Source organism: Caretta caretta, chromosome 6, assembly GCF_965140235.1.
Source record: "Caretta caretta isolate rCarCar2 chromosome 6, rCarCar1.hap1, whole genome shotgun sequence".
NCBI classification, from domain to species: domain Eukaryota; kingdom Metazoa; phylum Chordata; order Testudines; family Cheloniidae; genus Caretta; species Caretta caretta.
In genome coordinates this window covers 125,368,048-125,440,136 of record NC_134211.1, presented here as the reverse complement: position 1 = coordinate 125,440,136, position 72,089 = coordinate 125,368,048, and positions in this window count along the sequence as shown.

The following is a 72,089-nucleotide window of genomic DNA, read 5'->3' as shown; positions in this document are numbered from 1 at the left end:
AGGTTCTGTGTGTCCCGTTGACTCCATTTCCTATGTATTGGGCTTTGAGAGGAAAAGCCGGCTTTGATTCAGTGGCTAGATTTGCAGTGCGTGGAGGGCAGAGCAACCCCCGCAACTTTTGGTGAACATTCTTCTTGGCCCTGTTTTTCTCTTGTGCTGACCAACCCATGCATCCCTGGCAGAACCCCCTGGAGCAGCATCCCCATGTCTTGGAGTTCCCCAGGCAGGGAATTTGTTCCAAGCAATGAAGTTCCCAGGTGTCTGTGTTTCTGAGGTTATTCTGCACAGAGTCAGAATAAGCCACTATTTTGCCATTAAGAACTTGGTGATGAAATTCCTCTGCCTTGTTATGAGCATGGCATTTTATGGCCACCTTGTGTAAGGATGAGCAGGACTTGAACACAGGCCTACAGAGTTCCTAGGTAGCCCCACACTGGAACCAGCTGCAACCTGGCTACTCCCTGTGACCCACAATCTGCAGTGATTGCAGACCCCAGGAAGTTCTGCCTTGAGTGATCCGACTGACAGTGGTTTTAGCAATCACTGATTGGTGCCTTGACCCTAGAGAAGACCATGGGGAGTACCAGAAGGTGTCCAGGCAACAGTGTAGATCCTTAGCTAGCGGCCACACCTGTCCTGCTTCTTTGTTCCTGAACTCTTGGCTCTGGCTTGGATTCTGACTCCTGATTGACCTCCTGGACCTCCAACATGAACCCTGATGCCTGGTATTGACCCTCGGCCTGATTCCTGACTCTGTCTCTGACCCTTGGCCTAGCTCCTGACTCTGGCTTGACTCTGATACAGGCTCTGACCCCTGGCTTCAGTTCCTGGATCCTAAGCTCCTGCCACTAATCCTGCCTGCCTTTGCCCAGGGTCCTGACACCTCTGGCCTCTGATACTCAGGTTGTCATCTGAGCTGTAAGTACCCATCTTGAATGCCAATCATATCCTGCCCCAACCCAGCTTGAGTCAAACTAGCACAAACTACTAGTGTCGCCAATGCAACAATTCTGTAATTCCTAGTCAAAAAGGATATTAAGGAGGTTACTGGAATGTGCGTGGACCTTGGTGACCTGAATGTTAACTCATGGCATCCAATGCAAACAACACTCGGTAAGTAGCCATTCATTCCTTGGGTTTGCAGGCTTTGCTGTCATTAAAATGTTTGCATGTTGATTTACTCATGAAAGGGCAATAATCATGAAAGACATTGATCACTGGGCGTGGGAGGACGGGTCTAGACAGAGCCCAGAGCATGAGCAAAAAGATGTGCAAATGAAATCGAGCTAAATCCTCTGCCTCCTCTCCCAGGGTATTTTTTACTTGCAATTTTTAGGGCTGGAGGTTGTTTTTTCCTTCTTCTTCTTCTTTGTTTAAAAGTTCATATTCTGTAATAACAGTTCTGCCAGTGTTTGGAAGACAGGTTTCCACTTTACAGAGATCAGTGGACTGTTTATTGCAAGAAGCAGATTGAATGGTTTGGAGGGATAATGAGAAAACACTATATGATTTCTTGCTTCAGATGTGCTCCTAGGTTATACCTGCTCATTGTAGAAGGGACTGATGAGGTAAGATTAGGAGGTTTGCAGAAATCCTTCTAAATTGGAAGGGAGACTTAATTATGGTTTATTGGCATTATAAGTTCTTAGGAAAACATCCTGTAGGGAAACTATTTTAAATCACAGGGCTATAATAGAACCACTCCGGGAAGTCACTGGAACACAGTCGTTTTGTGGAAACCACAATGTCATGATCTTACAATGATTTAGAAGAAGACAGTAGTTCATTCAGACTCTGATTATAGATATTCTGTACCAATTATGGGCAAGCATGACTCATCTGTGGTGTTTACGGTACACTCAGCATTAGAGAGTCATTCAGGCTACAATTTCTGGAGGAAGAAAGATCAAAGCTATTGCCACTCCAAGATTTCACTGCAGCACTGGCTTTTCAGTAGGTCAAACTGGACTGTCACTTCTCTATAGTTTCATCTATTGCAAAGTCTTCTGAATCACTTCCTTTCAGACAGCTGTGAACCTAACAGAACTGAGCCCAACTGGGGGGAATCAATAGGTTTTGGACACAGAAGCTTCAGCACAGACCTCTACCACTTGAGCTAAAGGGGTAGCTGGCAGCAGCTGTAGTAGGCTGTTATCTAGGACAAGGATGCAATGCACAGTTTACAACAATGCAGTCTGTATCTGGGAAAGTTCTCTATTGCTTTGCACCGTGGGTCATTATTTGCACCTGTGTAAAATGCTACCAAACTCTACTCACTTGCTCAAGTGTCTGCCCTTTGCACTTATGTCAGTGTGTGCACAGGGAAAGTGCAAACCAGTGGGGAATCAGGGGATCTAGACAGATTTTTTTTTAACTGATGCTAAAAATATATTGACCTTACGCACCTTTTAAGGCCCAGACAACAGCTCGTGTCACAGCTCTCTCAACCCAAGACAGTGACTGGAACCCCAGAGAGTTCTTGGCCTCTAAACCTATAGCAAAGTCAAACATTTAAGCTGCATCCTTTTCTTTGACTGGAGTTTTGACCATGCTCTGTGGGGGTGGAGTCAGAGCCTTTGCTATGTTTTCAGCTAGTTACCAGCCAGTGTCACTGAGCCCTCATGAGCTGCAACTTGTGCAGGAGCAGGCTGTGTTTGTTCCAATAGGTTATTAAAAATGTGGTCACTAGGGTTGGATTGTGCCTTTTGGCACCGACCTGAACAAGCGATCATGCATCAACCCTCATATAGCCCTGGGAGACCTTGTGACTCCAAGCCACCCCTTGTCCCCACCATTCCATTCGTGCTAACCTCCTGCAGCGGGGCAGTAATCTGCTACAGTCCTTTGCAGGGTGTACTGTACGTTCCCCAGCTCCCATCCAGCCACTTCCACCTGACTTTGTTGCACGTCTCGTGACATCTGGTGTTCTTCTGAAGGCCCCAGCTGCTGGAATCACGTGATTAGGCAACAATCTCAGCTGTCATCTAAGGATGTTTCTAGCTCTCCTGGTTTCTAAGAGAAGCTTGAAAATGTGACAGATCCAGCCCAGTGCACCTTCACTTCCTCCTGCCCGCAGGAAAGCCAGAGCACTCGCTGGATGTTCTTTGCTCCATGGGTGAGGTGGAAACAGCTTGGCAAAAACTTGACTAACCCAGCTTCTGTAAGGATTGGGTGAGGGGGTCAAGACAGATAGGTCTGACCAGGTTTGGACTGAGTAATGATGAGTCACATTGGGTATGTCTATGCTGCAATGAAAGATGTGCAGCAGCGCGGCTGCAGCTGGCCCGGGTCAGCGGGTTTGGGCTGCGGGGCTCTAAAACGGCCGTGTAGATGCTCAGGCCTGAGCCTGGGCTCTGAGACCCCACAAAGGAGGAGGGTCTCCGAGCCTGGATGTGTACACTCCTGTTTTAGAGCCCCACCAGCCTGAGTCAGCTGACACGGACTCCGAGACAGGGTCCTGCAGGCTTTTGATTGCGTCTTCTTCCAGCCACCTGCGTTGCTGGCTCTTTGGAGGCACGCCGAGGCAGGAGAGCACGAGCTCCTCCGTAATCAAACTCCAGGACCGCCCGAGGGGTAGTGTTCTGGGCCAAGCATCCTTTGGAAAGCTCACCCATGGTAATTGACTCCCGCAATAATCTTGGGCAGCCTGTGCAGGGAACAACAAGTGCCACCCTTCTCAGTGGGCACGCTGGATCGTTTCAGGAGGGACCTAGGTAGGGGAGTGGTGGGGAGAGGCTCGAGGTTCAGGAGTGCAAGCCCGGGGCTGGGAGACAAACCGCTGAGTGGCGCCGTGCAGCGCCGGTCTCTCTGCATGGTTGGTGAAGCTCTGCCTGCTGGTGGCACCGCTGATTGCTCATGAAATGGCGGGCGTGCAAGGCGGCTGCTGCAGCTGGGGAGAGGGCATACCGGGCGCTGGTCACTGAGTGGAGTGAGCGGGCTTGGGCAGCTGGGGGAGGTCTGCATGGAGCTGGAAGAAAGCTGAGCGCAAGGCCCCACAAACTAAGGCTGGCTCTGGCAGGACGAGCCGCTTGGCTCTCTGTTCTGTAGCACAGGCTTTCCTAGGCTGCACCCTCCCACGGAGCGAGGCTGGGTCTAAGCGTGGCAGGGCCTTGTGTACCATATGACGTGTGCAGCCCCATTCCATGACTGCTCCCACCTCTCACCCCTGCGGAGGCTCCTGACCTGCTTCTCTTCCTGCCTGATCACCCCTACCTCCCGCTGGTGGTAACCCCACTCAGCTGCTCGGCTCCATGCCCTCTGCTGGCCGCTAGCCTGCTCGCCCCTGGCCGACGGCAGCCGGAGGCAGCAGCAGGGGAATACATTCAGGAGCTTGGCCCCGAAGGGGAGGGAGCGGGGCAAGAGGAGGCGTTCGCCTCCCCTAGATATGCTGGAGGCTGCTAGTGCTGTGGCTGGCAAAGGACCCACAGGGCAGCAGTTGGCAAACATGATGCTCCCATAAAGGAAATGAGCTAGCCTGCATGTTAACTGTGTATCCGCTGTATCACAGTCATGGCCCTGCTGCGCTAGGTGCTGTATGAGCACAACAAGAATCACTCCCTGCTCCAACGAGCTTACCAGCTGAGCACCGGCTGAGAGGTGACAGGTGCATTCCAACAGGGGGGCACCGGCGGACAGTGAGACGACCCAGTGTAACGAGAAGTGATCTAGTGTGTGGCCAAAACAGGCAGCCCCAGCTCCTTCCCTGGTTTCCATCCGGCACAAGGAGCCTGCGGGATGGAATCTTATTGAGAGAAAGAGCTCAGAGTGAAATAAATGTGTCTGTATCCCCCATCGCTATCGAGCGGGCCAGCCACTGTGGTTAACGTCAGCAGGATGGTTCTCGCCGAAGGAGGCGTTGCCAGGGCAGGGGCTTGAGTGCCCCAGAGGACAGGAGGGAGGGTGGGTGCACGTTGTACTGTGGCAAGGGTGGTCAAACTTACTGACCCTCCGAGCCACGTACAATAATCTTCAGAAGTGTGAGAGCCGGGCACGCTGCCATAGGTGCTGGAACTAGGGGCATGGGGGGTGCTGCCGAACCCCCAGCTTGAAGTGGTTTCCCTCATATCTGGGGTTTACAATTTGGTTCAATGGCTCTCAGCATCCCCACTATACAAATTGTTCTAGCACCCCTGGAGCCCCGAGCCCTGGCAGGCGCCTCCACGGGGCTGGAGGCCCGATACCGCCCTCCCCACAGGGCAGAAGCCCCGAGCCCCACCACCCTGCTGTAGGGCAGAAGCCCTGAGCTCCCCCGGCCCCAGTCTGGTAAGGTGGAGAACGGGGTGGGGAACATGGGGGGAGCTCCGTGAGCTGCATTTTAACTGTAAAAGAGCTGCATGTGGCTCACACTTTGGGTAGGGCTACCCAGCAATCCGGAGCTGATGGGCATGGAGGTCTGGGGTTTGTGCTAGAGGGGGTGTGCTGAGCTGCAACTTCAGAGTGCCGTGTGACAGCTCTTTTTAGAGCACTGGTGCCAACCCCATTGGCCCGAGTCCGGCACCCCCAGGCTGGGCTGCTCGCTCCGTAACGATGGGCAGACGTCCCCCTACGGGACTCCAAAGCAGCAGTGGGACGTCACTGACTAACGTGACAGCCAGAGGGCAGGATTAAATGGCCCTTCGCAAAAACTCAATGAGCGTACGTGTTAGGGCCCCACGCTTTCACCTTGAGCCACCATTGTGGCGGGGTTGGCCCCACCAGTCCACGCTGTGCTGGGAGAAGCCTTTGAGCTCCCACCCATCAGTCATTCCTTAGCACGCAGGGCTCTGGACTGCATGGGAGGTCCCTTAGGTGTTCCACCTCTGGTACTTGGGTGACAGACTGCAGAGGAGAAGGGAGGAGCTGCTGGGAAGATAGAGAAAGCAGGTGCCCAGCGCTGCTGTTGGTAACGTTGTTGCTAGTGGTAAGATGTATATAGCCCTTGGCTGTGTGGTCCCTACATGGCTGCAATGACAACTGCCCCAGAGCAGGTCGCAGTGGGGGAGGGAACACTGGCCACCAAGTCAGGAGTTCCAAAAGCTTTTGGTTTTAGGATCTGGAGATGCAGATAAGGTAGCTGAAGGTGAGTGCTATAGGTCAGGGCAACGGCAGATATTTTCCTCCTCTGCCACCCAGCAAGTGCACTCGCTCCTGCTCCCAGCTCTCACCTTTCTTGGGGGACACTTGTGTCTCTCTCCCTCCTGACTTGGGTGTTTCTAGGCTGCACAGTTCCCTGCCTACGCTGTGAGTTGCCCAGCATGTCAGACTGCCTGAGCAGGGCTCCTCTGTTTTCTCCCCAGAGGGCTGTAAACAGCATAATTGCCCACAATTAAGTTAATGCCCAGCTCTTTCTAAGCAAGCACATTTACACTTTAGGTAAAAGCAGAACAGAGGAAACACAATAAATACAATGAAAGAACCTACAGGAATGCTAATGATCTTACCAGAGATCACCCCAACTCCACTAAGGGCTCTGGTAGGAGTCAGTTCTACGACCCCCACACAGGGGTTTTCCTGTGGTTACAAGTTCATAACAGCCGCAGAATCTCTGAGTTACTCTTTGATGACGTGTGGGCATTCTGACCCTGGGGATAGGGAATTTGTAGACAAAGGGCAAAGCTTCCAAAGGCCAAGTTCTTGCATAACTGGAGGGGGGACAGTTACACCCCCCTGCCCACAGAGACTTCCTTGGGAAACCTTTAAAAGTTCCCACTGTTCAAATAGTCCCGAGAAGCTCATCCCACCTCCCGAGGATGGCACTAGTTACGTCACCCAGAGAAGTTCCATACAATCCCATAATAACACACACACACGCATTTGCATTTTTAATACAATGAGGTCTAAGATACTGAAACTTAATTCAGTCAGGTCTGGCCAGGATATTGCAGGAAATTGCCACCCCTGGCACAGCGAGACTGTCTGAAAAGGTAGCTGATTCTTTCCTCTCGTTTCGTTCAGCGACATGTGATGTGGCACTGGGTAATTAAGGTGAGCAATTTTTTCCCTGTTGCCTCTTTAAGGGCTAGATCATGACCTAGCCTTCCAGTGTCACATGCGGCAGAAGGAGTGAGACACTTCCACCCCCTACCCTCCTGCAAGGCAGCCTCTCTGCTGCAAGCCTTGGGGGAGAAAGTCGGGGCTGCATGCTTGGCACTTCCCACCCCACCCCGGGAGGCAGGTGGGGTGGGGAATAGACACACAGGGGAGGGCAGCTGGCAGAGCCTTGGCTCCGCCCCACGGCAGGCATATAAGTGCAACTGGTGGGGCAGCGTGAGCATGTGTGACTGAGGTGTTCTTTATTCTGGGGGCTTCTCCTGGGTTGGTGTGGCCCCGGGCCTCCCTTTACCCAGAGCTGGGCCTAAGGGATCAGCAAAGCCATAAGGGAGCAGCAATGGGCTTTCATGCTAACTTTCCTGGGATTTGGGTCCCCCTGCTTGAAGCCATCAGTAGACCCCGAGGGATGCAAGACAAGGTGTTCGGTGACTGCAATGAGTCTAGATAGGCACCGCAGGGTAGTAGCCCTTGTTCAGGAGTCCCAGTGCGCTCAGGGTGAGAGTGAAACAGAGGCCATTGGAATTCCACACCGCTCCCCTCCCACGGCACGTGTCTCACTGCAGGGGAAGCTGCGTGCGCGAATCTCACTCCCAACCAGCCCTCCCTGAGCAGAGGGGCATCCATCTCCTTTGTCGTCGCCAAGCACGCACGGCAGAAAAGAAAATAGCTGATCCCAAGATGCTTATTACAATTAGAGTGAATCGAAGCACAGAGTTTTCTACCATTCGGTCGTGCTGGGAGCCCGTCTGTAAGGGCCCTGCAGAAGTACAAAGCACTGGTGGGGATTTGCATGCTTGGGGGATTTCTCTCCATCCGCAGAATGGCAACCATGGGTTCCTGATTTGTAGCAGCTTTTTGTCTATTGGTGTACCTCTGGGGTTCTCAAACATTTTTTGCTGGAACCCCCTTTGAAAATATTTCAGGCTGTGACAACCCTCCCGCCCCCTCAAAAGTGACGACCCCCCCCGCATACCTTGCCACCCTTATTTCTGCACTGCTGCTGGGGGTGGTGCTGCTTTCAGAGCTGATCGCCTGGGTAGCAGCCTCTGTTCTCCAGCCACCCGGCTCTCAAGGGCTTGGGCTGACAGCCAGAGCCCCAGCACGCACGGGGGCTGACAGCCAGAGCCCCAGCACGCACGGGGGCTGACAGCCAGAGCCCCAGCATGCACGGGGGCTGACAGCTTGTGACCCTCTCCCGTAATAACCTCGCCACCCCCTGAGCGATCATGACCCCGTTTGAGAACCCCTGGTGTAGCTGCATTTGCCTTCCTTGCCTGGTTTATTTTGGACCAGCAGCGTTCCTCTAACGACTGCTCCCCTGTGTGTTCCCTTCCCCATTTTAGGTCTTGGCTAGACTGACTTGCAAGGTACTGGCCAACCCTTTGTTGCCCCTTTGGCCCAAGCAGCTAGCCAATATCTGGGGCCTTTCTGGGTTGATATAAGGGACCATCTGCCAACTTGGGATAAGTGGCTACTTCCCCCCCGCCCCACTCCTGCCGTGCTCCTATGACAGGGCTGCAAGGGGGTGGCAACTCTGCCCCAGGGACGTGTAATTGGGCAGAGCAAAGGACCTTCTGCTGCACTGAGCAAATTAGAGTGTCAATCAGGAAAATGTCTTAAACTCTTCTCTCTCCGCATTTACACGGCTCCTGAAATGGAAGTCTTCCTGTGACAGTAAATTCCAGGGGCATATTTCTAGTGTCTGCGTACTTATGGTAGACACTTATCATCACTTGTTGATGGCCTGTTCTGTTCATTCCCTCTGAAGCACCTGGCATTGGCCACTGTTGGAAGACAGGATACTGGGCTAGATGGGCCTTTGGTCTGACCCAGTGTGGCCGTTGTTATGTTCTTATACTGTGGAAACACTGTGTTTTGTTCTGACAGGAAAGAAATGCACAATCACTAACACCCAGCACTACTATCGAGCAGCCTTTTGTAAATAGCACGCAACTTGGGGTAGCTGGGCCCCTCACAACAGCTAAAACAAAGATCTACTTTTCAAATACCAATCTCTTCTTAAAGAAAAGATTCTGATCAATCCTATGTCCGATTGCAATCACAGCTGGTGAGTTTGTCAGGGGTTTGTTTGGCCACTTAGGTTCTTGCTGCATCCTTGGGATTGTGACTTGTGTAAGCAAATCACTTTGCTGCACTGGCTGCAGTAGAACAGAGGCATAAGTGGGTTACAATGCTCACAAGGTGTGTGCATATTAAAAAGAATCAATGCATGCCAGGTACCTTTCACCTATGTGATTCCTTCTGCTTCAGAGTAAAGCCGTGCTTCGCAGCTCCACATTCTGTAGGGGTTAGCTACAGGGCGCATCCTCCAGAATCAAGTAATGACAACTCATAGCAGAATGAACCACTATCCAAAGGTTAGTGAGCCTATCCATGGTCCAGAATACTTACCTATTGGAGAAACCAGCACAGCTAAGGGAGAAGTCAGGATTCCTTCCTAGCTTCTACACCCGCGAGAGAACTGAGCTCCAATTTCAGAATCTCTCCCAGCTGATGCATCAATGAAAAATGACAGGCTTGGCCTTTGGTGCTACAGGCGAGTTTGCAGGGGTGGCTGGCAGAAGAAAACACTCTTGGCTTGTAGCAGAAAGTTTGATCTGGAAGCTGAAGAGAGACGACAACTCTGGAACCCCCGCAATGCCATGTTTATTGAACAATTGCTCTTTAATGCCTTGCCATGTCTCCTTATGCAGCAGAATCCTCCACAGATGTATTGTTAAGACCACCCAGCTTGTTGTTACTATAGTTATTAAACACCAACAAAATTCTGCACACAATGCAGGGGTAGACACAGCGCCTCCTGTTGGAGCTCACAAGGAATCCTGGGCTCACACAGATCTCTGGATGAGGAGCAAATGGTTCCCTCTTGGAATGAAAGAGTGTTTTTAATAGTCACATGTGTAGCAGAGGGTGCTGGCCCTTTAAAGGAGGTGCTGGGTCCAGCACTGGACACTGATGTTGTCAGATTGCTTTTTGAGAGGCAGTGTGGCCGAGTGGTTAGAGCAGTGGACATCAGACTCAGGAGTTCTGTTCCTGTCTTGGCCACCAGTCTCCTGGATGACTTCCCCTCTGTGCCTCTGTTTCCCCATCTGTGAAATGGGGATGACCTCCTTTGCAAAGCACTGGCCGATGGAAGCTGCTAGCTAAGAAGAAACTTTTTTTAGTTCTGCGGTTTTCACTTGGCCCTCCTCTGCCTGGTGCTGATGGGCTGTTTGCGCCAATCCCTTCTTGTCCCCTTCCTCACAGTGCCTTCAGCTCAGGAGCAGGGCTTCAGGCACCCTAACGGGCACAGCTGGCTCGGGGCAGACTGCCTGATTGGTGGGAAGAGTCAGCAGGCCGGCTTTTAAGTCCAGCCGCAGCCACTCGGCGCATTTGTCCATGGTGGTGTGTTAGTTCTTGCTTGTTCCTAACCCTGCCTCACTCCAGGTAGCTCAGCTCTGACTCTCTGCTTCAGCTCTGGCCTCTGACCCTGGGCTCCTTTTCCTGGCAACAGGGTCTTGCTCCAACCACGAGGCCCAATTGCACATGTCCCAGTCTCTGACACGCTGCACCTGCCCTGCATGTCCCTTTGCTCTCTTCCATGCCCCCTCTCTTCTCCTCCGCTGTCTTCTGTCTAGCTAGGCCCCTTCTAACAGGGCTCCATGCAAAGGAGAACCCCCCTCTTCCCAAAAAATGGTGGCATAGCCTAAGGTTTGCCAACCATCCCTCCACTGTCTCCCTCTCTCCTGTCCTGGTCTTGTCTCTTTAGTCTGAACATTTTGATCTGGGGACTGTCATTCTGTTTGTACAGCCCCTAGCACGAGGGGGCTCGGATGGCAGTCGGGAGTGTTGCTCTGTGGGGAGAGCCAAGTCCTGAGAGGGTATTAAGAGCTCCTGGCTGAGGAAACGGCCCCCGGGGAAGAGCTGGTAGCCAGGCCTGCTACCAGCTTCATTGCTGAGGGCCCTGGGGCTGGGGCCTGCAGGAGAGGGAGGGTGTGAGCTCTCTTCTGAGGGAAGGCCCCAGTTGGGGGTGTCGCTGCTAAAACCCTAGGGAGGGGTAAAGATTGACAGACCCTCAAGGCAGGGCTGTGACCCACAAAAAAGCCTGGGTGGCGGCTTGGAACCTTTGTTTACTCCAGCGAGGGGTGGAGGGTTTGGTTTAGCCAGAGGGCTAAACTCCCCAGCTAGCAGGGGGAAACTGAGGCACCGCCAAAGCTGCATGACGGAAAGGCAAGGCATGGTGACAGTGTGCAGTGACGTTCCTCGCTCTGGTGGGCTAATGCTGGCGGGCTCTGAGGAAGGAGTGAGGTTTGCCAGTGCCTGTAGCCATCCCGGAGCAGTAAGAGTGGTGCTGTAGATCGAGCACTGGTTGTCAGGCTGCTGATCTTAGGCTTCTCAAATGAGAACCTAGTGAGGTACAAGTTCCCGTAGGCATGCGCCAGCCGCATGAATGGCTCAGGCTGCAGGGAGAGGTAGTTAAACCCACAGCACCTGCTGAGCAGGGCAGCAATTGACACCCCATGCATCTAATTATCTTTAGTTCTGTACAGATCCCTTTACTATAATTAACAGCAGTTTTTACATTCCAGAGGGGTGTGGTGGGATTTCTCCAGGCGGACGAGCCTCCTATTCATTTGCTAGATACTCCAAGCTATTCCCAGTCTAAGAAAAGAGACTTGCTGTTAATTTTGATCACAGTCAATGTGCATGTGTGGGTCTCAGGTAATTAAGGAGAATCTAATCCTCCTCTCTCCAGAGGAGCATTAAGTTTGTGTTTATAAATCCTTTCCTAAAATCTAGAAATATGAAACGTCCGACAATGGCTGCTTCATGCATGTCAATGAAAATAACACGGGTATGCGCCATGCATCGTACGATTTGAGCATGCTACAAATCATTTCTCTCAAGCCTTCAGCGCCGTAACCCAGCAACCTGGATTTATTGGCAGTTCTAAGCTAACCTGGGAGGTACCAAGGGGACTGTGATGTGTAAAACACCAACAGGCAGGTTGGCCTTGCTATGGAGCACAGGTGCTGTGCTGTGCTCTGGGGTCATGGTGCTAACGTGGATCCACACGGACCCTGTTAATGGGACGTCAAATCCACCTTGACCCTTTGACGGCCGTCTAGGAGAAAGATTGAGGAACCCAAGCAAGATGCGTCTTAAACACGCTGGCTACAGTGTTACTCTGGTTATTCCTCTGTGCTGTAGAAGTGCCCTGTTTTCCAGTGTTGCCTCGCGAGGTTGGTTGTGTGATCGGAGTGGCACTCGTGTTTTGCTCGGTCGCTTCTGGAGAGGGCCTTGCTTGGGACAAGCCCCGGCTTCGCTGTGCATGCACGGAAGTGCCACCGTCGAAGCAGGTCGCAGCACGAGAGGGGAAGGGCTCGGCTCTGTGCGTTTTGTTTTTTGATCCTCCGAACATGCCAGATGGCGATGGGGTAACTCGGGATGCTGAAGCAAACATTCTTGTCTCTCTGCCAGCCCTGCCTGAGCCAGAGGCTTCCTGCACTGTAGCAAAGGAAAGTCACTTCCTGTCTGTTCCGCCAGTGCCTTGAATGCACATCAGTCTCCTCTGCTTTCTCTTCAGAGGCAGGTCAGCTGGGCTTTAGGGGCCTTGCAAGGAGAAAGCTCTGCCTGCTCTACCGTTGCTGCTTGTTAGCAAAGCATGGCAAGAATATTCACTTCACTGTAGTCACAAAACCTATTGATCCTAATGTACACCCACTTTACAGCTCTCTGGCAGTGCAAAGGGGCTTAGTATACAGTGGTGCTGGAACGAGGGGTGCTGCCACGCCCCTTGGCTTGAAGTAGTAACAACACCACCACCCCTGCTATAAAAATTGTTCCAGCACCCCTGTTAGTATAAGGGTTTCTCCAGAATAAGTGTCCCCATATGAGGAGCTACACCTTTATAACTCGTGATGCTGGTAAACGTCCCCACGTAGACTCAGGCTCGCTGTATTTCGCGTCGAGAATGATCTTTGTTGTTGTCTTTTCAACGAGTGCAGAAATGCAACAGCTTTATCTTCTCGGTTGGAGACCAAAATGACAGCATTTCACCATTGCACTTCATACCCCTTAGCTCAGCTCTTTTCAGGCTTGTTTGTTTTAACTGGGGAATCCAATTATTTCATCATTTTTAAATCGCAAAACATCTGCGATCGCTTCTTGTGCATTAATGGCAAAGGCTTTCGGTCTCAAATGGATTATGTTACTGCCTTTGGGAAATGACCAGGAGTGCTGTAAACAACACAAGAGCTATTTACCCATGTGGGGGGCTTTTGTACATGTTTCACCGGTTATTCAGCCACAGATGAGCTGCTTTGAAGCTTCTGTGTCTCCTAAATCTTGAGTCTATCCTTCTTTATATATCAAAGGGCCAGTTCCCTGCCCCAAAGGAGTTTCAGTCTAGTATGTTGCTAATTATTTGTGTAACAGCAGGGCTCTGAGGCCTCACCCAGTAGGTTAGGCTTGTGCTAGGGACAATACAGACCAACTGAATGATGATTGCTGCCTCAAAGAGCTGACAGCCTTAGAGGTAAGACACAAGAAGTGGGTGACACCCACACAGGTGGGGAAGGGAAGCCGGAGTAAAAGCAATGGTTAGCTGTGTGCAAGAATTCATAGTTGTAATAAAGTCACCAGTAGCAGAAATACCAGCCCAGCCCCTGCCTAACTTCCAGGCAATATGAGTAAAGCCCCCAAACCATACTGGGGTAGGGGCGGTAGTGATACAGAGCCTGAATCAGCATGTGCTTAAATGCTTTCCTTAACTTTAAGCACATGTTTAAGTCCCATTGACATTACCAGCAATACTCACCTGCTTAAAGTTAGGTACCTACTTGAGAACTTTGCTGAATCAGACCCTTTGCTCTCCTGCTCTGGGGAAGAGAGATAAAGATATGTGGCGGAGTAGTAAACTAAGTGTATTTTGATTCGGGATCTGGAGGAGAAAGAGAGACTAGAGAAGCTATACCAGACATTGGAGGTGGCACAAAATGGCTTCAGTGGGAATTTGATTTAAAAATCTGGGTGAAAAACATTGAACCCATAGACTGGTAGCAGGGCAGGACTGGAAGGGACTCGTCATCCGTTCCAGCTCCCTGCACTGAGGCAGGACTCTCTAAACCCAGACCATCCCTGACAGTTGTTTGTCCAACCTGTTCTTAAAACCCTTCAATGACGAGGATTCCACAACTTCCTTTGAAAGCCTGTTCCAGAGTTAACTACCCTTACAGTTAGAAAGTTTTCCTAATATCGAACCTAAATCTCCCTTGCTGCAGATTAAGCCCATGACTACTTGTCCTACCACCAGTGGACATGGAGAACAACTGATCAGTCCTCTTTGTAACAGCCCTTAACATATCTTAAGACTTTTATCAGGTCCCTCCTCAGTCTTCATTTCTCAAGAGTAAACATGTCCAGGTTTTTTAATCTTTCCTCACAGGTCAGGTTTTGTACACCTTTTTATCATTATAGCTGCAGTGTTCTGGACTCTCTCTCCAATTTCTCCACATTGCCCCCTAAAGAGCAGCACCCAGAATTGGACGCAGGACTCGAGCTGAGGCCCATATCTTACCTACAATGCTCCTGTTAATACACCCCAGAATGGCATTAACCTTTTTCTCAGCTGCATCACATTGTTGACTCATACTCAATTTGTGATTAGCTATAACCCCCAGATCCTTTTCAGCAGTCCAGCCACCTAGACAGTTATTCACCATGTTGTGGTTGTGCATTTGATGTTTTTCCTTCCTAAGTGAAGTACTTTTCACTTGTCTTTATTGCATTTCATCTCGTTAATTTCAGACCAGTTCTCTCATTTGTTAAGATCCCGCTAGATACGCCCTCCCAGGCGAACAACAAACCACTGATAACTACTCTCTGAGTACGATCTTTCAATCAGTTGTGTACTCACGTTATGGTGACTTCATCTAGCCCACGTGTCCTTAGTGCGCTTATGAGAATATCATGTGGAACTACATCAAAGCGTTACTAAAACTGATACATCCTGTCTACTGCTTCCCCCTATGTGCTAGGCCGTGTCGGAGAAAGCTGCATGATGCTCCGTGAACTGTCACTTGTTAACTGTACCAGATTCCTAGGTCCGATTTATTTGCAGTCTCAGCCCTTTTTGATCAACTGCCCACAGCTTCTCCATGTGAGGTAGGTCCATGGTGCTGGGCTCATTTCTGGCTTCATCTCTTCATGTCTCCTGCTTTCCGAAATAGCAGCTGGACTAGTGGCCGCCAACGCTGGAGGTTGGCATGACATAGACAGCCACAACCTTTCCTCTGCTGCTTGTGGACCAACACTTTTGCAAATAACTTTTCTGAGATGGGGTGAAGAGTCTAAACTGGAGATGGATCTAAAGAGAGAGGACATATCGGCGCTAGAAGGGTTATAGTTTGGCAGTAAAACCTGCCCCTGATCACAAGGGTTAAAACGTGACAAGCTGTTACGTGGGCTCCTTCTCCAGATCCATCTTCTCCCGGTGGGTCTGGCGAGAGTCTACGTCATTTTAGCTGAAGCTCAATTCTGTGAACTGTTACAGGTTAAAGGAAGGATTGAGCAAGGAGGCTGAGAATACCAAACCCATCCCTTGGTTAGAACCACCTCCTCTTTTACTTCTCAAGTCCTCACTGGCCTTTGTACAAAAGATGCAGATTTCACACTGTGTCACAACAGAGTGATATATGGCTATCAATGGATTACCGTCAGAAGAGCAAACTAATCCCATCTCCCCAAGTCAGTATTGGTAGGGGCATGAAAGCTGATCTCGGGGAGGATTTTATGGTATGTGCAGAGCAGCCATATGCCTTAACTAGCATCAAAAGCCACTGGCTAATCAGCAGGGGGAATGACTTGGAAAACTACTGTTGCTCCAAAAGTGTCTTGAATGTTCACAGAAATAGTCTCTGCCCTATTCCCTTCTTTGCTCAAAAATGACTGAAGTGGGAACTTCTTCTAGCAACGGAGCATATTTACTCTGCCAAGCATCCATATTTGTCCATCATTCCATGATATTCCTTTCTACTGGAGGAGAAGTTATTGTGGAGGGTTGAATTATAGGCAGTATGGGCTCTGGCTCTTTAAAGTGAGGCTCAATGGAGAGGTTGAACTGGCTTCTGATTTACACTTTAAGGTGGGGGACAGCAAGCATTTAATTAGCATCGCTTCAGATTTCAGATAGGAGAGGGGAACCCTTCTGGGTCTAGGAGGTGCAAGCTAGTGCTGACAGTCACTGAGCATGTGGGTGCTGCTCTGAAAGTTCTGTTGTGGAAATAAAATGTGTGAAAGGATGGGAAATAAAATACCCCAACACACCCGATAACCTGATCACAGAGGGGAACTGTCCTCAGAAATACTGACTAACATGGGGAGAAGGGGTGGAGAGACACACTTGTGTGATGTTAGGATTTAAAGGGGTAGCTTATTTTAGGGGGGTTCCTGGTGCTACATGCAGACTAGGGGGCTCTGGAGGGACATGTGTGACCTGGATCTTTCAGCAGTCAGTCAGCAAAGAGTCAGCCTAGAACAAGAAGGGATGAGTTGTACCTCACTGCCTTAGGGAGTCGCCTGCTGTGTGTGTCTCTCTGTTTTTGGTTCTTGTGTGCTAACATTCTGGATTGTAAGAAAGTGAGTCATGTTACACTGCAACCTTCCAGCAAAAGCATTTTGTTTGTTTTTATTAAACATCTCTGTATGCCGTGTATGTAACCTGGGACAAACTTTAATTGCCAAAATGCGAATGTGGACTAGGGCTCCTGTGGTTAGCAAGGTCCCATGTGGCCAGATCAGTGTAGCCTGGATAATTAGAGGTGGATGCGCTTCAGTTCAGAGGCCTTGGGTTTCTAACAGTCAGGAGGGGCTAGTCTCGCGTGAGCAGATGTGCGATGGAAATACTGATCCAAGTGACCAGACTTTCTTTCTCCATCACACCACACAGACTGGTCCAGATCCCCGGCTGGGGTAAATCAGCATATCGGCATCTAAGGCTGGATTTGCTATCGTGCTGTTTGCTCTGGTTGGGGATCTTAAACTGTCTGAAGAGCGCTGTGATCTTGGGGTGGTGTTTGGGGAAGTTCCCAGTCTCTTATTCAAAGTGAACCACAACCTTTGGCCTCTAGGGAGATGACTACAGGGGTTTGGTGCCAAGGCAGCCTCTGGCATGATGCCCAGGGAACAAGAGATGGTCATGGAGGAGAACAGAGTTTAGGGGGATTAAGGTAACTGGGGTGGTTGCAATTAATTCAGTGAGAACCAAACTCTCACAATGTTGAAACGTAAGTGAGAAAATGGGATATTTTTCTTCTAGCCTAAGGGCAGGGAAACAAGCATACAGATGAGGAGACAGGAGGCTTTAAAGAAGCAGCCCCTACTGGAACTCTGGAAAGAGAACCATCACTTAGAAGCAACTTAGCAAACCGTAGCAGAGCTTGGGTGAGTGTGGAGTCTCCATAGCACTAGAGAAAGCAGAGCACCTTGAAAAGGATTAACCAGATGCAGCCAATGCACCTTCAAGGGAACAGGAGAGAGCAACAAAGAGGCAGGCCCAGAGGGTGGGTCAGGTGGATGCATGGAAAATACACAGAGACCTGATCACCTGGAGAGGCGTGAGATGGAGATCTACTCCTGGGACAGCCATTCATCACCACAAGCCTGGGGAAAACCAGGGGAGCATCTGGATGCCACCTAGGCAGAGCTGCTATTCAGGCTGGGATCTGGAGTGGGAGAAATTCCAGCTGGAGGAAGAGAGACTGCAGCTGGAGGGACAGAGAGACCTGCACCGAGAATGAGCAGGAGAGCTCAGCCCATGAGAAATGCTGAACTGTAGCAGTGGCTAGTACCCCAGCTATAATATCTGCATGCGTGTCTATACGTGTGCTTTGGAGGTGTTAGGTAGACGTTACTTCAGTTACAGCCCATCTCTACATCTAGTTTGGAGCTGCTGGTTTTAAGACCGTCTGAAATGATGCCAGTGCTTGTGACAGCTGTGGGTTATTTCAGGTGATCAAAGCTGGCTTGGTGTCCTGCACAACCTGGCCTCTCTTCCTCCACTCTGACACCACTCGCTCACTTCTTCCAGAGGAGAGACAGAAAACACCTCTTCCTTTGTTCTTTGAGATGATAGTTACAATCCACACAGATGGATTTTATTTTGTGTTCAGTAATTCGATCCATTTGGTCGCAGGATGTGGCTAAGAAGGGTGAGCCAAAGAATGCAAGTTTAAAGCAACTCAGTGTTATGCTGTGTATCTAGCTGAGTTTGGGGGTTTGGCTGAGACATGCGGTTTCCATGGCAATTGAGATTTTTGTTGTAGCAACAGGGTCCTTATGCAATGGCCTCTCAGACACAAGGTCCTCTGGTGAGTTATGGCTGGAGACATGAGTAGGACTGGCTAAGAGGGCGTAATGAGCCCTGGAGGGACTAGGTTCACAGCTGACTTAGGTCATAAGTGAAGGCTAGATTGTGCAATCCTCACATGGCTGAGGCGTGCCATGGCCGCTCTCCCATTGGAAAGCACCGGGTCTGTTCTTGTACGCAAGGCAAGGTATTAAGGTGTGTCACTCTCATTCAGCTCAGCGGGAGTTAGGCACCTAAATACCTTGGAGGATATTGGCCTAAATGCTCATTGGGATAAATAAAGGCTGCCCAATCTGACCCTAAGTGAGTTTGGTCCCTGTAAAGTCCATTGCCACAAAGCCTCCACACTCCTCAGCACCCAACTCGGTCTCTGCTTGGAAAAGTTACTGCTACACTACAGCCAGGGCGCCAGGGGCAGATGGAGGGTGTTGGCAGAGCTGTGGTGACACTGGATTTAGCTCTGGCTGTCGGCCGTAGAGTGTCTGTCTCGTTTTCATCAGCATTCATACTCCTCAAAATCACTTCCATTTTAGATATCAGGGGGTAGCTCTGTTAGTCTGTATCCACAAAAACAAGGAGTCTGAAGAAGTGGGTTTTTTACCCACGAAAGCTTATGCCCAGATAAATCTGTTGGTCTTTTAAGGTGCCACCGGACTCCTTGTTGTTTCCATTTTAGAGGGAAAATGGCAATGGGAATGTTGAGCTGCAGAAGAACAGCTGGATGGCAGATGTGCTAGGAATGTCGCTCAGTCATTCTGAACATGGTTGCTCTTCTCTTATCTGCCTGCCTTGTTTGCTTGACTCTGCTTATCACTATGTTCTTAGATGGTGAGGAATTTGAGGCGGGGACTGTCTCTTATTATGTGTATACAGCACCTAGCGCAATGGAGCCCCGATTTGGGCCTCTGCGTGAAGTGCTGAGTCTTCTCTGAACTAGAGCCTGGTTAAGCCACGTGCAGTGACAAGTCATTCCTGGGCTGGGCACCAGCCAATCCTGGTCCTGGTCTCAGGCAGGTGTAAAAGCTTCACAGGAGAAACAGCAGCTCAGTCTGCTCAACATCACTTCCTGGCTTGAAACCCTCCCCTGCCTGTGAACAGTGACAGGTTCCACAGGCCTCAGCCTCCTCTGGCCCTGGCCTTGCTCCAGCCTCCTTCTCAGCCCTTCTGTTGCCTTGTTCTGATCCTGCTCTGACCTCTGGCTCCAGTTCTGAGCCTGGCTGTCATTGCACTGACTACTAGGCCTGGCTGCCACAGCTCCAACCGCTTGGCTTGACCCTCCCCGTCTTGGTTTCTGAGCCTGGTTGCCACTGCAACACACACTAATAACCTCAGCAACAAAAGGCATGAGCCTTAGAAATACCGTACATGTCATTTCTAGTGTCTGACTTGCTGTGGATGGTTCTGGTATCCCAATGACAGGTAAAATCCTACTTCTGCTTCCCAGCAGGATACGTAGGGCTATTCTCAGCTGATGCTACTGTACTTCACCACCACCCCAAGTCCTGTTGACAGCCATGAGAGGTTTGGGATCTGGGTAGAGATGAAATAGGGTCCATTCACTCGGCCCAGCCTATGAATGCTTGAGAGGGGCTAAGGAATTAAATGGTTACTTTAGGGTAAGGTGTCTCGTTAAATAGAAAAATGTCTGTCTGTGCAACTTAAAAACTGTTCATGCGGAACTACTGCTAATTCAACAAACTAATCCTAACAAATAGCTGAAAGTAGCTCCACTGTGATTTACTTTGTTACTAAATGAAGCCATTTTGAAATCTGTTCTACATGTTGCAGTTTTCCTTGTCCTGTATTCTTCCTCTGAAGTGGGCTGTTTTCTACTTTGTGCAAGTGACTTGGCTTTTGCATAAGGCAGCAGATATTACATAGGATCTTCCCTGGAATAAATGTAGGGGGGAAAACCCTCCCGACAAAGAAGTGACTGAAAAGCAGGCTCTTGCTTAGCTTTGCAGAGCGCTGGTAATGTTTCCCCTCTGATCATTCATGCTTTAATATCAAAATAGATGACATAGGACTGGAGACAGAGGGGTGAGGCTATTGCATTTGAGGTTATCGTTTCCATGGCTTATTTCCAATGCAACGTCAGGTCTGACGGGGTCGCACTGGAGGAAGCCCAGTGTCTTCATTATTATTGTAACTGGGGCCAGGCAATTCCTGGAACATGTCTGGGAACAATCCACAGAGTTTCCAAAAAACCCCTACCTCTTCTGGTGGGCTTTGGAGTTTGTGGCATGCAATATTTACAGTGTCCTGCAAGGAAAAAGTTAACCCCCTCTTCCTAGTTTCACTGCAGCCGAGTGAAATGTTCCCTCAGAGCCTTTCAGCAATATACACCCTGTAAATGTCAAATTTCTGCTTTATTACATGTGATGTCAGCCTGTCTATTCAGATAAGGGCCAGTCCTGCCCCCCCTGAAGTCAATAGGAACTTTGCTATTGACAACAGTGTGCATAAAATCAGGCCTCTAACAGATCAAAGGGGGATTCCTCCAGGATGCCAAAGGGGAGTGTCTGGTGCACATGTTAAACTTAGAGAATAAGAAGATAGAAATGTTAAAGGGCCAGTCCTCATACCTGTCTCTCTATCACATAGCTCCTGCTCTTGCTGAGTCTTCTCCCCCCCCCCCACTGCATTCATGGGTAAAATGAAATTCAGGGTACACATTGCAGCCAGAGATCCCATAGGTCTCCTGGGAAACCATCACACAGTAAAACAACGTAGTGTGTGTGTTAACGCTGTGCCAGCCAGCATTGTGAGATTGAAGGTCTCTTTAGTCACACTGAAGACCTACAACACAGACAGGAGTGCAAAATTCCTCATGCTGCCTAGCCATGTTCCTCAGCTTGGAGACACCACTTCTGGGTTCAACGGAGAAGGTTCTGTCTGTGTGTTTCATTCAGTCCATGGCGCGTCCATTGAGCCTGCCATCAGCAGTGCCCGTTCCTACAGTGGGTCTAATTCCCATTTACACAGCCAGAGTGGTGTAAAGGGGCCATGGTGTACAAGAGAACTAGACTCGGTGCTTTTTGTTACCATAGGTGGCTATTTGTCCAATCAGGACCAGACTGAAGCACTTTACTTCTCAATTAATCCCATGGAAATGAGTAGAAGTACTTGCGGATTGAAATACGACTTCCCTAGATTGCAAGCGTCTTGGGGCAGGGCCCAGCTCAGTTGAGGGTGTGTGCACAGTGTCTAGCACATTGGGCCCCAATATCTGAGTGGGGCTTCTAAGCGCTCTGCAGTACAAACAATTAATACCAACTGCCCAGCCTAACTATTAAATTATGAAAGCATCAGTTAAGCTTGCCATCTGTTTTACTTAATCCACTAAAGTTTGCAGAAAGCTTTGTATGGAATCACTCAAAGAACAGTTGGTGAAATAGGTGGTGCTAAGAAGATCTAAAAGAAGGAAGGCAACTGTAGCTTCCATTCTACTACCTGTAAGTAACTTCCTAACTCGAAATAGAACCATAAAGGAGCACCTCTTTTGGGTTTACTATTCTATGGTAAGTCCCTCTCTTCACACAATGCATAGTCAACTTGTGGAACTCCTTGCCAGAGGATGTTGTGAAGGCCAAGACTATAACAGGGTTCAAAAAAGAACTGGATAAGTTCATGGAGGATAGGTCCATCAATTCCTATTAGCCAGAATGGGCAGAGATGATGTCCCTAGGCTCTGTTTGCCTGAAGGTGGGAATGGGTGACAGGGGATGGATCACTTGATGATTACCTGTTCTATTCATTCCCTCTGAAGCACCTGGCATTGGCCACTATCGGAAGACAGGACACTGGGCTAGATGGACCTTTGGTCTGACCCAGTATGGTAGTTTTTATGTTCTTATGTCAATGTCATAATCCTCCATCTACCACCAGGAATACTTTATGGTTACAATGAGAACATACAGTGCTTTGCTAACCATTGAGGGAGGTGGGTAATGCTAAGGAAAACCACTAAATTCCTAAGTCCAATTCAGAAAAGCTAAATTCAGTGGCTGTCTTCATTGTTCTCAGGGGATGCAACTCAATCTCAGACCCTCAGCTGGTGTAAATTGAAGTAACCCTATGGATTTGGGCCAGAGTGTACATTATAAAAACAGATCGGGATTAGCCGTGTCATTCAATTCATTAATTTTTAAGCAAAATCAGAACAGAAGTAGCCCTGAGCACTCTAACACAAACTTTCCTGGTATGTTGAAAGTGAAATTCTTTATACCCCAAAGGAATTAGTAAAATCAACTGCTTTTTCCCCTAAATCAGACTACAAACCGTTGTCCTCAGTGTGAGAGGACAAACTGAAGCAGCACCCTTGCCATTTAATGCCACAAGTATCACAGTTGCTGTGAAGCGACCTCACCATTTCAGCTGAGGACCCTTTAATCCCTTGTCTAGGCATGTAAAACCACAGGACTCACAGGAATGCATGTGATGTTTCCGGTAGCCTTTGAGACGAAAAGAACATGTGGTAGATCGCTAGAGCAGGAACTCCTTGAAGAGAAATGGAGTTAGTTAAGGAAACAGTGCACGGCTTTGTGCATGAAGAATCTATAAACGCTTATAATGTGCCATTCTGAAGACAGTTGCGGTGATTGTTTTCAGCGTGAGACCATACCTCTTGGAGGGAACAGGCCTGTGGGCCCAATGCCATCGTACTGGCAGCTTTCTGAAAAGCTCAAAGGGGGGATGGGAACTGTTGGGAAAAGCAACCTCTGTTTTTCTTATTAATGTTTAAGCCTTTGCTGCTGATAAGGAGCTTTCAAATTTTGCAAACACAGATGGCTTTGGGGGTGGGGAGAGGTGGGTTGTTTTTTTGCTTCTTTTCAGAATGCACCCACTGTCTTTGTGGAGTGAACCATTTTAGTACTGTAAATCCCTCAAAGTAGATTGCATTTTACCTTTTACTCTGACCCGACTTTGTCTCTCCGTGGGCTGCCGGGAGTAGGTCAAGCAGAGGTCGTATTCAAGTTCATTGGACCAAAGCCTGGTCAAAATAATTGGAATCAGAATTACTGGATCTTGCAGCATTTTTAATTTTTTTTTTCAAGCAAGTCCTCCTAAACCCTTCCAAACCAAAGGGTAACGTTAATGCTAGTGGCCCTCTTTATAGTCTGAATGTCATGGTGTGGAGCAGCCTGCTTTGGTCACTGGGCTGCTGTGCCACAGGCTGATGGTTCAAGGCTGCATGACGATATCTAAAGTTGGTGCTCAGCTATCCTGATGATGGCCAGTGTACAAAACCCTGAAGAGAAACACTTTCCATGGGATTTAGGTGCCTAAACAGCTTTTGAGGATCTAGGCCTTAGGGCCAGATTCTTAAAAGTATTTGGGTGCCTGAAGATGGAGATAGGCACCCAGTGGGATTTTTCAAGAGCACCTAGGCTCCTTAACTCCCATTGGCTTCAATGAGAATTAAGTGCCTCTCTCTGAATGTTTCCCTTAGTTAGGGCCTGTTCCAACTCCTGTTTGATGTGGAGGTGAGGGCCAGAGATTGCATGCAGGGAGAATACAGATAACCTCTCCCAGGGCACATGGATTTTTATGGAAGGAATTGGCTATGAAGAAGGTGCACTGATAGAAATGTGCTCTTTCAGCTCCTGTGTAATTAAACTGTCACACGTCTGTCCACTTGCCTGCCTGCAGCCTCGTTCAGGAGAATACAGCCAAACTGTACTTCCATCGGTACGTCATCCGGGTAAGGGCCCGACTGAAGACCCATGGGAGCCATTCTGCTGACCTCAACGAGCTTTAGATCGGGCCACAGGTGTGAATTCAGCCTGTGGCCTCCTAGTGGTTGCCATTAGAGGAAGTGATGCTTGTGGTCAAGCAGTTATGAAATGATAAAGCACCTGTGATGTTTTGGAGAGCACCCAGACCAGCGAGGCGGTCTGTCTCCACCTGCCCTGAACTTTGGAGTGTCTAGGTGCTATGCGGCTATGCTTCAGAACCCTGTCACCAGTAGCTAGCCCACAAGCATACGGTCTCATCCTGGCTCTCACAACCCTAGTTACTTCTTGCACGGTAACACCAGCTGCCCTTCCCATCTCGAGTCTCCCCAGAGTTGGAAAGTACCAGACGCTCGAGCCGTTCCCTCTGATTCGTCATCTCCGAAAGCGTGAAACCAGCCCCTGCCCCACCAGTTATCATTCCTGTTGACACCCACATTCCCTGCAGCTTGCACACCAGAGACCTGCTTGGGGTAAAAATAAACATGGTTTATTTAATAGAAAACCCCCAGATTCAAAGATGAAATTGTAAAGGAAAGCAAACAAGTCCAAGTGACCCAGAAAATACACATCAAGGTGCAACCTGAGGCTTCATGCTTCCATATGAGATCAAATCCCTTTTCTTCTACAAGTTACCTATTGCCTTTTGAACGGGTTCCCAGCATACCCGCTAGCTCTAGTGGGAAATTCAGTGTTTCACAGACAGCTTCCCGCCTAGAGGCTGTCCCTCAGGTTCTGGAGGAAAACCTCAGATTCAAGCCTCCTTTTCAAAAGATTTTTTTTTTCCTTTTGCTCCTTTTATGTTATTCAGAGCTGGGGAAATCCCCTCTTAACTTGAGTACCAGGATGTCTTGGTGTCTTTCCGTTAACTCTAATTATTGTCTTTTCCTGGGGGTGGACAATGGATGGTTACTTGGAGCCTTTTCTTGTGTAAACACATGGTTTTGTGAGGTGCCCCTCCTTGCTAGGAGGTGTAGCTAAAATTGTACCACAGACTGGGCAGTTTGCTATATACATAGATTCTTAACCACAGTCTGTATACATATTTCAGAGTGACCATCAAGCTCAGAACATTACGAGCTGTCATAAAATACCATACTCAATATACTCTATAGTACAGTAATATACAGTATGCAATCAGTTTAACTGCTCATTTGGGGGGTTAAACCTTCTATTCTCCCCTTGGGGTGTCTGGACCCTGATTGTCACAACTTGGTTTGGAGAATATTTCGTCAGAACTGTTAAAGTGTAGAGGCCCAGATTTAGTTTTAGCGGCTTCAGAGATGTCTTGAAAGTTTGAGAAACCGGTCACATACTGGGAGAGCAGAAAAGGCACGGCTTCGGCCTGTTTTCCAAAAAAGGAGAGCGATGAGCTCGCTCAAAGTATAGCGGAATAACACTGCTGCCAGCCCCAGGGAATAGGTTTATGATCATGCTACTGAAATACTGTCTCAGCCCAAAAGTGAGAGACCACCTATGTAGTTTCTGCACAGGTCGATCTACCATCCCTGCCGTGTATGCTCTCTGGAACCGTGTTGAAAAATGACTAGAGTGACTAAAGTTACCATGTTTGTAGACTTTGCTGTTTCACGCAGCCGCTTTTGACGCAGTGCACTGGGGATACTGCCTCACCAGTACTGGGTGCCTGAAGATTTAGTGTGCCTGGCGGAGGAACTGTGCCATGGAACATTTCGCTGGGTGAGGGTCAAGCGACGTATTGCAGCCTGGTTTCTGGTAGAATCGGGTGTACTGCAGGGATATGTTCTCTCTCCTACATTATTTAACATTCTACTAGATGGTCTGATGACCAAGCTGATCTCAAGTATGTAGATGATAGAGCCTTACTTGGACTACTGACCAGCTACAGCTAATGCTGGACGAGCTGCGGAAGACTGCAGAATCCATGGGACGTAGATCAATGGTGATAAACCCAAAGCAATGCATGCCTTCTATGAAATGGAAATGAATGATCTGCCCATGCTGCATATAGATGGCAAAGATGCTGACTGGGTGAATAGTTCTATCTGAGTAGTAAGTTGACAGCAGGAGGTTCTATATCTGCAACAAAATGGCAAATTAAATTCAATGTGGATAAATGCAAAGTAATGCACATTGGAAAACATAATCCCAATTATACATACAAAATAATGGGGTCTAAATTCACTGTTCTCACTCAAGAAAGAGATCATGGAGTCATTGTGGATTGTTCTCTGAGAACATCTGCTCAATCTGCAGTGGCAGTCAAAAAAATGAGCAGACTGTTAGGAACCATTTGGAAAAGGATAGATAATAAGACAGAAAACATCATAATGCCTGTATATAAATCCATGATATGCCCACACTGAATACTGCATGCAGTTCTGGTTGCCCCATCTCAACAAATATATTAGAAATGGAAAAGGTACAGAGAAGGGCCACAAAAATTAAGGGTACGGAACAGCTTCCATATGAGGAGAGATTAAAAAGACCGTGATTGTGCTGCTTGGAAAAGAGACGCCTAAGGGGTCTCTGTGTGTGTGTGTGTGATAGTCTATAAAATCATGACTGGGATGGAGAAAGTGACTAGGGAAATGCAATTTACCCCTTCAAATAACTCCAGAACAAGGGGTCTCTACTGAAATTAATAGGCAGCAGGTTTAAAACAAACATAAGGAAGTACTACGTCATAGAATGCACAGTCAATCTGTGGAACTCTTGCCAGGGGATGTTGTGAAGGCCAAAACTATAACTGGGTTTAAAAAAAGAATTAGATACGTTCATGGAGAACCGGTTCATCCATGGCTATTAGCCAAGATGGTCAGGGACGCAACCCCAAGCTCTGGGTGTCCCTAAGCCTCTGAGTGCTAGAAGTTGGGATTGGACAACAATAGCCCTGCTCTGTTCGCTCCCTCTGAAGTGCCTGGCATTGGCCACTGTCGGAAGACAGGATACTGGATCGCCTATTGGCCTGACCCAGTATGGCTGGTCTTATGTTCTAACTGTTAGCTGCACGAGTTGCCAGCATTCGTTGTGGGAGCAGGTCATTCTGTGCTTGGCTTTAATAGCGGTGAAAAACTGAATTTTAAAAATATGCCTTGCATGAAAAATCAGAGGGGACACCTGGGAAAAAGAGGTCCCATCTCACACCTGTTGCCTGACCAAATTGTTTGTTTAATCAGCTCTCTTAATAAAGCGGCTTCCTCTCTTCAAGGCTGTGAACAAGCGTTAGCTGCTGCCTTCACTGGCCAATTCTCTGCGCTCCCAGCATATAGTGAGCTCACTGCTTTGGAAAGCCTTGGGCCTGAAAGGGACCGTATCAAAGCAGACTGAATGCTAAAGCACGTCAGCTTCCAGAATTTACCACCGCAATAAACTCAACAGCCAATAAATGGTGGTAAGAAAGTTAAAAGGGGCAGGCAATGTGGCTGCGTGTTTGGAAGGCGCGACTCCAAGTCTGCTCTGGGTAGCCCCGCAAACACTGTCCCATGTCAGACTGGCAGCTTGGCTTCTGCTGCTGAGGAGGAGAAGGAGGCCTTTTTACGGTAATTACATCATAAAACCTAGACAGTGGCGCATCCCCTAGCAGGCTAGCGAGAAGGACGAGGTGAGTCACATACAATCTCAATTACCTTCCCCTCTAAAGTGATCCTAAAGCTCCTGTCTGGGGCTCCCAGGAGTTTGAAGCGGTGAAATTGTTAACTCAGTGGGGGAGGTATTGTGCCCAAAGCAATTAGAGGATGAAGCATCTAGACCGGCACACCAGATCAGAGCATCTGGAGAGGCCTGCAGCTGGCCATTAGCCAAGATGGGCAGGGATGGTGTCCCTAGCCTCTGTTTGCCAGAAGCTGGGAATGGGTGACAAGGGAGGAATCACTTGATGGTTCCCTGTTCTGTTCATTCCCTCTGGGGCACCTGGCACTGGCCACTTTCGGAAGACAGGATACTGGGCTAGAGGGATGTTTGGTCTGACCCAGTCTGGCCGTTCTTATGTTCAGCTGGCAGACAGCTCCTTGGCAAATAAAACCAGCTCCAGGGCCAGGGAGCTAATCCTGGCTCTTTGCTGGCTGGAGACCAACAGACAGGGATCAGCAGATGATCAGGGCTCTGCTGCCAAATCCACTTCTCACTCCCCCGGCCCCAAAATGCCAGAGAGATCAAGAATATTGCATCTGTACAAAGATGTGGCTTGAGATGTACTGGGGCTTTAGACATACAGCTCCTACTGATTTTAACAGGATCTGTGTGGCTAAATCCCCTAGCTGGCTTTGACAGTCTCAGCTGTGAGATCTCTAAACCCTGTCCCTGTTTTACAGGTAGCATTTCAGTGACCCAGTGAAACAGGAGACAGCTAAGATTCACTTGGCCCCTCTGTCCCATTCAGAGATCCATGCTGGGGTTTTATGAATGCTATGGGGGTCCGGGCTAAACTAATTCATGTCCTCTTCAATTTGACCATTTGTTAGGATGGTTGTTTGATAAGACACCAGGGACCAAATTCAAGCCTGTTTAAACTCCATTGACTTCACTGAAGTTGCATCAGGAATTTGGCCCAAAGTCAATACGAGATTGAGCTGTTCTTTTACTAACTTCTTTACAAGTAAAAAGCTTTTGTCTTTCTCTTTTGCTGGTGGGTCAGAATATTAGTAAGAACCAATTGAGCCATACAAGCACTGACTGGGAATAAACCATTCAACTGTAGAACCACAGGGTTAGAAGGGACCGCAAGGGTCATCTAGTCTAACCCCCTGCCACGATGCAGGATTTGTTGTGTCTAAACCATCCCACACAGATGGCTCCAGCCTCCTTTTGAAAACCTCCAGTGAAGGAGCTTCCACAACCTCCCGAGGCGTCTGTCCCATTGTCCTACTGTTCTTACAGTTAGGAAGCTTTTCCTGAGATTTAATCTCAATCTGCTCTGCTGCAGTTGGAACCAACTGCCTCTTGTCCTGTCCTCTGTAGCAAGAGAGAACAATTTTTCTCCATCTTTTTTATGGCAGCATTTCAAGTATCTGAAGACTGCTGTCCTATCCCAGTCTTATCTCATTTCCAAACTAAACATACCCAGATCCTTCAGCCTTTGCTCATATGTCTTGCATTCCATTCCTTTGATCATCTTTGTCACTTGCTTCTGGCTCCTTTCCAGTTTCTTCACATCTGTTCTATACAGCAGTGACCAAAATTGGACACAGTCCTACAGCTGAGGCCTAACCAGTGCCCAGTAGAGAGGTACTATCGCCTCCTGTGACTTGCAGGCTATGCCTCTGTTAATAAAACCCAAAATAGCATTTAAACATTTTTTTTGCAACATCGCATTTGAAAGTAAAAAAACTAAGCAGGATTTGCACTTACTGGGCAAGCAGTTTAGATGGTGTAAATTGGGCTGGCTTCGTTGAAGTCAATGGAGCTATACTGCCTTACACCACTTCTGACTAGGGTGACCAGATGTCCTGATTTTATAGGGACAGTCCCGATTTTTGGGACTTTTTCTTATAGCGGCTCCTATTACCCCCCCATCCCCAGTCCTGATTTTTCACATTTGCTGTCTGATCACCCTACTTCTGACTCTTTTCCTCCAGTCCATCATTAGACTTCTGCAGACTCCCAAAGAATAAAGAGCTTGCTACAGTCAGAGTGATGGCCCAGGTTCCTGGTGTAAGTCTAGCCTGATGCAGATAACAATGGTAGTGTGTTGTTGTTTTTTTCCCTCGCTTGTCTCAAAATGTAACCAGGAGTCCTAATAAAAGCCTACTTGGGCTATTCTTAAGCAGCCAGGGACCTGAGGCTTAACGTGCTGCTCACTTATGCTTACTCAAGCATAATGACAATGTCACTCAGTGGTATATTGTTCAGAATACAAGCACAGCCATTCATTCTTTGCTGCTAACTTTGTCTGTCATTCATCAGTGATAAGCCTTTTATTTGGGCTCCTGCTGGTTTTCATGAATTCTGAATTGGTTACAGAAAATAAACAGATTCTTCTGCTGCAAAACGTGTAGATTCCTGGCACTGTACGTGGTTAAAGGCAAAGGGCCAAATTCTGTCTCGGTGTAAACCTGAGTAAGCCCATTGGGGCTGGAGAAACTGCACTGGGTGGAAATGAGGACAGAATTTGGCCATAACAGTAAAATTTCATGCTATATTTAGCTTTGATTTGTGTGTTAAATTAGCATGGTACTCCTGGCATACACGCTACCTGAATCAATTCCCTTATGGTGTAGACTGTAGAGGTCAGGTGCTTTCACCATTGTGTCCTAGGTTCAATTCCCAGTCAAGGAATGTTTACCTTTTGGTGTGCTTTTGGTGGACAAATAGTACAATGACTGGTACAATATGGAGAGATGACCTGTCTCCATGGAACTTGGAATTATCCTTTACATTGCTGTAGTGCCCGGGGAACCATTCAAGGATCAGGCAAGGGTGTTGCCCTACAGAGGTTACAGTCTAAGTTTATTGCAAGACACAACAGGGGGAGGACAAGGTAACCGTGAAAGGAGCAAGTTATCAGCTGTGCCAAAGCAGGAACTATAGAGAAAACTCCGAATCCTGGCAAGAGAACTTTGGCTGAATATGCGAAAATCACAGTTCAGCACCACTGGGATGCTGCATTGTAGGGTCATTTCAGAACTTTCCTTTATCTTTAAAGGGAAGTCATTAATACTGCAGACGTGTAACATAACAGGGGCTTCAGAGAGACAGTGCAGCCACTTGATACTGGGTCTCGCTCTGTAGAAACATAAGTAATCTTTGTAAATATCTGCAATCTTCCTGAAACATTCTCCAGACTCTGTCTGTTTTGAGTCTGCCCCCATTGGTCTAGCCTAGCTTGAAGCACTTCACTGCAGCTCATTGCATGTTAGGAGTAGGGTAGCAGTTGAAGGGTAGCAGTTGAAGAACACAGTAGACAGCATGTGGGAGCTGTGCCTGGGGATAAGGTCCAAGGCAAAGGTTGTTTGCAGGCTCCCTGATGTACTGGAATTGCTTGTCCACCCTGGGATTTACTCAGTGCATACATGCCACTAACTGCTTATTGGCAACAGACCCTGAAAAGCCAGCAATGCACAATGCCAGAATTCTTGTCCCAGTAGCTCTGAGGCAATCAGTAAAATCTTTGCCCTGATACTTCTCCCTGGCTGATCATTTTCATTGGGGAAATTCCCACTAGCTGGTTGGCAGTCACTAAAACTGTGTGAAGTTCTGTTAATTGACAGGTGAGTTCATACCTATCAATCTCAATGGGTTGTACCTCAACCCATAACAAGGTTTCACTTGGATGATAACAAATGATAGTGCTCTGCACCTGTGCAAAAGGGATGGAAGAACCTTCTATGGAATTGTTGCATAGCAAATAGCAGCCGCAGGGGTTGCTAAAGAAAGGAAGATTGGAAGAGGTAGAGTTCTTGGTTTTGTTTTTTCAGCTCCCCATCCCCAACCTGCAGCGGCATAATAAGCATACTGACAGTTTACAGAAAATCAGATTCATCTGCCAGGGGATCTGCTAGGAAGTTTAACTGGTGGAGCCAACTAGGGGAGACAAGTGCAATGGAGCAGTCGATGGGAAACTATGGCATTAAATTCTTTTCACAACCCAGCCCAGGCCAGTGCTTGAAGCTGCCAAATAGAGGGGTAGGCTTTTGCAAAATGCATAGCAAACAACCCAAAAAACCAAAAATGTCTAGTTTAATATTTAGTCCTGCCATGAGTGCAGGGGGCAGAACTAGATGACCTCTCGAGGTCCCTTCCAGTCCTACGAGTCTATGATTCTACATCTTGTAGCCAGCGTAAGACGTGTGCCTGTTATCACCCTGATCCAACGTGGGTGTTGTATCTGGAGCTCATCAGCATTTTGGCCCAAAAATGGGGAGTGGGTGGGAAATAACAAACTCATGAATTTTTTTTAACCCTCTCTAGTTGTATCGTATCTCGTGTTCCTGTCTGTCATACGTCCTTGTCTCTCCAGGCTTTCTGCTCTTTGGGGGATGGGCCATGACTTCCTATGTGCTGTGGAAAGCGCCTAGTGCATTTGGGGCACAACTAACATTTCCAAAATCTATTTAAATGACTCACCTCCAAAAGGGGCTAACATCCTAACAAGTACTAGTCAGAATAGCTTGCCCCATTCTGTTTCTCAGCCACCCACTAGTACAGGATTTATAGCAATGTCTTTAAATTAAAAGCTTTATACACACACACGCTTTCCCTCAGGGGTATAATTTAGTATAAGTTTTGCATAATGTTGGAAGCATAAAATATTCCATATCCATTTTGTGTCTATATTGAAGGACATGAGATGTCTTTTAAAGGGGGAGGCAGTGGACCAGAATCTCAGTTGGTGTAAGCCAGTATAGTTCTATTGACTTCACTGGGTCTCTGCTAATTTACATCAGCGGAGGATCTGGCCAATGTGTGGTGAATTTTTGCAAAGAAGACTTTTTAATCCCTTGCATTCGGACTGTCTGCTGCGATTGGTGGGCTGAAATCCAGTGGGGGGGCAGCACGGCCAAATCAAAGAGCTGGCCCGATCCTACAACTCTCATGAATACAAAGCAATCATCTTTTCTAAAACGCTGAAGAGACATTCAATCAGCTTAACCTGCTGCCACGCAATGCTAGAAAGTTAATGGTCTCAGGGAAGATTTATACAGGTGCATCGTGGGAATCATTATGGTGTTATGGAGCAGGTTTCATTTGACTCTCCTTACTCCTCTCCTACCCCTGCCCTCGGTTCATTCTGCATAATGTTTCTGTCATTAGTAATATGCATGATCAACACTCAATGGTCACTAAGGGCTAGGGGGAATAAAGGAGATTCAAACGTTTTGTCTTTCCCGGGCATTTTGCACAGCAGCTTGTAAATGTCACCATCTAGTGAAGGCCCTTGGTGTGGTGGTAATGGCAGATGGAAATGACTTTGACCCTTTGCTGGGAGAACAGCTTGGTCAAAGGCCAGCACTTCTCCTGTCCCTGCATCCATCTGCAAAGAACCACAAGAGGCTCTGTGCACACATGGACAGCTTTCCTTTGGTGACTCCCTGCACATTTTTCAATACGTTCAGCATGTACAAAATGTTTGCTCAGCCAAGACCCCCTTTTCAAGGGTCCCTCGTAAGTCATTGCACTTGATAAACTAAAGATAAATGTGCCACTTATTGAAATGCTCTGGAGCCTGCTGGACTTTGATCATGCAGTCTGCCTGAAGAGCTTTTTATTCTCCTGTTTGTTTAATGCGTCAGTGGGGAGGGTCCTGCTGCCTCCCGTCACCACAATCAAAGCCTCAGTCTAATCTCCCTGGAGGTCTGTTTCTAACTTGCAAGAAAAATGGCTGTCGTGCAAGCCAAGGGGAGGAATGAAACTCCTCCTTCTCCTGCAGGAACATGCATTCAGGACATCATGCCTGACCTGGCTGAGTCAGATGATGATGTGTGAGGTCAAAATTGTGACTTGACAGCTTTCCATCAGGGTGGAGAGACTACAGTATGGAGGCCCCTATAATATCATGTCAAGGGGACTTATTTTTCTGAGGGAAGGAAGATTATTTTTGCATATTTTGGTGCCTCCATTCTATTCCTTTTGAAATCCATTAGAATATGGACGCATCGCACAAAGTCCTCTTCATTGGTCAGCCCATCTTTTTGTCATTAAGGCCTCCAAATTGGGAAAGTACATGCTAAGTTAGATAGCATGAATCTTTCAATCCAGAAGAAGCTGCAGTTACTTACAGAGACCTTCCTTTCTCAGACCTTACTCTGGAAGGTAATGTTCTAGGTGGAACAGGTGCTCTGAAGATACTGGATGACACAGCTCAGTAACTACTTAGAGGACAGGGCCCTTGAAGAACTGTCTGAGTGTTTCAAGCATGTGCACCTCCTCAAAAAGGGCCCATCAGGAGAAGAAGCTGCAGGAGAGAGAATCACTTAAGGAAAAATAATTATGAAAGATGTGGACAAAGCAAAAGGGAATACTCTCAAATGTTTGACTTGCCAATCAGCCCGGTTTCCCATAGGTGAATGGGGCGGGGAGGGACGGGGGTGGCTCACCCACTGGTCAGTGTGTGTCACAGGTCCCCCTCAGTGCCCGATCCACAGAGGATATGAATCTGTTACAGCTGCCAGCTATAGCACGTTAGCAGTCCGAGCTGCTCCTAGCTTGGGAAGTTCCTGGCTCAGTCCCGAGTGTGTCTGCCAAGATGGTGTCCATCACATATGCATGCATGCCTGGGAGAGAGAGGGAGAAAGTGTAGATTGGAACCTATGGAAGAGTTGAGGCTTATGGGGATAAGAAAGGAGGGCCAAATCAAAATTCCAGCACTTGATCTGCAGTTTGCCACTGGTCTCTGTATTTTAATGGGCTGCACCAAATACTCTGAATGTGAACTACCCTGAGTTTTGGAGTGTTTGAACCCTGGATCATGGTTGTTGCAGTCTGAGCCCCTTCTAATTGGAATCATTCATGTATCGCAGGTGAGGACTATGTTTCTCTGGTTTAGGTTTGTTGTGATGGGGTGTTGGCATTTTCCTTTCCAAAGTGGGCTGGATTGGCAAATAAATGGGACCTACTTGAAAAGCAATATACCCTTTTGCTTTGCCTATGTCTTTCAAAATTGTATTTCTCTTTGGTAATTCATTCTCAACTGAAACCAAGTATTAATGCCATGGGAGACTTACTTCCCCCTGAAAATGACTCAAAATATCAAATACAGGGGTGGCCAACCTGCAGCTCCGTAGCCACGTGCTGCTCTTCAGAGGTTAATATGTGGCTCCTTGTCTAGGCACCGACTCCGGGGCTGGAGCTACAAGTGCCAACTTTCCAATGTGCCGGGGGGTGCTCACTGCTCAACCCCTGGCTCTACTGCCACTCCACCCCTTCCCCTGAGCCTGCCACGCCCTCGCTCTCCCCGTCCTCCCCCCTGAGTCTCCAGCACGCCACGAAACAGCTGATCAGGAGGTGCGGAGAGGGAGAGGGAGGCGCTGATTGGCGGGGCTGCCGGTGGGCGGGAGGTGCTGGGGGGGGGAGCTGATGGGGAGCTGCTGACCTAATACTGTGGCTCTTTGGTAATGTACATTGGGAAATTCTGGCTCCTTCTCAGGCTCAGGTTGGCTACCCCTGAGCAAATAAATTCAGATGGAGTCTTCAGTTTTCAACCTCTCCATTCTCTCTGTGTATGTATTAACCCACGTTCCCCCACTATCTTTTCTTAGCTGTGCGCCCACAACCCACTTCTGCAGCTCCTGGGCAGTATCTACTGCATTTCAATGCAGAGTGGAGCCTCGTGGTCTGATGTTCAGAGCAACAGGCATGAAGTCAGTGAGAGCTGTGGGTACTCATCAGCTTTGAAAATCTTGCCACCAGTTCTTTGAACAGAAACCGAATGGGATTTAAATTCTTTAGCTAAAGATTTTCCTAGAGCTGGCTGAAATCTTTCACACAATGTATTTTTATCCAAAAATGGGTCTTTTTTTTTTTATCTAAAACAAATCTTTTCATGGAAAAAATGTGGACATTATTGAGATTATATTTCCATTACATTATTATTATTTATTTGTATTATCTCATGTAGGAGCCACCATCATGGACCAGGACCCGTTGTGCTAGGCACTGTAGAGACACACAAAAAGGCAGCACATTTGAATCAATAATTTTACTGAAATAGCTTTCCAACTCATCCTTGAACTGAGAAAGCTGTCTTTCTGTTTAACATGTTCTGTCCAGTTGAAATTTTTAATTATGTATTGTGAAAAGCAGAAGTGGGAGCCATTTTGACCCCTAGAAAGTAGAAACAACCTCAGAAACTCTTGCAAAGTTAAACCAGCTCTAGCTATTCGTGGCACAGATTTCTGCCAGGAAGGAGTTCCGCAGCTTGAAGGTGCACAGCAGCCCAACACGTATCTCCAACAGACTCCAAGTTTTAGATTAAATGGTAAAGAGCAAGATGGTAAGGGACATAATTACACAATAAGATGTACGAGGCCAAAACCTCACAGCATTTTAAAATACAACCCAGGATTTTAATCATATACTCCGACTCCAAAAAACCTCACATCCAGATTATGATTCGGATAATCTGCTAAAATGCCGTGGAGTAAGTGAGGGCTCTAGAGACTTGATGCTCTCCTCAGGTTTAACTCCATCTACTCTAATCGAATTACTCCTTCAGCACAACAATGCGAAGGGGCATTGGGTCCTTCGCTGGAAGTGCATCTCATGAACTTTCTGTTGCTCTGGTAAACAATAGAGGTAGTCGGAGACTTTCTGATGTAATATTTCCTGTCAGAAAATAATAATTTGTGGTAAATTGCTGGGGTTTTTTTAGTGGAATTTTGTTTAGGAGAAAAAAAATGGAACAGAGCATTCTGATAACGTGGTCATCTTTGGGAATGGAGAGGAGTTGTTTTGTTTTCTCCATTTTAGACTGCTAGAAGCTGAGACTGGACAATGGAACGGATCGCTCAATAATTGCCCTGTTCTGTTCAATACCTCTAAAGCATCTGGCACCAGCCACTGTTGGAAGACAGGATACTGGGCTAGATGGACCCAGTATGGCCCTTCTTATGAAATGACCGTTAACATTTTCAAAAATTATATAGTGTTTTTTCATGTTGAAATCAGAATAAAACACTTTGATTAACCTGAATCCATTAAAAAAAACCAAAAAACTCCATTGTGTGGTTTCAGAGTAGCAGCCGTGTTAGTCTGTATTCGCAAAAAGAAAAGGAGTACTTGTGGCACCTTAGAGCCGATGAAGTGAGCTGTAGCTCACAAAAGCTTATGCTCAGATAAATTGGTTAGTCTCTAAGGTGCCACAAGTACTCCTTTTCCATTGTGTGGAAAATTTTGGAACTTTTTTTGCTTTCCATGTCAGGATGGGAAATTCTAAACCATGGAATTTCCTGCAAAACAGAAAATCTGCCCAAGTCTAATGAGTAATGCCTTGCAGTCTTCCAGAGGGGATTGCATAAGCCATGGACAGCAGTCCTCCTCATGAGACCAGATCTCCCACACAGAGTCCCTAGTAATGGCTAATCCCATTACATCTCCCCTCTTGTGAGTGATGCTTTCTCAGTGTTTTTCATTTTGTGCTGAGTTTGGTTCCAGTTGAATAGCCTTTATAGCTGTGGGTTGGCAAGATGATGCAAATAACAGCAGGAGAAATGTGTGGAAATTTGTAATGACAAGGGTGTGGTGTAACAAATTGAAAGGACGCCCCCAGTACTGAGCACTGAGCCAGAGGGCCAGATTCGGATCTCTTGTTATGCTGGATCAAATCTGGAATAACTTCATCAATGTGGACGGAGTTACTGCTGATTTTGTTCCAGTGTCAGGGCGATCAGCAACTGGCCCAGAATATTGTACTGGGCTGGCTGTTTGGCCAAACTTACAGGAAGATTAAGTATTAAAGAAAAAAAAAAGCAAGCACAGTTACTTCACGTTCTCAGTTTTCCAAAAACAACAACAGAACCAAACCCACTCTCGTTTTGTCCATAGCAGCTTGTCTATCACTGGGGCAGGCCGGGAGTGAGTCCTGGAATGGAAAACCCTGCCCAGTGCACAGAGGGAATCCAGACAGAGCTGTGTGGTCAACGCACTCCCCACCCCAGCACACAACATTCTGGTCCCACGGACGCAGACAGGAAAACTCACCATGCCCAGACGATGAAGCTCCCTGCAGGAAACTGCTGCAGGGTTTAAAGCTGTTGGAAGCCTCTTGGATTTGGTTCCCTCCTACACACACTTTTTCTTTTCTTTTTTGTCATCCTAGTTTTGGGCACTCTTAAAGTAACCAACAAGCTGGAGCCTGGGGTGGAGGGACAGGGCTTCCTTCCAACCCAGCTTCTTAGGCACACAGGACCACGAAACAAAGCATCTGAGGGGAGTTATGCTAGCATAAAACTGGGGTAAACGTGTTGGGGAAACCAAGCCCAAAGCCTTCCACAGCCCTAGATTTCTCACCCCCAAAGTGCTAGTAGATGACTTAGATCAGAGGTCCCCAAACTGTGGCGTGCACCTCCCTAGGGGGGCATGGGGGAATGGTTGGGGGGTGCACAGCGGGACCCGGGCCAGCTCCCACAGGAGGTGGGAAGGAGCGCTACCCAGCCCCGCTCCGCCCCGGCCCAGCTCGGCCACCCAAGCCGCAGCTCCACGCCATCCCCAGCCCAGCTCTGGCTGCAGCTCTGCTCCACTCCATCCCCTGCTCCACCCCCAGCCCAACTCTGCCCTCATTCCCTCTCTGCCCCCAGGCCAGCTCCATCTCTAGCCCCAGTTCTGCCCCCATCTCTGCCTTCAGCCCAAGTGTCTCTGCTGAGCCAACTGTGCAATAACAGAGGGGGAGCATGGACAGACTCTGTCACTGGAGGGGGGGGGCGAAACAGGAAAAGTTTGGGCGCCACTAACTTAGATCCTATTTTTCCATCCAGGGCTGCAGATTTGATGCTTATAATTGGAAACAAAGTAAGCAAGAGCACTATAGCCTAGACCCTCGTTTCTCAAACTGGGTCTTGGGGGTCCATGAAGGTACTCCAGGGGGTCAGCTAGCCCCGTTGATCAACTTCTTCCCCTCCCTCCCAGTGCCTCCTGCCCGCCGGGGAACAGCTGTTCAAAGGCATGCAGGAGATGCTGGGAGGGAGGGGGAGAATCGGGGACAGGGCGTGCTCAGGGGAGGGGGCGGAATCATGTCCAGGGCCATTGGCCCCATTGATCAACTCCTCTCACTCCCTCCAAGTGCCTCCTGCACGCTGGGGAACAGCTGTTCAGCAGCATGCAGGGGGTACTGGGAGGGAGGAGGAGGAGGAGGCAGAAAGGGGCAGGGGTCGAGTGGGGGCTGGAAGAGATGGGGTGGGGCCTGGGGCAGAGTGGGAGGGCTTGGGGGTCCACAGAAATTTTTAAAATCAAAATGGGGGTCCTATGGTTGCTAAAGTTTGAGAACCGCTGGTCTAGATCAACTAACTGCCAAAGTGGTTTTAGCCAGGATATGGTCCTGTAAGGAAAAAAACTCAGCCAACAACTACAAGGAGATGTTCATTGGAACAGAAAGGTGGCAAATTCCAAACCAATAGAAGGAAATACTTTTTTCACTCCGTGCATAATTAGATTGTATATAATTGCCACAGGACACTGCTGAAGTCAAGAGTTTAGTAAAATCCAAAGAGGGATTAGACTTTTAAATGGATAACAAGACTAGAGTTGTTCTAATTAACATCAAAGAGCAAAATATGTTGGAAGGGAAATAGTCACTCCTGCCTCAAGGTTTAAACCAATCTCTAACTATTCGGGATTAGGATGAGACCTTCACAGGGGCAGACATTCCCACATCTGCTATTGTGGAGTTTCTTGCACCTTTCTCTGAAGCACCAGGTACTGGCTGCTATTGGGGACTGGATACTAGATTAGACTGACCACAGGTTTGATGCAGTCTAGCAATTCCTGTCTTCCTATGTGGGCCTGCTTGCATTAGCAGTTCAGTTCAATGAGACTTGTTTGGCGTGATGGATTATATGAGATCTGCCAGCATATGGAAAATGGAACTGGTATTGTGCCTTCTTTTACAATCAGTCTGTTACCTTCCTAGACTTCATGGATTCGCCTGTTTTCCTCCACTGGCTCTGAAATGCTGACTCTGTTATAGTTTTTCCCTGTAAAAGGGTCATGGCTTTCAGCAGGGCTGTTAAAGAACTACACCCTGAAGTCCTGTTCTCGTGATGTAAAGTATTTCTTTTGATTAGATGCAAGTTTGCTGCCTTGGATAAAATCAGTTGCCCCCTTGCAACTCACCTTCTCTAAGCTATTCCTTATTTTGTATTCCCTAGAGTATGATCTCTCGTAACTTCTTTGTCCCTGAACAGTCTTTAACCCAGCGCGGTGTGTGTTTCATCATATAGTGCAATGGTGAAATAAAATGGTTTTCCCAACCAGACTATAGCGCTAAAATATTTGCTCTTTCCTATGGTTGAAATATTGACAATCGTGGCCCTATTCAATGAGCAAATTGAAGCACTTCATCCCCTGTGCCAACTTCTTTATGTTGTTCAAGTAAAGTTGTTACATCTCCAAGCCTCTCAACCCAACCTGAGGAGACCTTATTCCAATTCTCTCTGATCAGTAGCTGAAATAATACTGTTCCTCTTGCCAACCCATTTATTTTTAAACTAATTAAGGGCCTTAATTATTCACCGTTCCTGCATTCACTCATGAAGGACAGCCACATCGGCAGCATACTTAATATTCAGAGCTACTTACTTCCAACAAATGTGGGCATTCTCAAACAGGTTTGTAAATGCAAAAGGAGAGCTAGAGGGGTAATTTGTAATAAATAACTCTTTAGAATCCAGTGAGATGGTTCTTGGCTTTTTCCCCACTTCTTTTCTTCAGTTGGCTGCAAACAGATGCTGCTTTTCTCAGCTGTATCAATTATCTGATATGATCTGCCAGACAATTTCTGTGACTATCTCTTGGTCTGCAGATTGTTCAGGAATGGTTAGTGACTATTCAATATTTGAGAGTCAAGCTGCTTTGAACGGACATGTAAGCCTCACTTTTCAAAAGTGGCTAGTCACTTTTAGCTGCTCATAAAGGGGCCTTGCTTTCAGAAATTGCCAAGCCACCCGCTGTAAGGGATTGGGGCATAGGTGGCCTGGCCTAGAACATGGCTGGGCTGGTGTCACCAAGTGAAGGACAGGCATGAGGTGGTAAGTCAGTGAGCAAAGATCAGAGTAATCGCTAAAGCCAGAATCAATAGGCGAGAGCCAGCGTCAGAGTCAGGCTAGGCTCAGAGACTGGAGATCAAGGGATGTGAAGTCTGGAGTCACAGCAAGCCAGAAGTGTATGAGACTGCCCAGACAACTTCCTGGGGTACCATCCAGGCTAAGTAGTGAGCATGGACCAAACAGAAGACCACAGGGTGCTCTCACACTGGACCTTTGGGCGGCACTTCCTGCAGCACCTAATAATTCCTAGTGCTCTTAGGATGTGGCTCTGCATGTCCCCCTAGAGGTGATGTGGGTTCTAGTCCCATGGAGCCTTACATCACCACCCCCTGCAGGGGTACCCTTCCTCTGGGCTGCTGCCAGGCCTGGTTGTTCAGATGGGCTTGGTGAAATCTTCTTAACAGGTCAGGGGCATGGACATGGGTAATATGGGTAGCAGGAATACTCTTCAGGACTGCAGCCCTGCCAATCCATGAGGTAGTACAGTCTCCCCCTCTGCAATTTAGAGCCGAGGACAGCGTGCAATATATATTCCTCATGGACTTGAACCTGGACTGATGGGCATGGCGGTTGGAGACTGCTCGGGAAAGGGGTCTTCCATGTAAGGCTTCAAAAGGGATACATGGAAAACAGGGTATGTCTTAAGTGACTGAGGGAGCTGCAATTTGAAGGTGATGGGGTTGATTTGCTGACAAATCCAGATGAACATCCAAGGAACTGGAGGTCTTCCTTGTGGGATAGCCTGTTCATACAGAAGTGTTTTGCTGCAAACCAGGCCTCTTGGCCCACTGTGACAGCTGGGCCTTCCTGGCACTGATGGTGCATGTACCACTTGTAGTCTTCGTTTGCATCTTTGAGGTGGTCCTTAAGCTCCTGGGTATGATGAGTCCATTGGATCCAGTCTCTGGCTGCTGGCTTTGGGGAGGCTGCTGGCAAGGCTCGGTGGACTTCGTAATTTGCAAAAAAGTGACTCTGTCCAGTGGAGGCATGGTTGATGGTGTTGTATGAGAACTCTGCATAAAGCAGGAGGGAGAACCAGTTCAGATAGCTGACAAAATACCTTAAGTATTGTTCTAGTATGTGGTTCACTCTCTCTGTCTGCTCATCTGTCTGGAGGTGGTATGCAGAGGATATAAAAGACCAAACATTCAGTAACTGGAGTGTTTCAAAGCATTAGACAGGCCTCGGTTCAAAGTGCTATGGTTCAGAAGCCTATGAAGACCGACAACGTGCACCACCAGGAGTTGAGCCACTGTTTCAGCAGAAGGTGGGTAGTCATAGGGGATGAAGTGTGCCATTTTGGCCAGTTGGTCTACAACAGTTAAGATCACAGAGTGGCTGTCAGAGTTGGGGAGTTCTACTGTGAAATCCAAGCTGATCAAGGTCCAGGGTCTAGGTGGGGCCTCCAGGGGTACTAGATTGCCAAGGAGCGTCCTGGTGCACATACACAGGTCACAAGTCAACTCAGTCCAGGACTTCAGCATATAGGGCTACCAAAAAAACAGGAGACCGCACAGAAAGTCTTAAGGCGGCCAAAATGGCCCTCCAATGGAATGTCACAACAGAGGTGAAGCATTTCTATCTGCGGGCTCCCCAGTGGAATTTGTATGTGCCCATTGAGGTTTGTGACTCTGTCCTGACTGGAGCATTGCATTGGGTTCTGGTTCTCATTTGCTCGGCTGTTTCATCACCTCCTGGACTACTGGGCCACACTGTGGGGTGGATTGGATTCGATCAGGCAGGGCTTGGTGCATTGTGGCACCAAGGAAGTTGCAACGTTTTAGGAGACTGGGTGGTTCTTCATTAGATTCTTCGCCGTCTTGGTAGTATTCCTCTTTTCGATAAGGCATCAGCTTTCCTTTCCTGATTCCCAGTCAATAGGTGATGAGGAAGTTGTACTGCGAGAAGAATTATGCCCACCTGTGCTGTGTTTTCAAGGCTTGAGGCTCATGCAGATATTCTAGGTTCTTATGGTCAGAAAAGACATGCACCGGGTGTCTAGCTCTCCTGAGGTGATGGTGCCACTCTTTGAAGGCTGGTTTAATCACAAGCAGCTCTTTATCTAATATCTCACAATTCCATTCTCCAGGGGTGAGTTTTTGGTAGTAGTATGCTCAGGGGTGATTTGTAGGGCTTGGGCAGCTTCAGCATCTATGACATTATCCGCAGCCCCTGAATCCATTAGGGCCCTCTCGGGGGGAATTGGCTTACATGACTATATATGTACTTGTAAGTGTGGGGAGGGCCCAAGTGTCCTGGATCATGTTTCCCTCAAGGGCTATGGGGTTGTTCAGAGCCCTGGAGGTACCCAGGCTGGTCCCCCACATGTCCTGGGCTCATTCATTTCCTTATTCTTTGCTGGTTGAGGTCTGTGATGGGCAAGAGGCGAGGCATATCATGGTGCTTCTCAATAAAAGCATAAGTTATTGAACAGTCACCGTTCCTTCTCTTCCAGGGTCAAGCATCGGTGGGCCAGATCAACCTGCATTGGTCTGTGGTTGGGCCCTAGGATTTTCAGCATGGAGTGTGGGCAAGATACTGGTATGGTTACCGTCTTCTCCTCCTTTTGCTCACGTAACTGGTTGTCAATATGGAGAGAGAAGTCCATAAAAGCATCCAAGCTGTCTAGGGTCTCAACGAAGGCTAGCTCGTCCTTTACCTCCTCGTTAAATCCACACCAAAATTGGTGCAATTGGGCCACCTCATTCCACTAAATGTCAACCATGAGTTGCCGGAACTGGGCGGAGTACGAGTCAGCTGGTCCTCACCCTTCCTTTGTGGTGCGGCTTTCACTGAGCATCCTCAAAAATTGCAGAAAATGCTCACAGGAAAGTATTCTAGTCGGTTAACACAGGGCTGTCCTGCTCTAGCAGGGGCGAGGCCTGCTTCTCCAGCTAGCAAACTGATCCCACTCTGCCCTGGTTGGTGGGAGACATTCGAGGGCGGAGCACGAAAAGGAGACCACACTGGTTCAGGAACCCCCTGAACTTCTGTCAGTTCCCATCAAAACTTTCAGGCAGCAGTAACTTGGAACCCTGTTTGGAAGGCAGTGGCCCAGCCGGTGCCTGGAGCACGGCCCCCTCTTCCAGGGCATGTGCTAGCTGCTCACAGAGTGTCTCACTTTCTGCTAGGAGCTGCACCACTTGGGCCTGCAGCAAATAGTTCTCCGTTTGGAGCTGAGTGACCTTCTCCTGCAGAGCCGGTACCCAACGGGGTCCGGTGGGTGGCGATAGACCTGCCCCTTCCAGATCCCTGTTCAGGGGCTTCCACGTAGGGGGTTGAAAATGGTCTGGGCAAACTGTAAGGGATGGGGGCATCGGTCATCTGGCCTAGTGGTCACAGCTGGCCTGCTGTCTCCAAGTCAAGGATGGTCACAAGGTGGTAGTCCAGAACGAGGGTCAGAGGCAGGCTGGGGTCAGAGGTAGTACCAGGCTGGAATCAGGAGGTCAGAGGCAGGCTGGGATCAGAGACTGGAGATAAGGTGTGGAGTCGCAGAAGGCCAGAAGTCTGTGTGGTTGCCCTGACAACTTCCTGGGGCACACACAGGGTTAAATAGTGAGCCTAGGCCAATCAGAAGGCTGCAGGGTGCTGTTGCACCAGAGCCTTTCGGTGGCACTTCCTGCAGTGCCACGGTGCTGCTTGGACGTGGCTCTGCATGGCGGCGATGTGGGAACGTCAGGTGCCCCAGGCTCCACAGAGCTGCCTTCTAGTTCTGTGGGTCCTTACACCGGCCTTCTGAAAAACAGGTTCCTTTAAGCTGCTTCAGGTCGGGCCCTGAAAATTGAGACACCCAAAATCCCCAGTCACTTTGAAAATGTAGGCCACGTCGTATGTTTCAATTCCTTGATTGGATGAGTGACTCTTGACCACTGTCTATTGCCAACGGTGTCTCATTGTTTCCTTGTTCTCCCTTGTCAATCTGTATCCATCGGTTTTCTCTTGTTTTATACTGAGATTGTAAGATCCTTGGGGCAGGGCCTTTGGTTTGGTTCTGTTTGCATAGCACCCAGCACAATGGGGGCCTGGTGCATGACTGGGGCTCCTCTACACTGCGCTAATACACATTAATAATAGCAATAAGGCCCTGCTTCAAGCAGGCGCTTCAGATGTGTCTCTCTTTGACTTCAATAGGCCTCTTCAGGGGCTTCATCGCGGTAAGGACGTTTCGGTCGTCGCTATCCATGGCTGTATTTTGGCAAACGTGCCCACTGTATGCTGCTTGGTTAGACTCCCAGCACTTCCGGGAAGTGACCATCAAAGGACCACACGCAATCGAAGCAAATTTTGGTTTAAAATGAAAACGAGACTCAGGGAGGTGGGCGGTTTTGGGGTGGGAAGGAGGAAATCAGTATTTGCCATGGTTCTAAGCATAATAAGCAAATACAATCGTACTTAATCTAAAGAAAACTGCAAATCACCCAAATCTTTGTATCAATATTAAGGGGGAGAGGAATTTGTGGTGGGTTAACTTAGCCCTGGTCTACACTGGGGCAGGGGGATCCATCTAAGTTACGCAACTTCAGCTCCGTGAATAGCGTAGCTGAAGTCGACGTACTTAGATCGACTTACTGTGGTGTCTTCATCGCGGTGAGTCGACAGCTGCCGCTCGCCCATCGACTCCGCCTGCGCCTCTTGCGGCGGTGGATTGACGGGAGAGTACTCGGAGGTTGATTTATCGCATCTAGACTAGACGCCATAAATCGATCCCCGCTGGATTGATCGCTGCCCACCGATCCAGCAGGTAGTGTAGACATACCCTTTAAAAGACAAGTGGAGCAACGTAAGGCATGTCAAGGGTACTTAGAGTATGGGGACGAGTGCATTTCTTAGCACCACTAAATCAATACTTCAAATAGACTAGAATAAAAATGTCTTTTTAAAAATGTGAGTGCGCTGTGTGCTGTTAACCAGAAGGGACTAATCTAGCTTTCTCAGGCACCTCTCAGTGCCTATCAAAGCAGACCTGCTGTTTATCCTGAGAGGTCCATCTGTGTAAGACTGCACTGGGGTCTAGCAAAGACTTGGCTGGCAGCCCTGAAGTCGCTTTTACTTGTGACCAGCGTCTGGTTTAACTCCGGTTTCAGAGTAACAGCCGTGTTAGTCTGTATTTGCAAAAAGAAAAGGAGTTGTGGCACCTTAGAGACAAACCAATTTATAAATTGGTTCGTCTCTAAGGTGCCACAAGTACTCCTTTTCTTTTTGGTTTAACTCCAGGATCCTGATTTCATATTTACCCTAAAGCTGCCCCATTACACCACTCCAAAGCTGAAAGTCTACTATATTCATACGTTAACCTAATGTCCTACCTTTGTGTAAGCGGGGGAATAGTCCCGCTATTGTGGAGAACTTTCCTAGCTTCTGCACTACCCCAGTGAAGTGGGCTAGCGAAAGGATCTGAGTCTTTGCTCCCACTTCCTTTAGCCAGTGGCCTCCCTGCCCTTGAGGACTCATCTTCCACTCTCCTGTCTGGCAGAGTCCTCGTAACCCCAACAAGGCTGGGCCCAGGAATCCTGAGGGGCTCAACCCCCAACCCTGCTGTGCCAATCTCTGTGGCAGAATTCACAGCCAGGTTCAGATTTTGAAGACCCCCAAGTTTGGGGTTGGTCCAGCCTGGGGCTCAGATCTGGTTCCAAATACAGGTTTCAAAGAGACCCAGAATTAATTGGAGATCTAGGCTTTAGCTCCATCTCTAATGATCGCCGTCATTACTGCAGTAACTTCCCCAGAGGAACACCACAAACTGTGGCAGGGTGGTCCAGCGGCTAGGACCATTGAAACTGTGACTCAAGATTCTATTCCTGGCTCTGCCACTGACCTGCTGTGTGACCTTGGCTGAGTCACTTCACTTCTCTCTTTGACCTCCTGGCCCTTGCCCATTTAGACTGTAAGCTCCTCAGGGTGGGGACTGTCTCTTCTTATGGGTATGTACAGTGCTTAGGACAAATCTAGAGGACCTGGAGACTTCAAATGCTACCGTAATATTACTAAGAAGGGGCACAATCTGGCGCTGTTGCTGATGCCCAAAGTGTGAGCTTCAGGGATATTTTACGTAGAGATTTCTACCTCTAGAACAAGTGGGAACCGCAGAGGTTCCCAGCCAAAGCATGCGTGTCTGGCTAGCCTGAGCAGGGCCCAAAATGAGAATGTTAAATGACTACACTTAACCGTTGGCGTCTTTGCCATCAGCTGGGTCTAGCCGCCGCATTTCCAAATGGCATCTATTATTATCAATACATTCCTGGCAGCGCGGGGCCCTACTTACTGGAGTGATTGTGTAATAGCTGGGGGGGGGGAAAACACAACCGTCAAGACGCTTTTCGTGGACATGGCAGCTTTTCTTCCAAAAACCGGCTCCAATGTATGCACAAAGCGCAGCCTTTTACTTGTTGGGCATTCGACAAACCACACAGAGGTTTGGATTTAGCAAAGAAAAGTCAGAAATGTGACTGTGGTGATTGTCGGGTGCAGCAGCAGCATCTCCGTTGCGGACGCTGATTCGCCACCTGACACTGTTGTCGACTTTTGGCAACTCTGGCAATTGACTCCATTTGAACAGGCCGGGGAGCTCTGTGAGCTTGCGAGGCAGAACGACCCGTGGCCTGAGGCTGTGGCTGTGATTACTGCGTTGGAGCTGTTACAGGGCAGGACTGGGGCAGGGGAGGACAGTGAAGGCTCTGGAGCAAGCAGCTATTGTTGGGAAAGCTTCTGAGGGCCAACCACCTGAACCCCTCTTGCTCTCGCTCTGCTTCAGCTGGGAGGGATCCGCCGACACTCTGGTGAGCAAGCAGCTCGACAATTAAACCCAGTCTGCCCACCTCCCTGAGTGCCATTGCTAAGCTAGCTGCAGTACACATCTGGATACTAAGGATGGGCTAGGGGCGAGTGATCCATTACAGCAAGAGTTGATAGGGCAACGAGGAAACGTTCCCCGTTCCTCCCATTGCTTTCATTTTATCTCTGCCCCCTCCCTGTTCTGAATTGCTCGTGCTCTGCACCCAGAGTAGAACAAATTTTATGGGCCTTCCCTCAGCCAAGGACTGAAACGCATTCTGAGTTCCCAGTGGAAGTCCAGGGGACTTGAAGATGGGCTTTGCTGAGAGAAGGCTGACAGCTGGAGAGGTGAAGGATTTTTCTCTCTAAGTATATCATCATGGACTTTGGGATCTTCTCACCTTCTGCAGGCCTCTACTCCAGGATCTTTTGGTGAGGTCAGGTAGTCACATTCATCAGTTTCCTGTGATGTCATGGGAGAATGGGTGGGGCAGAGCTCAGGCCTACCTGCCCTCAAATTCCATATTATTGTAGATACCACTCCAAAGTGGAAACCCTGCAAGTCCACATTTTCTCATAAGATTTCCAGTATGCTCTGGTTTGGACCAGGCTGAAAATTGGATTAGAACAGCTTGTTTGGTTTGTCTTTCCTACAAGACAGATTAGAGAGAACGCAGGTTAAAAAATAGTTAGATGTATTCAAGTTGGCAGGGCCTGTTGAAATTCATCCTAGGGTACGAAAGGAACTAGCTGAATTGATCTCAGAACCATTAGCCGTTATCTTCAAGAACTCATGGAAGATCGGTGAGAAAGGCAAACATTTTTCCCCTTTTTAAAGATAGGTTTCAGAGTAACAGCCGTGTTAGTCTGTATTCGCAAAAAGAAAAGGAGGACTTGTGGCACCTTAGAGACTAACCAATTTATTGGAGCATAAGCTTTCGTGAGCTACAGATGCATTTGATGAAGTGAGCTGTAGCTCACGAAAGCTTATGCTCAAATAAATTGGTTAGTCTCTAAGGTGCCACAAGTCCTCCTGTTCTTTTTAAAGATAGGTACTAACAGGACCCGCGGGATTATAAACCAGTCAGCCGAACTTCAATACCTGGAAAGATACTGAAATAAATGATTAAACAATCAGTTTGTAAGCACCTAGAGGATAACAGGGGGATAAACAGTGGTGAAAGTAGGGTGGTTCGGTATGGTACACCATAGCAGTAAGATATTTATAGCCGTTATGCAGTACCAGTAAGATATTTATAGCTGGTAAGCCGTACCAGTAAGATATTTATACCCGGTATGCCATACTGGAAAAATACAGGAGGAGAAGAACATGGGGCAGCTTCTCCAGTGTGGCTGTATCACCCCCCAGCCCCGCCCCCAGCCCTTCCATGCAGCTGCGTCTACCCTGTCTGGGGTCTGTAGAGAAGCCCCACTGGAGGACGGAGCTGGGGGCAGTACAGCCATGCCGGAGGAGCTTCTGGCATGGGACTGCCTGGCAGCCCCATATTCTGCTCCTTTTGCCACTGTGAGTCCTGGAAGAGCCCTGAACCGCAGGGCTCTCCTGGGAACCGCAGCGGCGAAAGGAGCAGAACGTGCAGCTCAGACTGGCTGGGTTTATCTAGTGGGATCCTGCAAAGGTCAGTCTTGGGTCAGTCAATATTTTTATTAGTTACTTGGATAATTGGGTGGAGAGTATCTTTATAAAATTTTCAGATGACACCAAACTGGGAGGGGTTGCAAGCACTTTGAAGGGCAGGATTAGAATTCAAAATGACTTTGACAAATTGGAGAATTGGTCTGGATTCAACAAGACGAAATTCAGTAAAGACAAGTGCGAAGTACTGCATTCAAATGCACAGCTACAACACAGGGAATAACTGTCCATGTGGTAGCACGGCTGAAAAGGATGTGGGGAGTTATAGTGGACCACAGATTGAAAATGAGTTGATAACGTGATACAGTTGCAAAAAAGGCCAATATCATTCTTGGCTGTATTAACAGGAGTGTTGTATGTAAGACACTGGAAGGAATTGTTCTGCTGTACTCAGTACTGGTGAGGCCTCAGCTGGAGTACTGTGTCCAATTCTGGGCTCTACACTTTTGGAGAAATGTGGACAAAATATAGAGAGTCCAGAAGAGAGCAACAAAAATAATAAAGGTTTAGAAAACCTGACCTGTGAGGAAAAGTTAAAACAATCTGGGCATGTTTAGTCTTGAGAAAAGCAGCCTGAGGTGGCATGTGATAAGTCTTCAAATATCCTAAGGGCTGCCATAAAGAGGATGGTGATCAACTGTTCTGTGTATCCACTGAAGGTAGGACAAGTAGTCATGGGCTTAATCTGCAGCAAGGGAGATCTAAGTTAGATATTAGGGGAAAATTTCTAATTCTGAGGGTAGTTAAGCTCTGGAACAGGCTTCCAAGGGAGGTTGTGGCACCCCCATCATTAGAGGTTTTTAAGCACAGGTTGGACAAACACCTGTCAGGGTGTTTACTTGGTTTACTTGGTCCTGCCTCAGTTCAGGGGGCTGGACTAGATGACTTCTTGAGGTCCTTTCCAGCCCGATATTTCTGTGATTCTATGATCGTTTTCCAGTACCAGCTGCAACTATGGAGCAGAAAGAGACAGACCAACTTGTTAAAAAACCATTACATTAACTAAACTTTTGTGATGCCTAAAAAGAGTTTGTTCTGAGTTCAGTGGGCATTTTGGAACAAAGTGAGGGGCTGTTCTTGGTCTTAACTGGTTCATTGATTCATCCACTTAATGAATACCTGGCACCAATGCGGCACACTGCCAGTCCTGCCTGGGAGATGACTAGATGAGTAAAGTTTTAGGCTGTTTGATTTTCTCCAGGCTGGGGGAAAAGAAGAAAGCCTTATTGTTCTCTTGGCCAGAGAAGAACAATGTGTAGAAATGGGGTGGAGGGGAGGTGGCAGGAAGGTGGCTGAGTGCCATCGATCAGAGGTGGGCGGAGGGGTGATACTTGTGGAACTGCTGTCCGTAAGATTGTTTAATAATAAACAGAAATGGCCCAGTCATTAATTTTTGCAGCACTTTATATGCATTGATAAAACACGTTCCCGAACCTGAAGAGGTTAATGTCTAACTAAGACAATGCAAATAAATGCGAGACAATACAAAGGCCCACCGTTGTGGAAAGGAAAAGTTTGGGGATTAGGAATGAGAGCTGGGTGAATAATGGATTTTTTGGATTCGCTGGAAATTCTGAAAGATTTGAAAAATAGTTTGAGACCAAACCAAAATTGATTAGTATTTTTTTTTGGACATTTTTAGTGAATGAGGGATTTGAAGGAGGGCTTTGAAGGAGGCACCACCTGGCAGAGGAGGAGAGAAAGGCAGTTGAGAGTTATTTTGTAGGCAATGGACCTGAAGCCTTGGAGAGAGCAGGGTATTATGGGTAAAGAACAAAGGAATCTGGAAGTTACTGTATGTGTGAGCGAGGTAACCATGCCACAGTGGTGAGTAAACAGCATATTGTTAAAGCTCTTGTCTCCATGCGTATCTCTAACAACATGTCAAACATACCTTACCTCTAATTATTATGCTCTGCCACTAGAAAGGGTGCGGATGGGCCTTGGTTTATACAGGATTTCATACGGTATACTGCATCGTATATCTCGCCTATGCCTGCCTCTACAGGCTAGATCCTCAGCTGGTGTGAATGGCTCCCCTGAAATATGCTTGAGCTTCCCAAAATATGTTGCAAAAGCTCAAAACTCATAGCAGTTGGTTCTGTTTGGCACCTATACAGTTGGATGGGTGTCCCTCCAGCTTGCTGTGACAAGTGTCTGATCGCAAAAGAGCTGGTTTTATACCAATTAAACGTGTATTACATCCAAATAGCTGTGCTAAAAGAACATCATTAAGGTTGCAAAGTCAAGCACTCTAAAGTTAGGAAATGCCAAAATTAAGATTGTCCATTCAACCTGAATTCAGCCCCCTGGTGTGTATGCATTATAATACAGGTTTTAATTACATAATCACACAATTTTTTCTGCAGGAGCCCTCCACACTGCCTGGGTGCCACTGAGTGCTCAGTGCTGGTGCCCAGTGCCCTAGAAGCAGAGAGAAATAATTGCAGGGAAAGGCTGACTCTGCCCATGCAGTCCTGAACTGGAGCGTGCTCAGGGCAGATGGAATCTTTGGCAATTTTAGCTGTTAAATTCTAACAAGTCTCTACTGAGCATGTGCAAACTGAGATTGTTTTTCCAGAGGTTTATAATTTGCCCAGATTTGGACTGATTTTCACTGAGCTGGCAAAAGGCACATGCCTGACAACCAGGACAACCTCTCTGCCAAATTTCAAATCCCTGCTTGAAAGCGTGAAGGCACTGAAGTGTGTCAACAAAATAGGAGTAAGAATTTTTTTTAACATGGGGAATATATGTACCCTGATTCTGAGAAACCATTGAACTGTTTGAGCTGAAACTTTCCAGAAAAATACATATTTGGCAGAAACCTGGCCTGAAAAATTTCAGCCCAAACAGTTAGTTTAGCAAAATTCTAAGCAACTGACAACAGCCTCTTATTATGAAAAGCTTTGGGCAGCTGTAACCTTAGGCATTGCTGCTTGCTCAGCTTATAATAGAATCATAGGGCTGTAAGGGGACTTCAAGAGATCAGCTAGTCTAGCCCCCTTCGCTGAGGCAGGGTAAAGTAAACCTTGACCATCCCTGACAGATGTTTGTCTTGCTTGTTTTTATAAACCTCCAATGATGGAGATTCAACAGCTTCCCTTGGTCACTTAGTCCAGAGCTTACCTACCCTTTGACTGGAAAATTTTTCCTAATATCCAAACTAAATTGACCTTGCTGCAGATTAAGCTGATTACTTCTTGTCTTACCTTCAGTGGATATGGAGAGCAACTGATCACTGTCCTCTTTATAACAATCTTTTACATATTGGAAGACTGTTATCATGCCCTCCCCCAGCCTTCTCGTCTCAAGACTAAACATGCCCAATTCTTTCAACCTTTCCTCATAGGTCACGTTTTCTAGGCCTCTCATTTTTGTAGCTCTCTTCTGGACTCTCTCTCCAATTTGTTCTCATCTTTCCTAAAGTGCAGTCCCCAAAACGGGTCCCCATACTCCAGCTGAGGCCTCATCAGCGCTGAGGAGAACCCAGTAATTACTGTCTGTGTCCTACGTTCACGACTACTACTGAATGCATGCATGTTTGTCACTTAGTCCAGTAGCCAGCACGCTCCAAGCTGGAATCGTGACTGCGTTCCCTTCCTCCAAGGCTTTCACAGCCTCCCCCTGCCAGGCACCTTCCTCCGGTCTCTCCTCGGGTGCATTCTGTTATTTTCCCCATTATGTCCCAGGCCAGAGGAGCCCTCAGAAATTGCAGCCACTCATGAGGTGCAGCCTTCAGCTAGCCCCTTGCCTGGATCTGTGCTATAACTGCACATGTCTGAGTGTGAGCCTGGGCAGGTGGGAGTGGAGCAGCTCTTTCTATTTTTTTGCCCATGGGCCCAATCCAAAGTGCACGGAAGTCACTGGGCGAGTTTCCATTGATTTCACTGGGCTTTGGAGCAGGCATTACATAGGGAGGATCGGAGAGCCCCGTGCTGCAGACACACGATGAAGAATGAGCTCTCACTGGGGCCACCTGCGAGACCCTGAGGTACAAAACTCATGGCGGCTCCCTTTTTAGTACATAGTGCGAGGTTCCACTTGCTCCGCGAGCAGAGCGGAGGGAGTTGCTATGCCCCACAGGTCCATGTTCCAGGATGTGCTGTGTTACGCACTCACAAAGGCCTATGCCCATCCTTCACCTGTGTGCAGAAAATCTGAGGTTCATCGGAGTTCAGGCAGCAGGCCGTGTGAGCTGGATCAATGTACATACCCCTAGATGTCATCACAAATGTCCATGCAAACCTGCTGTTCAACCCTGACCCATCTGTCTTCAGAATGACGGCAAGTAGCCCGGATGCTGGAGACACGTCTGTCTTGTGCCACTGGCTAATTTCTAAGGCCGTGTCAGGAAGATAAATGATGCTGGTTTAATCAGGGATCTCTCTGTGTCATGGCTATTGTAGGGGGTTAATGAAGATTTACTGATTAATACCACAGTGCGGTCTGAAAAATGGTGACAAAATTAGGTCAAAGGAGATAAATAAAAAGTTCTTTGAGGCACTCTCAGTCACTTTAAAAACTGAGAGGATGGATGGGCCCATGGTTAGGGTGCTAGCTAGAGACCTGTGTTCAGTTCCCTGCTCTGCTATAGACTTCAGGTGCGACCTTGGGCAAGTCACCTAGTCCTTCGGGGCCTCAGTTCCCTGTCTATAAAACAGGGTAAATAGCCCTGCCTACCTCACAGGCACATTGCAGGGATATCTAAAGAGTGTGATGTGCCTGGTTACCACAGTGCTGAGGAGTCACAGAAGTACCATAGGTATGTTCAGAAGCATGCTTAGTATGATGCAGTCACTAGGAGGCAAATCTGGGCTCTTGTCATCTGCTTCAGAAACAAACCAGGGCTGTTTTCTAGAGCAAAGCAGCAGCTTCACTAGTAGCAGAGGGACTGGATTCTATCCACGGAAGTTACTAGATCGCAGGCCCTGGTTCTCCTGGGAGACTTCAATCACCCTGATATCTGCTGGGAGAGCAATACAGCGGTGCACAGACAATCCAGGAAGCTTTTGGAAACTGTAGGGGACAATTTCCTGGTGCAAGCGCTGGAGGAACCAACTAGGGGCAGAGCTCTTCTTGACCTACTGTTCAGAAACCGGGAAGAATTAGTAGGAGAAGCAAAAGTGGATGGGAACCTGGCAGGCAGTGACCATGAGATGGTCGAGTTCAGGATCCTGACACAAGGAAGAAAGGAGAGCAGCAGAATACGGACCCTGGACTTCAGAAAAGCAGACTTTGACTCCCTCAGGGAACTGATGGGCAGGATTCCCTGGGAGAATAACATGAGGGGGAAAGGAGTCCAGGAGAGCTGGCTGTATTTTAAAGAATCCTTATTGAGGTTACAGGGACAAAGCATCCCGATGTGTAGAAAGAATAGTAAACATGGCAGGTGACCAGCTTGGCTTAACAGTGAAATCCTTGCTGATCTTAAACACAAAAAAGAAGCTTACAAGAAGTGGAAGATTGGACAAATGACCAGGGAAGAGTAGAAAAATATTGCTTGGGCATGCAGGAGTGAAATCAGGAAGGCCAAATCACACCTGTAGTTGCAGCTAGCAAGAGATGTTAAGAGTAACAAGAAGGGTTTCTTCAAATATGTTAGCAACAAGAAGAAAGTCAAGGAAAGTGTGGGCCCCTCACTGAATGAGGGAGGCAACCTCGTGACAGAGGATGTGGAAAAAGCTAATGTACTCAATGCTTTTTTTGCCTCTGTCTTCACGAACAAGGTCAGCTCCCAGACGACTGCACTGGGCAGCACAGCATGGGGAGGAGGTGACCAGCCCTCTGTGGAGAAAGAAGTGGTTCAGGACTATTTAGAAAAGCTGGACGAGCACAAGTCCATGGGGCCGCATGCGCTGCATCCGAGAGTGCTAAAGGAGTTGGCGGATGTGATTGCAGAGCCATGGGCCATTATCTTTGAAAACTCATGGCGATCCAGGGAAGTCCGAGACTACTGGAAAAAGGCTAATGTAGTGCCCATTTTTTAAAAAGGGAAGAAGGAGGATCCTGGGAACTACAGGCCAGTCAGCCTCACCTCAGTCCCTGGAAAAATCAAGGAGCAAGTCCTCAAGGAATCAATTCTGAAACACTTAGAGGAGAGGAAAGTGATCAGGAACAGTCAGCCAAGGGCAAGTCATGCCTGGCTAACCTAATTGCCTTCTATGACGAGATAACTGGCTCTGTGGATGAGGGGAAAGCAGTGGATGTGTTATTCCTTGACTTCAGCAAAGCTTTTGATACGGTCTCCCGCAGTATCCTCGTCAGCAAGTTAAAGAAGTATGGACTGGGTGAATGGACTATAAGGTGGATAGAAAGCTGGCTAGATCATCGGGCTCAACGGGTAGTGATCAATGGCTCCATGTCTAGTTGGCAGCCGGTATCAAGTGGAGTGCCCCAAGGGTCGGTCCTGGGGCTGGTTTTGTTCAATATCTTCATTAATGGTCTGGAGGATGGTGTGGATTGCACCCTCAGCAAGTTTGCAGATGACACTAAACTGGAAGGAGAGGTAGATACACTGGAGGGTAGGGATAGGATACAGAGGGCCCTAGACAAATTAGAGGATTGGGCCAAAAGAAATCTGATGAGCCTGATGAGGTTCAACAAGGACAAGTGCAGAGTCCTGCACTTAGGACGGAAGAACCCCATGCACCGCTACAGACTAGGGACTGAATGGCTCGGCAGCAGTTCTGCAGAAAAGGACCTAGGGGTTACAGTGGATGAGAAGCTGGATATGAGTCAACAGTGTGCCCTTGTTGCCAAGAAGGCTTATGGCATTTTGGGATGTATATGTAGGGGCATTGCCAGCTGATCAAGGGATGTGATCGTTCCCCTCTATTTGACATTGGTGAGGCCTCATCTGGAGTACTGTGTCCAGTTTTGGGCCCCACACTACAAGAAGCATGTGGAAAAATTGGAAAGAATCCAGCGGAGGGCAACAAAAATGATTAGGGGACTGGAACACATGACTTATGAGGAGAGGCTGCGGGAACTGGGCTTGTTTAGTCTGCGGAAGAGAAGAATGAGGGGGGATTTGATAGCTGCTTTCAACTACCTGAAAGGGGGTTCCAAAGAGGATGGAGCTAGACTGTTCTCAGTGGTAGCTAATGTCAGAACAAGGAGCAATGAGCCCAAGTTGCAGTGGGGGAGGTTTAGGTTGGATATTAGGAAAAACTTTTTCACTAGGAGGGTGGTGAAACTCTGGAATGTGTTCCCTAGGGAGGTGGTGGAATCTCCTTCCTTAGAAGTTTTTAAGGTCAGGCTTAACAAAGTCCTGGCTGGGATGATTTAGTTGGGGATTGGTCCTGCTTTGAGCAGGGGGTTGGACTAGATGACCTCCTGAGGTCCCTTCCAACCCTGATATTCTATGATTCTATCAAGCAGCATCACCACCTAGGACACTGGCTTTCCGTTGCCTCCAGTGTTATTTTATGTGCCATCCCCTGTCTGTGACATGGTTGATCATTTGAATCCATGGATGGCATTGGGCTCCTTTGGTTGATGGACTTGATTTGAGTTCCAACGTTCTTTAAAGATGATTTCTCACTGGCTTGATTTCTGCTCTACATTTAATTGAGCTCTCTCCAGCCTTACAAGCTGTTTCTCTTCCCCCTCCTGAGTTCAAGTTCCCCAGCTGGCTTCTCTCTCGAAACATCACTTAATCAGGAAGATCTGATAGAAAGTGTATCCGACTTCTGTTAGCAGCAAGGGTTAAATGTAATAGGCTGACACATAAAAGAATCATCAAAATATATGAGTAACAGACCAGAAAAAAAATTCCTTTTTTATCTTGGATGAACAGAGACTGAATTTCAAAGCCATCCCAATGGCAAAGCAGGGTCTGAACTGTGACGATGAATAAGAGATTGCAGACAGTGCAGTGATGTCCGGATGATGGCTATTGTTCTTGCACTGTGAAAACAATCTCCCTGATATATTATTAAAGCACAATACTGCACTTTCCCCCATCATTTCTTTGCAAACAAGGGGGACGCTAACTTTGTCTGCACTGAGATTAATAACAGCACAAACAGCCACTGCAGGAATTTGGAATTGTACTCGGAAATGACCAGGGTTTTTTGTTTGCTTTACACTTTTAGGAAGATTAAATATTATGGACATAGGTGATAGCGTGGTCTGGTGGGTAGTGCACAGCCCAGGAGCCAGGACTCCTGTATTCTCTCCTGGCTTTAGCACTGACTGGCATGACTGTGGGCAAGTCCACACTGCGGCTGAGGTAGTGACACCAGGTAAAGCCCCTTGTGCAGGTGCAATGTACCAGTATAAACTGGGACTTGTGCTGCTTTCCCCAGTGGGAAGCCAGTGCAAGTCCCAGTTTACACTGGCATTGTTCATCTGCACTAGGGCAGCTGCATCAGTGACTACAAATCCTATTATAGGCAAGGCCCAATCTTTCTATTTCCCAGTGCAGCCATCTGCAAAATGAGAGCAGTGATCCTGAGTCATAGGGGAGTTGGGATCATGAATTAATGTCCACCCATTGCCTCCCCTTAATTTAACCAAAACCCAAATATTTTTACTGAAAAAGGTTTTTGAAAAGTGACCTTTTTTTCAGTGTGCAGTTTCAGGGATTTTTATTAATTGACATTATTATTTATTTAAAATATTTTTGCCAGACATTAAAAAAAACCCCACACACATAAAATTAAAAATTCCCATGAAAAATAGCTGGGGTTTGTCAAACCCCTCTGCTGCTCAGACCAACATAGGATGGATGTTCTCATGAGTCAAATTTCATTACAGAAAACCTTTTATGGCCAAGTTATAGAAGCACTTGGACTGCATTCTGTTCAACCAGCTCACTAGATCACAGCATCTGGGCACCTAGGTATTTTATGGTTTAAAAGAGATTGGTCCCATTCATCAGAAGGCTTCACTTTCAGAGTGCAAATCCATGCAGACACCACTTGCAGTGTTACAATAAGCAACAGTGCTTCTCTCCAGCTGTCTAGGAGCAGTCTGCCCTCTAGTACAGCATCTTCATCACCTCAGAAACGAGCTGCCTCTGTGCTGAATCGGCTATTGTCATGCACGTTTCTAATTAATCCTCTGCTGTGCCCAGGGAGTCGTGCTTTGGAAGGGATTCCACCCCACTGCAGAGCCTTTGGAGGGTATCCTAAACCTGGAAACACACCAGGGCAAACACTGAGCATTCACACCGGAAGGAAACTTTCCAAGCTCAGCAGTTCCCATCACAACCTGCTACCCTAATTCTCTCAACTGACACAATCTGGGAGCCAAATCAATGGCTATTAGAAAACATCAACACTGTCAACCTTTTAAGGAGGTTTTGTGTTTTGTTGCTGCTCTCTACAGTCTGGAACATAAGAACGGCCACAGTGGGTCAGACCAAAGGTCCATCTAGCCCAGTATCCTGTCTTCCAACAGTGGCCAATTCCAGGTGCCCCAGTGGGAATGAACAGAACAGGTAACCATCAAGTGATCCCCTGTTTCCCATTCCCAGCTTCTGGCAAACAGAGGCTAGGGACACCATCCCTGCCCATCCTGGCTAATAGCCATTGATGAACCTATCCTCCATGAACTTATCTAGTTCTTTTTTGAACCCTGTTATAGTCTTGGCCTTCACAACATCCTCTGGCAAGGAGTTCCACAGATTGACTGTGAGTTGTATGAAAAAATACTTCCTTTTGTTTGTTTTAAACCTGCTGCCTATTAATTTCATTTGGTGACCCCTAGTTCTTGTATTATGAGAAGGAGTAAATTACACGTCCTTATTTACTTTCTCCACACCAGTCATGATTTTATAGACCTCTATCATATCCCACCTTAATTGTCTCTTTTCCAAGCTGAAAAGTCCCAGTCTTATCAATCTCTCCTAATATGGCAGCCGTTCCATACCCCTAATCATTTTTGTTGCTCTGTTCTGTATCTTTTCCAATTCCAATATATATTTTTTGAGATGGGGCAACCACATCTGCATGCAGTATTCAAGGTGTGGGTGTACCATGGATTTATATAGAGGCAAGATGATATTTTCTGTCTGATTATCGATCCCTTTCTTAATGATTCCCAACATTCTGTTCACTTTTTTGACAGCTGCTGCACATTGAGTGGATGTTTTCAGAGAACTATCCACAATGACTCCCAAATCTCTTTCTTGAGTGGTAACAGCCCATTTAGACCACATCGTTTTATATGTATAGTTGGGATTATGTTTTCCCTAAAATACTTAATTAGCTTTAGGAAAACCAAATAAATATGCACAGACATGTCCAAATGATTGTAATTTATTTATTGCTTGCTAGTAAGTCTGCTGTGAAAAGTGCTATTTACAAACATACAAGTATCACTTTTCACAGCAGACTTACTCAGCCCTGGCAAGGCTGGGGACAAATTAAGCCCTGGAGTGAGGGTCGGGGTAAGTGGTGTGGGGCTGAGGGAGACAATGGGGGGGCTGGAGCCTGAAGCCCTGCTGTCAGAGCCCAAAGCCTCTCAGCTGGAGGACAGGACCCAGGGACAGAGCCCGAAGCCCCATGTCCAGAGCCTGCCACCCCACCACGCCAGGGCTGAAGTCCAAATCCTTAGCCCTACCACCCCAGGGAAAGTGGGGAACTTGCTGGCTGCCTGCTTCTACAGTGTTGTGCCCCCAGGTGACTACAGAGGGGTGCAGGGCCTAATCCCGGCAAGAAAAGCACCTGGGGCCGCATGGGGCCATGGTGGCCGCATTTGAGAAACGCTGGCTTCAATCATACTGATCATTACAGTGCTGCTTCACTTAGAGAGTCATAGAAGATTAGGGCTGGAAGAGACCTCAGGAGGTCATCTAGTCCAACCCCCTGCTCAAAGCAGGACCAACCCCAACTAAGTCATCCCAGCCAGGGCTTTGTCAAACCGGGCCTTAGAGGTTTTTAAGGATGGATCCATTTGTTCTCTTTAAAGTTTAAACCAAGCTCTGCAGGGTTATGCTATATTCAATTTATCGGAATTGCCACAGGGTTGCATTTGCATTTGGAAGGCAGACAGGCACGATTTCCAGGATCTCAATTTCCCTGTAGGAGCAGGGACAACTTTTATCAGCCAGCTGCAAGGTGTCTGTTTAATTAGGTGTAAGTGCAGGGAGCTCTAGTTTGTGCAACCTTCGTGGTTACTTGCAGCTTGTTGGGAATCCAGAGATGCAAAAATGGGCTAGTTTGACTCATTCCTTGTTTTGCTGGGAGGGGGTGGGGTGGACCCAGAGGTGGATTTACAGCCCTGCCAGCCAACTGGAAGCAAAACTAGATGCAGGTTGATTGCTCCGGCAGCCAATGAGATTGCTCATTTATTTTGACAAAACAAACAAAAGGAGATAGTTCTTCACACAACACACAGTCAACCTGTGGAACTCATTGCCAGGGGATGTTGTGAAGGCCCAAAGTATAAGTGGGTTCCAAAAGGAATTAGATACATTCATGGAGGATCAGTACATCAGCAGCTATTAACCAAGATGATCAGGGACGCAACCCCGTGCTTTGGGTGTCCCTAAACCTCTGACTGCCAGAAGCAGGGACTGGGCAACAGGGGATGGATCACTCGATAATTACTTAGTTCTGTTCATTCCCTCTGAAGCACAGTTCGAGCGAAACAATGGTTTAATTGGAGTCGCTGCCAGACGCTCAGACTAATGAAAGCCCCTTTGGGGATGGAGCCAGCGGTTGTAGTGGCGGAGACAGTAGTAAGGCACAGTTGTGAAAGCAGTGAGCAGCATAGCTGTGTGCGTTTAACATGCTCACAAGTGCCACAATGCCCATATGCCGCCATTTCTTCAGTGGAGAATAATGGCTTGCTCAGCTGGCTAGAACCAAATGGGTACTTCCCTGTTTGCAATCGGGAATTCGCATTAGCAGGTGAAATCTTGACTCTTCGACTAGTCCGCAGTGAATCTGGCTGTACTGTTAAAACTGGTTCCTTTGCAGTCAGAGAGGATCCTATTGCTACGGTGATGATAGACAGCATGGCCTGCTACAGCCGCTATTTCGCTCTGCTCCCAAGCATGCTAGAACTGCACTTGCATCACCAACCCCAAAGCTGCCGTAACACCCGCACTGAGATCCTCCTGACGACTCTGAGAGCCATGCTAATAATACTAGTTCTTGTACAGCACCCATCATCCATAGATCTCAGCATGCTTTACAAGGGAGGTCAGTATCATTATCCCCATTCTACAGATTGGGGAAACCGAGGCACGGGGAGGGGCAGCAACTTGCTCAAGGTCACCCAGTGGGGCCATGGCAGCACCAGGAATAGAACCGTGGTCTTCAGAGTCCCAGTCTAGTGCTCTATCCACTCTCTTTGTCCCCCTCTAATGGCTGGTCCACAAAAAGGTTTGATTGTCATACTGTTCATACTAATGTACTTAGTCTTTTGGTGCAGGTGGTATAGGCTCGTGCTTTTGGTGTGGAAGGTCCTGTGATCAAGCCCTACTGTCAGCCATGACAGGGTTGGTTACATCTGTACCACAGCATCATCCTTGCCTCTAGTCCCTGCTCAGTGGAACCACTGAAGACCCTGGATAAAAGACTGTAGACCAATAATGACGGAATGGATAAATATCCACCCCATCAGCTGCTTTCGAACCCCCACCCATCGTAAACAGGATCGTCCCCAACCCACCTGCACCCTGATCAACCCACTAATTCAAGGAAAGCCTGGGATAATAGAGGGCCCTTGTAATGTAGAGAAACTGGAAAGGATCCAGAGGCGAGCAATGGAATGCAAGCCCTATGAGCAAAGGCTGAAGGAACTGGGTATGTTTAGTTTGGAAACGAGGAGATTAAGGGGGGATAGGACAGCAGTCTTCAGATACTTGAAAGGCAGCCATAAAAAAGATGGAGAAAAATTGTTCTCTCTTGCCACAGAGGGCAGGACGAAAGGCGATGGGTTCAAACTGCAGGAGAACAGATTTAGATTAAATCTCAGGAAAAACTTCCTAAGACTGTAAGAACAGTAGAACAATGGAACAGACGCCTCAGGAAATCCTGGAAGCTCCTTCACTTGGTCTGTTGCATTTGTGAAACATGCCTGAGTAATGCAGTTCGCAGCGATTGTAAACACTCCTGAGAGTCTATGGCAAGGGACAGTAGCCATCCTGCAGTGGGGTTCTTTAACCAGGGCACTGATCCTACAACTACGCCAGCAAGGGAGTAAATTTAGTCACATGAGCAATCCCATTGACTCAGGTGAGTCAAGTTATATGTGGGTGTAATGCTTGGCAGGATCAGAAGCCCTAGGGTTTAATTTGACCTCAAAACTGGATCCCCTGAGCAGCAGGGGCAGTGGAGAGCAATAGTATGTTTCCTAAATTTGCAAAAGGCAAAATATTTATCAGCTTTGTCTCTGAATTTTCCACTTCTCCCAGAAATGAGAAAGTCTTTGTTCTCCTAAAGTCAAAAGTGCCTGTCTTATTTCTGCCAGAGGAAAAAGCCAGTTCCACTGGCAAAACTGACCTGGGGCTCTGGGGCAAGGAGTGATTAGCCAAAATCACCTATAGAAATGTCTGGGGCCCTGGTCTTGCGGGGAGCCCCATGCAGGCAGCCCTGTGAGGCCCAGATGGAGGCCTGTTTAAGTTAATAGAGCTCTGTGTGGGCACTGTAGTGTATAGGACCCAGAGAGTATCCCTTTAAATACTTTGTGAGCCCTCTCGGGGTGCTCACTGTGTTCTCTGTGTTAGAAGCAGTCAGCAGCACCCAACCTGTGGAGCTATCCCTTGCATGTTTTGTACGTTCAGTCAGTACAGTTTTGTGCCCCCCCCCCACACTGCCCCCGTTGCACCTTCATGTTATGTTTGTTGAGTAAGGAGCAAAAGACACAACATGTGCAGGGCTCCTCGTGCATGGAACTCACTGCAGGATCAGACCCTAACTTTGAAAAATCACCCTTTGGTGAAAATAGTGAGTGTTATCAGGGGTTTTTGGAGAGGGGAATGAATGCAAATTGAATAACTCTCTCGCCCAGCCCCTTCCCCAGGGTGGCATGATTTGCCAATGACTCCAGTTTTTCTGGGTGAAAGGGGCTGTCTCAGGGAGCACTGACTCAGGATCTGATGAAATGCAGCCCAAGCCTACAAGCAGTACAGGACATTTTTTTGTGGGGTTTGTACAACCTGCAGGAATGAAATGCCTCAAGCCCCAGCCTTGCTCTCGCCAATTCCCAGACCCTCCCTCTGATGGCTATCTCACATACCAGTAAGTCATGCTCAGCCGGAGATGGGGATTTACTAACCTCATTATAAATGGCAAGAATAACCCTATGAACTTAGGGTGCTCTGCTTTCCGAGGGCCCCTCAAGTGCTTCCCAGACTGTAGGGATAAGGAGCGGGAAAGCAGAAGCTATTCTGTTCCAGTAGCACAACGCGGGAGGAGGTTCGGAAGTGAAGGTTTAAAACAAACAAAGGGAAGTATTTTTTCACACAACTCACAGTCAACCTGTGGAACTCTTTGCCAGAGGATGTTGTGAAGGCCAAGACTATAACAGGGTTCAAAAAAGAATTAGATGAGTTCATGGAGGATAGGTCCATCAATGGCTATTAGCCAGGATGAGCAGGGATGGTGTCCCTAGCCTCTGTTTGTCAGAAGCTGGGAATGGACGACGGGATGGATCACTTGATGATTCCCTGTTCTATTCATTCCCTCTGGTGCACCTGGCATTGGCCACAGTCAGAAGACAGGTTACTGGGCTAGATGGACCTTTGGTCTGACCCAGTGTGGCCGTTCTTACGTTTTCTTATGTTCTTATGAGTTAATAAGAACTCCTCTAGCTGGAGGTCCGGGAGGGGGATTAGGCAGGAAGAACGCAATTACCCCCTTTGGCATGTGCCCAGCACTGACTGGCAAAGGCTTGTATCAAAACCAAAACAGTTGGACCCCCAGGAACAACGACCTGCCATAGGGAGCGCAGTTGCTGGGAGGGTTCCCAAACCTTCTCCTATCATTGCTCCAACACCCCCCATTTGTGCGGCTGGAGAAGCTCTGTGACCGCCTGAAAAGGAGTTTGGGGCAGGGCCAGTCGTCTTGTTCCGCATTTGTACAACACCTAGCACCACAGGGTTCCAGGCTGGGGCTGGGACTCCTAGGTACCTACAGTAATAGTAATTCTCATTTTAGTCGTGGCTGGGTATTGAACCCAGAACCCTTGGTGCAAACACGAGCTTGAGCTAAAGGGACAACCTTCCGAGCTGCCCACCCATTGCAGTCAGTGGGGCTCCTTGCACTCATTTCGGTAGGCCCTCTGCTGGGTGGTGTAGCAGAATCAGAAGCTCCGTGGATACATCACACACACTGGCAGCTGGGGTTCATTTGCTTTTCTTCCCTACTCACTCTGTTGTGTTGGATGGTGTGAAATTGCTCTACCTTTGCCTTAGAGTGACCAAATGTCCCGATTTTATAGGGACAGTCCTGATTTTGGGGTCTTTTTCTTATATAGGCTCCTATTACCCCCCACCCCGGTCCCGATTTTTCACACTTGTTGTCTGGTCACCTACTTTGCCTAGCCAGCCCTGGAAATGGTGGCTATAACCAAGACCTTAACTTCTGGCACCACTGCTCCCTTGATAAAAAGCCATCTGAGCCTTACTTTAATTGTGATCTTCAAATAAAATGAATTTACCTGAAATCCCCAATCCTGCTTAGCTGGGCCAGTTAGCCTAGCCTGAAGTTGTTTTTCAAAAACATCTTCCTCCTACACTTTAAAGCACCAGGAGAAATCCACTCTTCAGAACATGTCAGCAACTTACATTAAGAGACTCTGAATTTTGATTGTTTAATGCGGTGGAAATTGGTTGCCAAATGAGTTCTTAGCAGGCCTGCTCTGCTGCTTGGTCTTGGGAAAAGTTATGTTAAATACTATATCTCCTGGTATTCGACTTAAAGGAAATGTGATTACACATCTGTCATCATTTTACTCTTCTATGTTGACTGCTCGTATTAAGCAAACCACATTCCTTCTCTGCTTAATAAGCTGGGCTGTTCCTTTCCTCTTCGGGGAAGCAAGTCCCAGCTTGCCATCAACGTATCTTTTGATCTGCTTGGAAGAAGCTAAGCTAGTAACCAACTGACAGCCCCGGTGGGAGAGTTCACACCATGTTGCTCCTTCCTAAATTGGTTTTACTTTTTGTTTCCTTTCCATACATGTCATTTGGCTAAACAGCAAAATAAGCCCAACGAGGTTGTCCCTTGGGGTTGGCTTGGTTCTCTGAAAGGTTTTCGTGGCAGGACTCTCTTCTTGTGAGCAGGTAAGAACATGCCGTGAGAAGTTGGAAGCTAGTCAAAAAAAAGGGGGGGCAGGTCCAGTTCTAGCAGAGCAATAATTCCCAGTGACTAATTCAGTAGCTGAGGCTTCACCAGAAGCAGCAATGGAAATGAATGTTTTACTCGGCTCCGAGAGAAAGGCACTTTGAGGACTATTTGTCCCCGCCACCCTGTCCCAGTGCTGGCCCAAACTTCCTGAAGGATGAGGTTCCAGATTTGGCCTAAGAGGAATCTGTCCTGAGTTATTTAGCCCTTTGAAAGACACTTCCGTTTTTCTCTTGCGGGTTTAATCTTCCAGTTCAATTAAGTTACCCTGGAGATTCCCATGGACCAGACGCAAGAACCCAACTCATAAATGTCTCCAGCAGCAGGTAGGAAAATGATCGTAAACCTTTAGAAGAATGTCTCTGGAAGGGAAATAAAAACCATCAGACAAATCTTTAAGTTCTCAAAGGCACCAGTGATGCGAACCTGTTTAAACGTGTTGTTTTATATCGTTCCATCAGTCTTCAAAGAGGGTTCAGCAGGCAGTGGGAGAATGGCTTGAACATATAAGGAGACGTGTACTCTTCTAGTTTGTTGTTAGCAAATAGTGTTAAAGGGTTTAAATGCCCATCGGGGGCCTACTCCGGCGTTCCAGCTGGGGATTTTAAGTGGGGAGCAACTGCAGACTCATTGGTCTTTTTCTGCATTTCGGCTGAATGAGTCTTTGGGACTTTGCACTGCAGCTGGGTCGTATGAGGCCCAGCCCAGGTAGACAGACTTGTGCTAGCATGCTAAGAAAAGGAGTTTGGCTGTCGCAGCTCAGGCTAGCCAGCCGAGCTCGGACCCAGGGCGTGGGGTGGGTTTGGACTCAAGTGCCAGAGCCACGGTGTCCAGGCTGCTATTTTTAGCTCGCTAGCTCAAGCTGAGCTAGTGCAAGTGTGTCTGCTCACGCCGGGAATCGCACCTCGCAGACGCAGTGCGGCCGTGCGCCCTGTGGGCCCGACGAACCATGCAAGTGTAGCCGGCGTTTGCAAGAGAGAGATCGCTGGGGTATCTGTCACCAGTGGTGATTTGGACCCGGACAGAGCTTTGTGCTGAGTTTGGGGTTTGATCGCCAGTTATCACTGGGATATTTTAGCTCGAGATGCGTGATCCGTGTATTGCATCATGGGTCAGCCTTAAGAGTGGTCACTTAAACTCAGGAGTTGCACTCCCTCAGCAACACCTTGCGCAACGTTGTTTGTCTAAAAGCTTTTTTTAAAAGAGTCTGACAGCTGGTGAGAGGCAGCTGAAAATCTTTCCACCCTGAAGTTACCAGAGATCTCAGAAACTCAGTGGAGGCCCCGAAGGGCTATCAGTTATGCCACTGTGAAGCGCTGTTCTGCTGGCTTATCGACAGCGATGTGTGCATATGTTGCATGTCAAATAACTCTTTGCTAGGACAATACTATATGGGAATAGGAGACAAAATAACATGAACACGAATGCTATGAACTGCCCCCCAAAATTACCAGGGTGCCTGAGGATTACAAAACCAAAAAGAAAATTAAGTGCATGTTGGAAGGAAGGAAAAATAATTTGGAAAATGAGAAGGGTTTTGTGTAAGTTGGACGTGTACCGCTTGACTCAGCTCCGTGGCTGCTGTGTCCATGTAGAATAAAGGTCAGATGCTGCGGATCACCAGCATTGGGAGATTTTTAAAAGCAAACCTGGGTTGATAAAGTAGGGTCAGACATCAGGGGGAATGTAAATTGATCGAGCATTAGGCAAATGAGGGCAATAATTCCTGCAATTTGAAATGTGTGTGTGAAAAGGACCCAGTATTGAATGCACTTACAGCCTTCTCAGTTAATTGGGAGTCGCTAAAGTTGACAGAGGCGCATTCAGATAAAACTAGCTGGAGATGAGAATCGGGCACATTGAATTGTTTTGCTGCCTCCAGTGTCAGATCCTGATGCCCTCCTCAGGCTGAGTAGTACCTTACTCCAGGGGTAGTTTAACTGAAGCGAATGGGTCTGCTCCCGAAGTAGGGCTCTGTTCAGTGTGAGTACGGAGATCAGAATTTGTCCCGGAGGGAGGGCTCCAGTGATTCCTGGAAACTGCGTTTCCCTTTGAATTTCTCAGGGGAAGGCTCACACTGCTGTGATTCTCAGGGAAGCAGCTGGAAACGTGGCCTTGGACATATTGTGGTGCTGGGGAACGTGACACATTCATTGATATCAGGTCCCAGGGCCAGACAGCCCTGGCACATCACTGCTGTTCCACCCCGGGGCCTCCCCTGCTACATTCTGGGATGGGCACAAATCTCCACTAGGAGCCAGGCCAGGAGCTCATGCTTTGCCTGAGCCAGATATAAGCCGCAGAGCCCCATTCATCCCTGGTGCGAATGGGCACTGCTCCACTGAAGCTAAACACAGCCCACGGTCTATTGTGAAGCCAGTGTTGCTTTCCTTAGCATTCACCCCCATGCGTCACCTTGTTGTCTGTGATCTGCACCACTTGTCTCACTCCCACAGCCTCTCTCTGCAGCCTCACGTGTCTACACTGCGATTGGACATCCGTGGCTGGCCTAGGCCAGCTAACTCAGGCTCGCAGGGCTCGGGCTAAGGCGCTGTTTAATTGAGGTATAGACATTTTGGCCCGATCTCTGGGACCCTCCCACTGCGCAGGGTCCTAGAGCCCGGGTTCCAGCTTGAGGCTGAATGTTTACACTGCAATTAAACAGCCCCTTAGCCCGAGTCAGCCAGCCCTTTTAATTCCAGTGTAGACATACCCGCAGGCTGGGCTGCTCCCCGCTGTATGCACTGCAGAACTGACAGGGCGATGTAGCTACACAACCTCCATTAGCTCCGTTGAGTCGCCAAGGAGTTTTGCAAATCTTTGCCTTTACTTGTTTACAGCAGGCCTTGCAACTCCTCCTTAGTGCAGGTGGCATCTATGCATCCATTGCTGACAACGAACGCCAACAAAAGCCCGCTCTGAGGACAAACGGCCGAATGAAACGCACATTCACTTTTCTTCTCTCGCTGTCTGGACTTGCTGTGAACAGGAAGCTGGAGAACTGGTATTCCCGGACCTGCCCTGGGAATAAAGGAGTTGTGGTGTATTGAACACTGTGTTTAAATTGTAGGCTGTTGCTTTATATTTCCGGTCCTGCTTGCCGGCTAGTGGGATCTACATGGTAGCGAGCCAACTGGGCCTAGCAATAGTCAATCTGCAGCCAGCCAGCCTATGGTAACATGGAGGAGCTATGCCTTTGTTGTAGGAAGCAGCCTGCTTTGTCTCTCTCTGATTTGGGGTTCTTGCGTGTTCTGAGTTCTGAAATGAAGTAGGGTTATGCTGCAATCTTCCAGCAAGGGCTTCTTACGTTTTTTATCTAATTTCTCTGTTTGTATGCCGTGAAACAGAACAAGAGTCGCACCTCAAGGGAGCAGTCTCTGTTTCACCATCTCTCATGCAACGTCTTGTTGGAAAGGAGCTGACATTTCAGGTCAGGGGGAATTGAAATGTACATGGCCTGAACCTGACACTGCAGGATGCTAGTCTTTGGTCCTTTCCACCTCCTCGCTCCATCTGCTGGAGCATGTCCATTTTTTTGGTAAGCTGTAGAATCATTTGAAGGAAGACCACGAAGGTGCATGATAAATGCTCTGGCCTTTGCGGGACATGAAAAATAGGCATTGCTGAGGGCATGCGGTCAGCCCCTCTTCACGCAGCTTCAGAATGCCTGCTGCATGCACCGCCCACTCTTTCGAACGACAGAGTCCGCCCGGACAAGCACTCTCCAGCGAGACGTCTGAGAGTAAATGTTAGCCTTGCCGCTCCTTTCCTGTAGGCCTTTTAAATGGTCTTCAAGCAACCCACAGCAAGTGCAACAAAACCTAGCCACCAAGGCTGTGACATTTGCAAAACCATGTCCTGAAACCCAAACCTTTTGTGCTGACGTCTCTCGTTTGTTTTACCTTTCGAGGAAGAATTTTCCAGGCACACAATTTAAAGAGAGATTTGTCATATTCAGGGGTCACTGCCAGTTTGGCTGAGCCAGTCTGAGCTACAGTTTATTCGTGTGAATCAGGCCAAAGGGGTATAAGTGGTGAAAGGAGATACAGACATTGATATCTACGCATAGTCCAGGGACTCTACACCAGCATAAAACCCACCATCTTGGGAAAAAGGATCTAGAGACAACTTGTGTCAGGTTAGATAGCCTGTGGTCTTTTAACCAAAAAAATGCACTGTCTGGTCCGATCCAATAGCAGCAGCAAAAATGACCGCATTTCAAGGAGTCAAGCCTGATAACCAGGAAGTTGAGGCTAGCTGACAAATCCAGTTAATCATTTGATTCTGCTGCTGCTTGTGGCACTGCAGTGACAATTCGGTGTTGCTGGGAGCAAAAGCACTAATAGATGAGCCAAGGTGGAGTGGTACAAAGGATGTTCAGGCCTGATTAGGCCGCAACTGCTGTCCAGTTCTGGGCACCACATTTCAAGAAAGAGGTGGATAAATTGGAAAAAGTCCAGAGAAGACCAACAAAAATGATTAAAGGTCTAGAAAACATGACCTCTGAGGGAAGATTGAAAAAATTGGGTTTGTTTAGTCTGGAGAAGAGAAGACTGAGAGGGGACATGATAAAAGTTTTCAAGAAAAAGGTTGTTACAAGGAGGAGGGAGAAAAATTGTTCTTCTTAACCTCTGGCGATAGGACAAGAAGCAATGGGCTTAAATTGCAGCAAGGGAGGTTTAGGTTGGACATTAGGAAAAACTTCCTGTCAGGGTGGTTAAGCACTGGAATAAATTGCCTAGGGAGATGTGGAATCTCCATCATTGGGGATTTTAAAAACACCACAGGTTGGACAAACACCAGTTCGGGATGGTCTAGATAATACTTAGTTCTGCCAGGAGTGCAGGGGACTGGACTAGATGACCTCTCGAGGTCCCTTCCAGTCCTATGAGTCCATGATTCTCTGTTAATGTGTATAATGCCATTGAACTGCCTTCCTAAGACACCTACATGGTAACATGTGAGCATTGCATGGGACCCGATGTAGCTTTCACTGAAGTAGGTGGGATTTGTGTCAGTGACTTCAAGGGAAGGGCCTGCCCAATGTGAGATGTGGGTCCAAGCAGCAGTCTTCCTACAAAACCTCTGTAAATACAGCGGAGGGATAAACCCCAGGGAGGGAGAAGAGCTATTTGAGCTAAAGGACAATGTTGGGACAGGAACAAATTGGGATAAACTGGCCATGAACAACTTCAGGCTGGAAATTAAAGAAGGTTTCTAAGCAGCAGAAGAGTGAGGTTCTGGAACGGCCTCCCAATAGGAGGAGTGGGGGCAAGAAACCCTAACTGGTTTTAAGATGGAGCTTCATAAATGTATGAATGGGGTGATATGCCAGGATTGCCGATGATAGCTGGGACTGGACTCAAAAGCCCAGGAGGTCCCTTCTAGTCCTATATTTGGAAAATTGTTTTGGGGTTCTGGAAACAACATGTATGTGTTCCATCTTTCATGTTGCAGACATTTCTATTACATCCAGCTATGTATGGGAGATTTGGGTTGGATCAGGGTGCTCTGTACTAGAAACGTGTTTGTGTACTCCTCTTTTCTGCCTACTGGTGATACTTAGTTTTGTTTACCTGGTGACAGATCTGAGTTACGCCTAGGAGCGTGGTGTGTGAATGTGCAATTCTTGGAGTCTGCATCTTTACCGAGCCCTTCCACTCTGTATTTTACTCCCCAGCCTTCTCATTTCGTTACATTTCTATCATGGTCTGGAGCAGAGTGAATTTTTTTGGACAAAATGTTTTTTCTCTTGAAAAAATGCAGATTTGGGTCAACTGAAATATTTCCCCCAAAAAAGCCCAAAAAATTTAAATGTTTTGTTTCGACCTTTTCTAAACAAAATGCCTTCATTTTTATATTTGAAATGACTTTTTGTTTCAAATTATACTTCCATTTTATTGAAAAACGTTAAAAAACTTAAACAAAATAAAGTGTTTCATTCTGGGTTGAACTACATGTTTCATTTGACCCAAAACGATTTTTTTTTTAACTTTCTTGGGTTGCCGAAAAAAATTTAAAACAATTGTTTTGGGTTGACCCCAAACAAACTTTTTTTTCAGTGATTCGGTTTGGCCAGCAAATGGAAACATGAGATACATGCACAGTTCTTATCTAGAGCTACATTGCAACTTCGTCAGTGTTCAGACACTACCTCAACTGAAGATCTGGCCCGTGTATATTGCGTTATAAGCGTTGCCTACAGAAAATTGCCATTGTAGTTCTAAATAGTTTATTCCACACTAGCTACAGAGAAAAAAACATTTTCCATTTTTTTATAAGAATATAAGAACAGCCCTACTGGGTCAAACCAAAGGTCCGTCTAGCCCCCATCCCTGCCCATCCTGGCTAATTACTATTGATGGACCTATCCTCCATGAACTTACTCAGTTCTTTTTTGAACCCTGTTATCGTCTTGGCCTTCACAATGTCCCCTGGCAAAGCGTTCCACAGGTTGACTGTATGTTGCATGTATATATATTATATATACACCAAAATCTTGAGTGCATGTTGTATCTGTTTTTGAATGAGTGCTTGACCTAGAAGAATTGT